A 61,294-nucleotide genomic window follows, 5' to 3' on the forward strand; every position below is an offset into this window, starting at 1 on the left:
AGAGTAAATAGTAAGTAAAGCTTACTTCAAATCGCTTGCTTCAAATTTCCAATCTTCTAACTTTTTTACAGTTCTTTGTCCAACTTGTAAAGTGTCATCAAGGAGTTCATAGTGCAGTATAATACAGGCTGGATAAAGAATAAGTCTCATCCTTATTGCTTCAATTCCCATATCTGCCATCTCTATAGCTTCTGCAAAGTAGTTTTCTTGTTGCATCTGATCTTTTTCAACTTGCAAGAACAAGGTTAAAGTAGAGAATAGAACAATATAGATCTAAACACTGTATTTAGTTAAGAGATACAATTCGACTAGTCCCTAGGATTAGGAAATTCAAAGGCGCATCATAAAGGCTAGTACAGCATATACCGTAAATCACAGCATATTACTGAACCTGGTGCATAAGTCAACCCCATTTTTCCAGCCCCCAAAATCATGTTTTTGCATATACTTAAGTGTATAAGTCAGCTCCCTCGCCCCACTTTACAGCCACAACATGCTATACTCTCATTAGTAGTCAGGCTCAATCTTTCATCCCACAAATGCATGTTTTACTTAACGGTACCTTATAACTGGGCACAAGGGATCAAGTAGATGATATGAGCACTGCTGCAAAGATGTGTGGAAATTTAAGACACACCCACTCTTTGCATCAGAAGCTGATGACATTACATAGTGGTCAACCACCCACACTAACAGTTCACCTTTATATTCAGCATATAAGTCGACCTCCTTTTTAGGAGAGATTTTTCAAGGCTTCAAAGGTCAAATTATATGCCGACATCTATGGTATGTACCACCATGCCCAAAACTTCTAAACTCGAGGGAATACAAAATAAATTTATGCAAAGTGACCTCAATTTAACCCTTCCAGCTATGGTATAATTCCAGTGAATCTGCACTGTATTCTCCAAATATATCCTCTCAGGTGAGACTCAGAACTAAACAGTGCTCCAAGTGGGGTTTAATCAAAACTCTTCAAAAATGAAGCATAATTTCCTCCCCTTCATATTCCAACCTTCTTGAGATAAAGTTTAAATCTATTGTCATACTAGATTACTTTTTGTACCTGTGCAATAGATTTTAATGATATACCTGGACACCAGAATTTCTTTGCTTCTCCACAGCATCTAGCCTTTTTCCATCAAAAAATAAAAGGATAGCAAAAGAGTAGTTATGAGTTGGGAGTAGTGACGGTGGTGGGGGGAGGGGGGGTGGCGTCTAAACTACTAGGTATGGAGAAAGGTTGCATAACCTGCTGACAGGAAAGAGGAGACAGAAGGGAGGTCCTGGAGGGGTCAAGAAGGAAAAAGTAATAGAATTAATGACTAGATGGTAGCACAGAACTTGAATGTTGCTAAAAAGAGATGTGTTGCTAAAGCTCTTCATCTTGCACTCATCAGGACTAACACAAGAATGCCAAATTCCAAATGATCACAACTTATACTTTCAGAGAAAAGCTCGCTGATTAGTTGGCAAGTTGACTCTGATTGGCTGAGGTGTTGCCATGGAGAAGGCAATGGGGAACTATAGGCTCCCCAAGCAATTCAAAAAATGCACAAGGCTTGCACATTTTCCTTTTGTTTGCAGAGAACAGGTCCCTGCATATGAATGTTTGTCATTTCTACCAAGTGCAAATGAGCTATGTTACAAGCTCAATTGATTTATCAGATCTAATAACGGATGTTTTGTTTTGGATTTTGTAAGCGCGGACTGGTTCAGTATGGTCTGTGCTGTCTATTATGAACAAACGAACCATACAAAGTCCACTGTTGGCTGTCATTTTGCGACTGGGCAGCACTTGCAGAACAATCCTGAGTATGCTAATAGCTACGCTAACAACCAATTTAAGGTAATCAGTCAAGCTTGTAATGTTATTTACACTTCTAGAAGTGACATAATTCATATGCAGGGACCTATTCTATGCAAACAAATACAATATGTCAAGCGTTGCACTCTTTTTGAGTTACCTGGGAGCTCAGGGAGCCATGGCAATGACTCGGCCAGAGTCAGCTTGCCAACCAATCAGCAGCGTTTTCCCTTGTTGTATAAATTGTTGTGATCATTTAAAATTTTGCATTCTTGCCTAGGCCCTGCTGAGTGCAAGGCAAAAAGCTTGGGCAACATGTCTCTCTTTTCAGCAATATAGAATTAATGGGCTTGAGTTAGGGGCAACAGCCAAAATACATACAAGTATAGACACAGAAGGAGTTCAGATTACAAAGGTATTGCAAAAATTAGGAGACATATACTGGTTAAGAACACAGAAAACACAATAGGGAAGAGACTAAAGTCTAATGTGCTGTGGTGAGATGAAATTGACTTGTAGCTGGGTGGAGTCAGCTTGGCGTATTGACGAACAAACATCTAAGAGCAGAGGCAGTTATGGAAGGCGGGCGAGTCCAGGATCTGTTTGTGTTTTTATGCACTGCCAGAGGTTGTCCAATTGAAATGAAAGCATGGGGAGCCAACCACGAGCTAGGAATTAATTCCCCAGCAGAGGTGAGGTGATGAGTAGTAGCACTGATATTTTGATATTACTAATACAGAGCAGCTGATCCATTACACCAGCAAAGGAGTGGGGAACAGTATAGCTCTGTCTTATTACGTCAAGTTGTCAAATTTTTTTCCAAACAATCTGAATGTACAAATCATCATGTATTTAAAATATCCCAAAGCTAATGTTTTGGAGGATCCTCAGATACGACTGGTTGTTAGCCAGTGTCAGTGAGGGCTATAGAAAAGCAGATATTCTTCATATTCATCAAGGCCTTTTTTCTCCGACTCTAGGACAGAACCATAGTTAACCCTATATCCCATGTAAATTTTTCATTTCTCCGCTGATTGGGGAGATGTAGAATATAGAACTGGAATGTAGCTAGCACTTTCGTACATCTTCCAGCATGCAATTACAGAGCATGAGAGTATAATAATTTTCGTAATATATTTTCTGGACACCAGAATTTCTATGCTCCTCCACAGCATCTAGCCTTTTTCCATCAAAAAATAAAAGGATAGCAAAAGAGTAGTTATGAGTTGGGAGTAGTGATGGTGGGGGGCGGGCGGGGGGGGGGGGGCGTTAAGGAATGGAGAAAGGTTGCTTAACCTGCTGACAGGAAAGAGGAGACAGAAGGAAGGTAGGTTTATGGCGGTAAGTATAATTAGATCTGTCCGTGTAATTTAGTTACATTTGGAGTCAAATAGACTGCAGGCTTTGACTCAGCAAAATATGCTAGGGGCTTGATATTCTAATGAGTAAACATGTATGTTGGCTTAGCATGTAAGGTGTGAAGGGAATTTGCATTTTTAGCGAGATGAAGGGAGATTTGGATTTCAGAAGGATCTTAGTCTGTTCACAAATAGCCAGATAAGCAAGTCTAAGGAATGTATTCATTTTCCTAAGGGTTACTGACAATATATAGTGACATGAAATGTTTTATATTGTGAGGAAGATACAGTTTCAAAGACATATGAAACAATAGAACTTATATTAAAAAGAGAATCATATATAAAGGAGAATAAGGCTATATGACAAAAAGGCTTTGTGAGATCTAACTGAAGTATGTGAAGTAGCTTTAATGATGCCTCCATAACTCCGCTGTCTACCAAAACTGAAGCTGGAGAAAGGTCATTTGGAACTCCACTGCCCAGGGTATTGTGTTAATTTGTTGGATCAGTTTAAGTTCTAAAATCTATTTTTGGACCATTGCCTTAAAGGGGGTATAATTGGGTGTCAGGTTAATTAGAAATTTTAAGAGTTATTATAGTAGTAATTTGTAGTCCTATGTATGTGCTTGAAATCTTTTCTTTTGTCAATAAATATTTAAATTTAGTTTTTAAAAAAGCTCTAAAGTCTTGGTGGACTTATTACTTCTGAACGCAGTGCATGCATCTCAATAAATACAAATTGCAAAACCATTGTGACAGCACAATCAAGTTTCCCTCATGGATTTGGTCCTCCTGGCACACACCATCTGCCCCGTCATAAAAGCAACATCGGCAGGGAGTTTTCATCTGCTCACTGATGCCCAGTTTGGGTTCCGCAGGGCCACTCAGCTCCTGACCTCATTATAGCCTTGGTTCAAACATGGACAAAAGAGCTGAACTTCCGAGGTGAAGTGAGAGTAGCTGCCCTTATCATCAGGACAGCATTTGACCGAGTGTGGCCTCCCTCAGTTAAGGAATGGCACATAAGTCAATTTGAAACAATTTAATTTATCTGGCAATTAAAAAACACATCTGTTGCCATGCTAATTAGTGAACCCATTTTACTTTCATTTCAATGACTGAGGTTTTGATGTCTGCATATAAGCACCATAGCTTCAGACTGTAAACCATCTTCTCAATTCTAATTTGCACTTATCCTCTGGCATTAAAATTACTTTGGAAAAAAAAATCCTACATCTTTCAGAATTCAAATTAGAAATAAAGGAACAGAGGTTGCAGATAAGAGGATGCCACAGATAAGAGGGCCATATCTGTGATCAAATTCGCTGCAGAAATAATGATGGCACAAATAAGGTAAACAAATATGAGTTATACAACATTGCCATTTATTTTTTCAAGTGTTTTAGAAAAAAACATGAATCAAAATTATTTAAGAATAAGTGTGATTCATAACCATGCCTGGTGGTCCCTCATACTGTCACAAGTTTACTTATTTAAGGTTATACTCATAGTCTGAATATTTCTTGATGCTTTTTGGATACGTGCTCTGGGTTTATTCACTCGGATTCTGGATAACAATTAGAAGATATTCTTTATCTGTAAAGAAAACAAAAAGTAGAAGATTATAGAAAGGCTTTTGCCAGCTGTACAAATCCACAACCACAATATTTTACACATTTTAAATGCTCAACAGTTCATACTTAAAAGTTAAAACAGATTAAACTGCAACATCTCAGATTACTTGTCACTGCAAATTAGATTTTGCTTCCAGTTTGAAAAACGTGTTTGAGGACCGTTCTATTTGCAGATGCAAAGCTATGGAGATCTTCACGGAACTCATTATATGATATCAGACATTCACTGTTCATCTGAACCATAGATTTTTGCCTTAACCAACTGGAGGTTATTTTGCGTCACAATTATTAACCGTCCTGTATGAATGTCATTGTGCATTAAGGACACCAGGTGCAGATACGGCTAGTCTCCATTTATGACAATTGCTGTTAGAACAAAAGCAGACCAAGAGCACAGCAATTCCACATGTTAAATTGAAACACTGTCAATCTGGACAGGTACCAGGAAGAAAGATTTCAAGCTGCAAACTGGAGTACCAGCTGCCTGTTTAAAAACTGCCTTTGCAGTTTATGATTCTGCCCAAACCCTGTTGATTTTTGCTGCCAATCTCAGGTATCCATGTTTTATTTTAAAATGTAAAAACTCATTTTAGTATGAGGGGAAGAGTGAAACCTTGCAGGATGTGGGGAAAACGGAATCTTTCATGGAAATTATGAGATGAATTACTTTCAGAGCCCTATTTATAAAGTGATTCAATGTCTGACCATTGCAGAGCAACTTCACAGGAGATTCACTGGTGATAACAAAAATGAAATCACGTACACAGTTGTTCAAATGAATTGTAAATACAGATGCAACCACTACCATCATGTTGAATCTTGTGCAATTGTCAATGTTTTAATAAAGAGATGAATTCATGCTGGGTTATGTTAAGAGCTTTCCCATATATAAGAAATCAAGTAGCTTTTTGTCATTAAAATTATTGGCCCAGGTTTTTACTGTCAATGGCAGACTCACCTCTCACCTCAAAGAAAATTCTTGCCCTCTTGGCAAAAACTTGGTGCCGGGTTGGTGGGGGGGGGGGGGGGGTGCTTTGCATCCCCTCCCAAGGAGCTGAAATGCTCCTTAAAGAGCTGGTAAGTGTGAGATCACATGGGGTGGTCAACACAAGACATGGCCACAAAATCTCAGACAGGAGGATAAGACATGCCCTCAAATTGAAGACATGTCCACAGATTCAGGACTATCAAGAGGCCTGAATTGTTTACATAGCCTTTTAAACATATTTTAATTGAAGAAAATTTTAAAAACTTATTAAAATGGGAGAATGAAATGTTCAGTTTGCAAAAAGGTGAGCATAGTAAAATTAATAATTTTTCAAAAAAGTGTGCAAATAGTTAACTTTAAAAAAGTCAATTACTCACTTAAGGAAAGAAAAGAGGTAATGCAAAAGATAGATGAGAAGAGGAGGTATTACAACTTTAGTGAAGTGGAGGCACATTGTAGGAGGCTTCTGGTGAACAAGTAGTGTTGGGCACCATGAAAAGTTAGCATGTCGGCATGGAAGACCATATCACCACCACCTTCCTCAAGGGCGGCTAGGGATGGGCAATAAATGCTGGCTCAGGCAGTAAAGCCCATAACCTGTGAATGAATAAAAAAAAAAGTGGTCCAAGGTCTGAATGCTAAATGCACCTTGCCATGGAACACCAAGCAACGTCAGAAAAAACTGAATGATTTGACGTGATCACCCAGTACTGTTAATTGAAATTTTAAAATTAAGATTTATTAAAATGTTACTGCTGCAATGAATAGTGAACAGCTTGTTTGAGAGTGGGGTGGTCAGAGTTCAATCTAAAGTCAATTGGTTGTAAAATTCAATTGCTTTTAGAGGTGGGCCTCGTCAAGTGCTTGGTAAGATCTTTGATTTGTTTCCACAGATTTGAGGTGTGAAATTGTAAATTATACCCCCTCTCCAAAGCACCCAAGTAGTCTGTGTCTTACTAAAAATTGAGCACAAACTAAATTTATTTTCCATGAATAAAAGCAAAATGCTGCAGACGCTAGAAATCTGAAATAAAAACAAATGCTAGAAAAACTCAGCAGGGCTGACAGCATTTGTGGAGAGAGAAACAGAGCTAGCGTTTTAAGTCCAATATGACTCTTCTTTGGAATCGAAAAAGTCATATTAGATTTAAAACATTAACTCTTTCTCTCTCCACAGATGCTGCCAGACCTGAGTTTTTTCAGCACTTTGTTTTTTATTTATTTTCCATCTCTGCAGAGTAAAACATCTTATAACACCTGTGAGTGGCCCATGTGCAGTACTGGTGTTGTTAACCAGCTTGAAGAAAGGGCCAGACAGCTGGTTGTTACTTAGTGCCCAGCAGACATTGGAGGGAGGTAGATTGGTCAACTGCAAGTTTAAAACATGTTTGTTGGCTGTAAGGTGTGAAAAGGTAAAAATGATGAGTGTGCACAGACAACACATGAGCTCCTGTAACATGCCAGATGAACACTCTCCACTTTTGTAAATCTTAGTTTCTTCCTTTCCACAAGCGAACAGCTATCTTTGGATGTACAGGCTGCAGATGGTGGTGAATCGACAGCTGTCAATGTTGACGTGGGACCTGGAGGTGGTGTTGAGGCAGGGGTTGCAGAGGAGGTTGACATGCTAAGTGAGCCAGGAGAAAAGAGAAAGAGCGCAGATGGCAACCAGAGGAAGAGGACAGGGTGCACCCTAGATGGGAGGGCAGACAAAGTGACATCATCACTCCTCCACCCACATTACACCTTCAGGGTGCTGATATGGGGCTAGGGACGATTGTGGATGATGCTTGGCTGTGATAGACCTCAGCCCACCATATCTCCTCCTCCTGGAACCCCTGGCTCTGTGAGATGCACAAATTAGTGTCCTTTCACCGGCAGCCGATGAGGGGATGCTGCAGAAGGAAATGTGGTGGATGAGCCTGATCTTTCAGGTGTGAAGGAACCTCTAATTGTTATAGATGTGTCTTGATCACCAATAAGACTGGGAAAACATCAATCCCATGTTGGTAGAGAGTTGGAAAAGAAGGACTTAATTATTGGTGGACTGAGATGCATGACATGCAAGACACTCTTGCCTCCAGGCGACAAGACATGATGCACTTTGGGATTAGACTTTATAATTAATTGGCCATAAAGGCCCAGAATATGATGATCAACTGGCCCTAAATAATCTGACCATGTGCACTCTGTTCTCCTTTTCTATAAAGGCCATTAATGATTAGCTGGCCCTTATTGATCAGACCCATCTTAAATCAAATTTGCGCACGTTGGAGAAAAATTAAGTTGCCTTAGCTATGTACTTATACAAGCATTTGAGGAGCATACATCAGGTATAGCTGCATTATCTATGAGGTCCATTATATCCCCCTCCCAACTTGTTGGCCTACAAGCCAGCAGTTGAACTTCTAATGGATGCAATGCCTCACAATGCCGCCCTTGAGCAGAACATCCAACTCAGAGCTTGCCTAATGATGGTCAACAGAAAAGATACAGGGGTTATGCCCTTGCCACAAGAGGGGTCAGGTGAGATGAAAGTGACTGTGTTGCCATCAAGGAAGCATTTGACCGAGTGTGGCATCAAGAAGCTCTAGTGAACCTGGAGTCAATGGGTATCAGGGAGAAAACGCTCCCCTGGTTGGAGCCACATCTAGCACAAAGGAAGATGGTTGTGGTTGTTGGAGGTCAATCATTTCAGTTCAAGGACATCACTGCAGGAGTTGCTCAGGGAAGGGTCAGAGGTCCAGCCATCTTCAGCTGTTTTAATTGCCTCACTTGATTCATAAGGTCAGAAGTGGGGATATTCATTGATGATTTCACAATGTCTAGCACCATTCACGACTCCTCAGATACAGAAGCAGTCCATGTCCAAATGCAGCAGGACTTGGACAATATCCAAGCTTGGGCTGACAAGTGGCAAATAACATTCATGCCACACAAGTGCCAGGCAATGGCCATCTCCAACAAGAGAGAATCTAAACAGTGGCCCTTGACATTCAATGGCACTACCCTCGCTGAATTGCCCCACTATCAACATCCTGGGGATTAACATTGACCAGAAACTGAACTGGACTGACAATATATATACATGGCTACAAGAGCAGGTCAGAGACTAGGAATTCTGCGGTGCGTAACTTCAGTGCAGCTCTAACAATACTCAAGAAGCTTGACACCACTCAGGAGGCAATAGGGTGCCACATCTTGCCGAGTTTCCCATTTTTAGTTAAATTTGTCACAGTGACCTTCAGGCATGGATGCAAGCAAGATTTTTTTGATGTTTATTATTCTTAACTGTTGGCCTGCTATTTGAGATTTATGAGTATAATTTACTGGTTGCTGCTATAATTCACTCTTAATCTGAAGCCATTTTAAAGTTCAAATTTTATCAACTATTTTAAGGTTACAATGGTTTACAAGTATGAAATGCCTAGTTAACTCAATTTGTATTTAAAGTCTTGCACTCAGTACCTCAATGTTTAAGTAAAGATTAGCAAGAACTACTAGCAAGTCTAGCAATGAATATTTGTTACTCAAATACAAGCTCTCTGTTCCACTTTCAATCTTGCCATTTTATTTTTAAACATGCCTTCCTATCACACTCATTGTCCAAATGAGCCAGACTACAAATAGCTACTCTCTGATAATCTCACTCATTGCAGCCTTGCTTCCTTGAGTGGTCCATGAAGCACAGCCCCAGCAACAGTGTCATCCATTTATGATGAAATCCTATCTGCCTGGTTAAGGATCAGTCCTTCCAAAGGGCAAAGACGTGCAGTGCCCCTCTGACCTTTTGGTGACAGAAGCTTGATTTCAGCACCCACATTGTCTACTCCACCTCTTGGCATAGGCACAACTGTATCTTCCCTGTGCTTCACTATTGGTTTTGTGATTAGGGTGTCACCAACCACAGTTGCAGCAGTTAGCTCTTGTTGCCGAAACCCTATTCAGACACTCAACACAATCTGAGGGCATGATTCAAGTCTCAGTGATGGAGGATGAAGACATCTTGAACACTTCCTCAGTGATTTGTACTGACGTTCAGAATACACAGTTGGGCATCACAAAGGATCACATTTAATGAACAAGTTCCATTTCTGTTTGTGTAAGTAACAGGTATATCATTTGGTGCCTTCAATGGGAAATGGGTTCCCAAATGCTTTGGGAAAGTCAGTAATACTATGAAATGCAATAGACCTCATCTTGGCTGTGCTGGGAAGATCTCAAAGTTGAGAAACAGCGTGGCAGATGGAATATAATGTGGGAAAGTGTGAGGTTATGCACTTTGGCAGGAAGAATAGAGGAGCTGAACATTATTTAAATGGAGCAAGACTGAAGAAAGCTGCAGCAGAGAGAGATTTGGGGGTCCTCAGGCATGAATCCCAAAAAGCTAGCATACAAGTTCAGCAGGTAATGTGGAAGGCAAATGTAATGTTGGCCTTTATTTCAAAGGGAATGGAGTATAAAAATATAGAAGTCTTGCTAAAGTTATACAGGGCACTGGTCAGGGCACACCTAGAATACTGTGAACAGTTTTGGTCCCCTTATTTGAGGAAAGATATACTGGCATTAGAGGCAGTCCAGAGAAGGTTCACTAGGTTGATCCCAGGGATGGAGGGATTTTCTTATGAGAAGAGGTTGAGTAGGTTGGGTCTGTACTCATTGGTGTTTAGAAGAATGAGACACAACCTTGTTGAAACACAAGATTCTTAAGGGGCTTGACAGGTTAGACGCTAAGGGATTGCTTCCCCTTGTGGGAGAGTCTAGGACCAAAGGGCATAATCTCAGGGTAAGGAGGCACCTACTTAAACCAGAGATGAGGAAGAATTTCTTCTTTCAAAGGGTAGTCAATCTGTGGAATTCTTTACCACAGAGGGCCGTAGAGGCTGGGTCGTCAAGTATATTCAAGACTGAGATAGACAAATTTTTAATCAGTAAGGGAATCAAGGATTACCGGGAAAAGGCAGGAAAGTGGAGTTGAGGATTATCAGATCAGCCATGATCGCATTGAACGGCGGAGCAGAAACAATGGGCCGAATGGCCCATTTCTGATCCCATGTCTTATGGTCTTAAGTCCTTTGGAACATGGCACCTGTGAATGCAGTCCCGTTAAGGCTTTTGGGTGATGCTACACATGCTGCTGGAGTCTAACTGAAATGACTCATGTGCATAAAATTTGAATACTGTGGCCGCTGACATGGCTTACAACACAGCTGAAGGCCCTCCTTTGACATCATGAGTGGCAGTGACTTCACTCTTTACTGAAACGTAGCCTCCTCAAACACAGTTCTTTTGACAACATCTTAAAGAGCAGCCTCTCCTTATATGCTCTCTGGGATGGATAAAGGTTCCTCTTGACAAGACCTTGGCATGATGCCTGACTCCTCTTTGTTCTCTGCATTGGACTCTTGTTATGTACAAAGTATATATCAGAGCCGCAAGTACAAAAGGCATTTTTCTCCTTCACATCCTCTAAGTAATTCCAGCACGTGAAAAAATTTGAATTGGATGTGAACAAAATACAAAAAATCTCATCCTGTGGTTTTAAGTCTAAAAGGAAAATAATCATGTGAAAAAAAATCTGATACTTGGGTCTTTGTGCACATTTCCTTCTGGTAGGATCCTGGCTTCATTAAAATGTACCTCCTCGGACAAGCTGTAAAACTTTCTGGCAATTTTAATTCATAAGAAGTGGGCAATTAGTCCAAGTTCACATCGCTACATTGATCTATTTATTCCATCTCCTGTGGAGAAGTATAGAATCACTGACAACTTCTAGATTTCCATGTTTAACTTTTCTTTCCATTCTTTGATGGGATGCGGGCATCAATTCATTTCAGGAGGGCAATGTAGACTGATGGCAGACTTACTTCCCTAAAGGGCACTTGTGAACCAGATAGGTTTGTACAACAATCAATGATAGTTTCATGGTCATCATTACTGAGACTAGCTTTATATTCCAGAGTTATTAACTGAATTCAAATTCCACCAGCTGCCATGGTGGGATTTGAACCCATGTCCCCAGAACATTAGCCTGGGTCTCTGGATTACTAGTTCAGCTACATTACCACTACGCCAGATGTCACCACCAGTTTCAGAAAGGAAAGAATGCTAACAGTGTCACCATCCACACTATCTGGGCACAGAGCCAAAGTGACATCAATACAACTCAACACTTCCATTGCACCTCAATATTGGTATCATGATTTACAGAATATATTTAATACCTACTCAAATTAAACTCAAGCTTCTAGCAGATTTCATCATTTCTGTAATATTAATTACAGGGAGATTCACTAACCTGTAAACCTGCGTAAAAGAAGCTGCCCAAAGGACAAGTCCTTTGAAATTATTTTTTGTTCTGCAGAAACTCCTTGGAATATATTGGTGTTGTTTTTACAAAAGCTGGTTATGTTATATTTTCATGAAGAAACATTTTTATCTGCACCCCTCTATCCATTGAGATTTTGATAAAACAGTGACGGCTATGTGAAATTTTCATGCTTAATCTTTACAAAGTAAAAGTTATATACAAAACAATTTGAGCTGCATTACACTAAGGTGTAGCACTGATTACTACAGCTCTGTCAACAATGGTGGGCACAATTTGAAATAATAAATTAAAAGTATGACACACCACTGAATCATGCAGGTATAAACGCAATTTTTCTCAAACCACATTAGCACCAATCTGCTAAGTGCACAGAACAGAAGCATTTGGAGGAGTAGACCATGCAGCTCCGATAATATCATGGCCGAACTGATTGTAGCCCCAACTCCACATTCCTGTCCTGTCCCCATACCCCTCGATTCCGTTGATCAAAAACTTAACTAACTCAGCCTTAAATATATTCAATGACCCAGTCTCCAATGCTTTCTCGGTAAGATAATTCCACAGATTAATGACCCTCTGAGAAGAAAATCTCTCCTCATCCCAGTCTTAAATGGGAGACCTGCACTTTTAAACTGTGTCCTAGTTTCAGACTCCGCCACAAGAGGAAACATCTTCCCAGCATCCACCCTGTCAAGTCCCCTCAGAATCTTATTTGTTTCAGTAAGATCACCTCTCATTCTTCTAATCTCCAATGGGTATAAATCTAGCCGGCAGTAAACACCAACATTCCATTTGCCTTCCTAATCACTTGCTGTACCTGAGCAACCACTTTTTGTGATTCATGTATCAGGACACCCAAATCCCTCTGTCCCATTGAGTTCTGCAGTCTCTCTCCATTCAAATAATATCCTGCTTTTCAATTCTTCCTGCCAAATACTGATTACTGAAAGTGAAAATTGTTAGTTTCTTTGATGGTAGATAGAAAAGTCAATTTTGATAATTGATATGTGGTAGCTTATCTAGAGCATGCTAAATAGAAAACTGTAATGCACTGTTTATTTCATAAGTAATCAAAGGTCCAATAACTCGAGTGTAGTGCTGAAGTAATAATGAGTGAGTCAGATCTTTTCACTTGGCTTAATGAATATTCTAGTGTTACTCACAGCACACATTATAGATACAGAAAAATTGTAATGAATTAGGTATAACGAGGAACATTATAACAGGAACATTACAACAGGCAATCAACTTTAATAGTTCACCCTTGCCTTTTAGCAAGAAAAATCTATTAAGCTCCTCCAACTAATTTCAACCCAAAATATAACACCTTATGGCACAGTGAGAGGCAATACATGTATGGAAATAAGTAAAATATTTTCTGTTTTGGTGAGGATTCTTACATCTCAAAGAAAACTAATTCTGTCTCTTCCTTGCTGTTGATCTCTCAAGAGCATTTCTCATTTGTGCTCAAACTGCTCCCATATCTGTGCCATTACGGCTTATAGTCAACCATCAAGGAATTGCATGCAGAAGCTCTTTTCACTACCTACTCCTGGACATTTCATACTGGTGCTAATTCTACCACCGTCATTTTTTTTTTCAAATTAATATTTGCATGCCGCAATGTAAAGAATCAAGTTACTGATTGCCAAACTGATTTATCGTGTATTGAAAGTACTTTTACATTATCTCCATGATCCAGTAACAATAAAGTTTTATCCTAACTAAACTAACTCACCATCTGTTTTGAATCAAGCTGGGACAATGAATATAGTTCTTTGGCCACCATCTGCAAAATCCCATTAGTAGAAACAAAGACATATGGAGGAGGGAGAATCAATATGGGCTGACAGTACACCCTCACATTCATCATTTTGTGGCCTAGTTATAATTAATAATAATTTATCTAAGCCTGTGGAATTTTATGGTTGGTGTAACAGGACATTCCAAGTGTGGGAGTCTCAGGCAAACACACTGGATGCAAAGTGGTGAGAAATGGTTTTGCAGAGTTAATCACACAGCATATTTGGTGTGCTGAATTCACCAGAGGGAAGCAATAAGTACAGGATTTCTACTTCTCCAAAAAGTGGAAAATTGGAAGACAAGTTATTTCAGGGTTCCCTCATGCACATTCAAGCAGCTGACAAAGGATATTTGGCTGACGCACAAGAGCGCATCACCCACTCTTAACAAGGGAACAGAATTTTTTATTTTTAAAAATTTGTTCTTGGGATTTGGTTGACACTGGCGGACAATATTTATTGCCTATCCTTTATTGATGACAGCATTAAGAGTCAATCATGGAACGCGGAGCAGCAGTCACCTGTAGGCCAGATGAAGAGGAGTTGGTAGGTTCTCTTCCCTGAAGGACATAAGTGAACATTTAGGTTTTCACAACAATTTGTCAGTTTCTGCAATCATTTTTTTTCTGGTTCCAGTCGCACAAATTACCAGATCCACTGAATTCAGTTTCACAACTTCTGTTGAACTGAGTTGCTAGTCCAATAGTATAATCACTAGGCTACCATACCCAAGCATAAAGAGACACAAAATACTTCAAAATAGTTTTAAGAAATGACAGTGGGGCATCTATTACAGCCTATGCATAAGTAGCTTCAAGGATTTTGTGATTTTCACATATGCTTTTGGTTAAAATCAAACCTTCCAACCTCTCTGTCCTGTGAAGCAGCATGCGGCTCAGGAGAAGGCAGCTGCTGCTGGTGTTGCTCCTCATCAGAGGTACAGGTTAGAGCTGCATAGGCAACTCCCATGTCCCACTGAAAGCACGGAAGTACAGATTAAGGGAGTGAAGTCCAAGACTGACTTCCAAGAGGCTGGAAAGCAGAGCACAGTCTTGAGTAGAAGTGCTGTGTGCAACAGCCCCTCACCTATGCTATTCAGTTTCACTGTTTGAAGGCTTCCCAGCCTGTCAGTTTTACTCTGTAGCACTTGCTGCTGTGTTCTCACACTCTCTGATTCTGGCAAGTTCCACACAGCTTGGGAAACTGGATAGCCATGCAAAGGCTATCAAATGTGAAGTTACACCTTGAGTTACTTACTTCCTTGTGCATTTTAATTACTTTCCAGGCTGCTCCATGGGGGTTCCCCCACTGGGCTGCAAACCCACTAGAATAGGGAGGATCATATTGAGTACCTAACCTGACCTCACCTTTCAGGTCTTTAAATATTCCCCCTTCACCGAACCTGCTGATCCTTGGTGGTTCTACCTAGAGACTGTGTTGGAATAATTTGGATTGCCGCCAATCAGGGAAACAATCTATTTCACTCCTACAATCAAACAGCTTTTACCTGGTGCAACCATTATTTCATGTTTTTTTGATCGGACCCGTAGGAAAGTCAAGTCATTCTGTGGATCAATATCTCGGACAGTGCTTCTGGCCTTCATGGCAAGCTGATGGAACAGGCCTGCATACTGCACTGTGGTGGAATTATCCAAGGTTGTCCTTATTGGGATTCCTGCGGATCAAAACATCAAAAGCATTAGATTGCTTTCTAAATGGATTTCATATTTCGCTTGTATCCAAAAAAAGACTGCACAGATTTTTAAAAAATTGTCAAATGTAACATCAGCATTTACAGTGGAGTCAGTGTGGAAACTTGTAGTCAAAAAGGGGCTTGTAATCAGTTAACAATATATCAACCTACATAACCAGCTCCTTATTGAAATTGCCAATTCCACCCTTCTCCATCGTTTACTTCAGCAGCCAAATCCATTCATAGATCACTGTGAATCTCAATCGTTTGCTTATTTGTTATTTGTGCCCAAACTGCTTCCATATCTGTGCCAATACGGCTTATAGTCAACCAAATTTCAATAAATCAGTTATGATGGGAAGCAACATTGATCCTAACCCTCTTCGCTCTGACAAAATGCTGCTGCATCTTCTGCAGTATTTCTCCCCCTCCACATATACATATATGGGGATACAGTAGCATACTGGTTACTCAACTAGTAATCCAAAGGCTTGAGGCACGGGCATAATCTCACAATGGCAACTGTAGAGTTCAACTTCAGTCAATTAGATAAAACTTCAAGCTAAAAAGCGAGCATCAGTAACGGTGACCATGAAACTATCAGATGTGTCACAAAAACCCATCTGGTTCACTGCTATCCTTCATGTAAGGAAATCTAGCCAATATATGGCTCCTGACCCACAGCAATGCAACTGCCATTTGAAATAGCCTAACAAGTCACTCAGTTGTACCAAATTGTATAATAAGCACCACAAGGAGAGCAGTGGCTGAAAGGAGTGGCTCAATGTAACCCTCTTGAGGGTAATAAATGCAGGGCTTGCCAGTGATGCCCACATCCTGTCAGATTGCAAATTCAATAGTTGGACAAAGCACTTTACAATGGAATAAAAGCAAGAGTGCCAGTAAATTAAGGTGCTTTGCTCAAATTACCTTGAGGCTGCTGACAGGATGTGATTATCAAAATAACAGAGTTAAAGAGAATGCAAATACCCATAATAAAATAGAAACAAAGTGTTGGAAATGCATAACAAGTCAATCAACACTTGAAAAGGTGAAAGAAAAACTTCCTTCAACAGCATCTTCCAAACCCACGACCTCTACCACCTAGAAGGACAAGGGCAGCAGGTGCATGGAAACACCACCACCTGAAAGTTCCCCTCCAAGCCCCATACCATCTGATTTGGAACTATATCGCTATTCCTTCAGTCATTGGGTCAAAATGCTGGAACTCCCTCTCCTACTGCACTGTAGGTGTAGGTGCACCAGATGGACTACAGCTGCTTAAAAAAAGTGGTTCATTATGTTCTCAAGGGCAATTAGGGATGGGCAACAAATGCTGGACTTGCCAGTGATACCCACATCCCTAATAAGAATAAAATAAGGCTACCATTTCATGACAATCTTTGCCTGGGCCACACCCAGCTCACTGAATGATTTAATTCATAGGAGTGAAGTGGCCTGCTGCGCAGTTGTAGAGTTTCTGTCTTTATCTCTAACAGCTTTCCTGCTTAGTTCAGTTGGGGAATTTCAGGATGACAAGAGATAATATTGCTACTAGCTGAATCTCAAGGCCATTTACAGGCAATCTGTAAAAATGCCTCAATAAATTCTACAGCTTCAATAAAATGCTGCCTTCATCATTCCATGTGCAATCTCATAGGAAATACTATGTTAATATCATGGACAATTTAAATGGTATAACCATCATCTTAAATTTGATTGCAATAGTTCTCATTTATTCAGCAAATCATAGGGTGCACATGGGATACTAGCTATTAAAGCATCAATTAATGTAGCATGTGATCACAATACATGTTAAGAAATAGGCCATTTAGAATATGGTCCCAAATATTACAGGGCTTAAAACCATCCCAAACTGTAAATTACCATAAAATTTCAGGTTCTAAATTTTAAAATTTGAGCATAAAATTATTCCCTGCAAACTGGACATCTGTTGTGAGAGAATAAAAATGCCACATAACCAGGTATCTGGCAGTACATTTTTATTAAATTTAAAAATTAAAATTAAGAGCTCTCTAAATGCGATGAGATTTTGAAGTTAGAATAATGAAACATTTAAACTGTCCAATGGTTGAACCCTTTCCTCCAAATAAATTCTCACATTCATACCCACATTCAGGGATACAACTCAGCCTCGTCACCTCCACAGTGTCCATGCTGCCAGTCTCAATCTGTCAAGGCCACCTCTGACTACTTCCTTGTGACTCTCACTACTGTCATCCCCTTACCCTCCTGCTTTTTACCACATCCTCTGCCAGAAAACCTCTCTCACCTCTGAGGGGGCGACTATAAATATAGGAAGGGGAGTTTACCCAAAACATCTTCAACTATGTTCTTGCCTTACAGGCCAATACCCACCTCGCTGGCAACTTCTTGTTTGATCAGAGATTTCCTTTTCCACCCCACCCATAGCATCAAAACAACCCTAACCAAAGGTGAGTGCATATGCTGGTTTCATTATACATGTTGATAACTTGCTGCACCACCTCTCCACCATTGCCTCCACGCTGCTAAAATACTTGTCTGACATCAGGAGGTACATAAGAACATCTCTCATTTACTTTCCTCACTGGATAGGGAGAATGCTGCTTTTGTTTTGACACAGCAGTTTGTAAAGACGGAGTTATTTAAAATCCCAGAGGGAAACATTAAACAACCGTCATAAACTATATTTTCAATTGGTATGTTTTGAGCTGCAGCTAAATTCAGGAATAAGACCACCAGTTCTCGAGAGGTTTTCATATCAAACTAAATGAAACATTTATTAAGTTACAACAAATTAAACACATACACAAAGCTCCAAATTACTACTATCATAAGTTTTAACAAATTCCCAAATTAATCTTCACTAAGGCAACAATAACCAACAGACTTAGACACCAGACAGAGCATTTTCACCTTACGAATTCAAAGAGGTTTCTTAGCAGACAGTTATAGGCTTATAGTGTTTGATCTTACATGCCTCTGACCTGCACACAAACTCCCTTCTATTACACCTAGCCTTCCCCTTTGAATGTAAATTTTAATTCTATCATCAGGCCCTTTGAACCCCTTGCATAGTACCAATTTTATTATGTACAATGCTTGTGTCTCCTAGCTAGGTGCAAGATTTTACCCCTAGTCTTTGAATGCTCTATTCAGCAAAATGCAAATGTCCTCTAACTTACTGTTTACATCTCAAAACTACTATACATCAAAGCACCCAGGCTAGCTGGCTTTAATCTAATTAACACACACAGACTAAACCTCTTTTTTTTTTATTTCCAATAACATTATCTACATTAATATTTCTTCCTGACACTTTAGTGTGGGGTCTAAAACTTGAAAGATTGGGAGCAGAAACTTACTATATGGTGAACTAAACAATGCCCATGGACTTGCATTCTATTATCCTGGTATGCAGAAACAATGTTACATACACAGACACCCAATCATTTCTAGTTGCACTAATACAATGGGGCCCTGGGGGTGAACGAGAAATCGTATAAACAAACCAGAGAGCACCTTTCATTGCATAAATATAATTCCGCTTTTAATTTTTACTTGTCTTTTTCTCTTCACCTGTTGTGCTGACCAGAAGGTGCACTGTAATGCTGTTGATAAACTGCAGTTCTGCAGTTCATTTTGAGCTGAGAACAAGAAGTCAGGGATGGTACAAGAGCCAGAAATGTGTGTATGCGCAGGTGCGAGGGTGAGGGCGTGCGCATTGTGGTGTAGATGTGGCACAGAAACGACAGTTAAGCCTGGTACAATATTTTAAATCTTCTGAATGTTGAGACATTATGGAGGCTCCCCTACTCAATAATCTCACTGGCTCTACCTCTTGCACATAGCATAATGTACCTACATGCATCATTATCTGTAAAGGTCAACGGTTTGCTCTTTACCTTTCCCTAACTGGAGTACCAATGATATGCACATATACAATAAGTAAATGTAGTGGTACTTGCTGGTTGGGAAAGAATCCAAAACAACCAATTGTGTGCAATCAGCATAGCTAAGGCAGCATTAATGAGCTTCACTCAAGCACAACTTATTACTGAAATGATAAGGCAGAGAGAAGGGGGAAAGAAAACACTCAACAGTGGCTGATAAAGACTTTCGGCTCCCCCTTATGTGCAAATCGTGGATTTACCAGTCCAATGACGAAAAAAACCTGAGAATTACTGGCTGTCAAACTCCAATGATTTATATTTTAGAGCCTAACCTAGAGAAAATTAATTATGCTCACTACTTAACAATTACTTTATTAATACAAGTTTTCTTTCCCACTTCAATTTAAGAATTATTTTTCCTTTTCATCTTTGCTTTCCTCTGCTTCCCACCCTTCTCCATCAGCCCCATGAAAAAAAATTACCGAGTTGTAGAGATGTACAAACAATCTTGATCTTAATTCCTGCCACAGATACCCTACAAGGAGCGGAAAAGTAGCACCTTATGCGGAGATGCATGGAGTTTGCCAAGCAGTTCAAATATTAGATAGAAAGATTGTTGTGCAGGAAATATCGAGGAAAATGAACAAGTTGCAATCCTTAATGTTGCTGCGATTATCAATTCATTCGACTTCAATATGAAATATCAGTTTATTAGCATATTGCTCCCAAAGTAACTCAACTGGTTAACGATAAGCAATGGGAGATTTTCAATTTAGCCAGAATAATCATGATTACTTTATTCAGCAAGAGTTCTGTTAAGCTTCACCATCAAGGGATATGGAGAGAGCATGGAAACGTGTAGTTGAGATCACCATGATCATGTTGATCGACAGCCCCAGGCTCAAGGGGCTGTAAGGTCTACTTTTGTTCCCGTTCATGTTCTTAACAGTTCAAAAAGATTCAGTATTAATGTTTGATGTCAACAACAATATTACTAATTCTGTAATCAGTGACAGTAGGATAACACAATGCTGCTTCACTGTGGGATTGGATTTGAATCCAGACTGATGTGATGAAAGCCTCTTTTCTTTCCAGAAGTTGTACATGTTTTAAAGGAAATGAAATCAACTTTGAACAAAGCACTGAAAGAGGCCACAAATGCAGCTAGTATACAAAAATTGACATGCTCTTTTGAGGTGTGCATTTAATCCATATTGCACCTGACCCTATCTACTCTCTCTCTCTGCTGGTTGCACTGATCCTACTCAAAATAAATTCCATCAGCAAGTTGACTTTTCACTGTTCCAGGTTGACATTACAGCAGTCAAATGCTTAAAACAATTCATCAACTCACTTACGAATACAGTCTGGTATAGATACCTAAACAGTGTCAGTTGATCTCTGAAACAGCATTTGGTTTGATTTGGAAGACACTGTATTCACAATAAGCAAAACAGAGTATGTTGAAGTTTACTCCTATTCACAAACTGTTACAAAAACAAGAAAAATACTTTGCGTCGGTCTTCACAATGGAAAAGGATGATGCAGGTATAGACATCAGGGTGGAGGGCTGAAATATTAGAGGAAATTAACAGAGAGAGAGAGAGAGAGGAGGTACTTGTGGGTTTAGCAGCCTTAAAAGTGGATAAGTCCGCAGGTCCGGATGAGATGTATCCCAGGCTGTTGAAGGAAGCAAGTGATGAGATATCTGGGGGCCTGGCAGTAATTTTCAAATCCTCTCCAGCCACAGGTGAGGCGCCAGATGACTGCTAAATTGTCCCATCTTTAAAAAAGGGAGGAAGGCATAGACAAGGAAATTCCAGGCCAATCAGTCTAACCTCAGTGGTGGGGAAGTTACTAGAAAGAATTCTGAGGGACAGAATTTATTTGGAAAGACACAGATTAATCAGCGATAGTCAGCATGGATTTGTTAACGGAAGGTCATGTTTGCCAAATTTGATCACATTTTTGAGGTAACCAGGAGTGTTGATGAGGGTAATGCATTTGATGTAGTCTACATGGACTTTAGCAATGCTAAGGATAAAGTCCCTTATGGCAGGCTGATCAAGAAAGGAAGAGCCCATGGGCAAAGTGGCATGCATGTTGGATCCAAAACTGGCTGAGAGGCAGGAAGCAGAGGGTGATGGTAAAGGGATGTTTCTGTGAATGGAAGTCTGTTTCCAGTGGGGTTCCGCAGGGCTCGGTGCTGGGGCCCTTGCTGTTTGTGGTGTACATAAGTGATTTGGACATAAATGTAAGGGGTATGATCAAGAAGTTCATGGATGACAGAAATTTGGTAGAGTGGTGAATAGTGAGGAGGATATGAATAAATTGCAGGATGATCTCACTGCACTGGTCAGGTGGGCAGAGCAGTGGCAAATGGAATTCAACCTGGAAAAATGTGAGGTAATGCATTTGGGGAGAGCTAACAAGTCGAGGGATTACACTAGGAATGTTAAGGCAGAGGTCATGGTACATGTTGGTACCAATGACATAGGTAGAAAGAGGGATGAGGTCTTCCACCAAGAATTCAGGGAATTAGGCAGTAGACCACAAAGCAAGACCTCTCAGGTTGTAATCTCTGGATTACTCCCAGTGCCACGTGCTAGCGAACTCAGAAATAGGAGAATAGCACAGATGAATATGTGGCTTAAGCGTTGGTGCAGGAGGGAGGGTTTTAGATTCCTGGATCACTGGGACCGTTTCTGGGGAAGGTGGGACCTGTACAAGAGGGACAGTCTTCATTTGAACCAGAGCGGGACTAAATTTGATCACATTTTTGAGGTAACCAGGAGTGTTGATGAGGGTAATGCATTTGATGTAGTCTACATGGACTTTAGCAATGCTAAGGATAAAGTCCCTTATGGCAGGCTGATCAAGAAAGGAAGAGCCCATGGGCAAAGTGGCATGCATGTTGGATCCAAAACTGGCTGAGAGGCAGGAAGCAGAGGGTGATGGTAAAGGGATGTTTCTGTGAATGGAAGTCTGTTTCCAGTGGGGTTCCGCAGGGCTCGGTGCTGGGGCCCTTGCTGTTTGTGGTGTACATAAGTGATTTGGACATAAATGTAAGGGGTATGATCAAGAAGTTCATGGATGACAGAAATTTGATAGAGTGGTGAATAGTGAGGAGGATATGAATAAATTGCAGGATGATCTCACTGCACTGGTCAGGTGGGCAGAGCAGTGGCAAATGGAATTCAACCTGGAAAAATGTGAGGTAATGCATTTGGGGAGAGCTAACAAGTCGAGGGATTACACTAGGAATGTTAAGGCAGAGGTCATGGTACATGTTGGTACCAATGACATAGGTAGAAAGAGGGATGAGGTCTTCCATCAAGAATTCAGGGAATTAGGCAGTAGACCACAAAGCAAGACCGGCTTGTTTGCTAGTGCTGTTGGGAGGAGTTTAAACTAATTCGGCAGGCGGAGGGGACACAGAGTGTGAGCAGAATAGGGACACATCATAATACAGTAAAACAATCAAGTCAGAGGGAGTACAGCTGCAATAAGCTTCAAGGGAGTAAGACAAGGCTGGATGGCCTCTACTTTAATGCCAGGCGTATTACAGGTAAAGCAGATGAGTTAAGGGTGAGGACTGACGTGTGGAATTGTGATATAGTAGCCATCACTGAGATGTGGTTGAGGGAAGGGCAGGATTGGCAGCTCAACATTCCGTGATATAGAATCTTCAGGCGAGACAGGGGAAGGGGTTAAACAAGAGGAGGTGTTGCATTATTATTTAAGGAGTCCATTACTATAGTAAGGAGAGATGATATCTTGGAGGGGGCATCGAATGAAGCTTTGTGGGTAGAGCTTAGGAATAAAAAAGGGGCAACCACATTATTAAGTGTTTATTATAGGCCCCCAGGTAGTCAGCAGGAAATTGAGGAGCAAATATGTGCACAATTTGTGGAGGTGTGTAAAAACAATAACATAGGTAATTATATTAGCTGATTTCAACTTTCCCAACATTAATTGGGATAGACATAGTGTTAAGGGCTTAGGTGGAGTGGATTTCTTAAAATGTGGACAGGAGAACATTTTAGGTCAATATGTAGAGGGGCGTTGCATTGCTGGACCTAATTCTGGGGAATGAAGCCGGACAGGTGGCTGAGATGGTGGTGGGCGAGCAATTTAGTGATAGCAACCACAACATGGTACAGTTTAAGTTTGTTATGGACAAAGAAATTGACAAGTTGCAAAAAAATGTTTTGGATTGGGGCAAGAGTGAATTTTAGTAAAATAAGGCAGGATCTGGCCGAGGTAGACTAGGAAGTTACTTGTGGGGAAATTTACAGAGGAACAGTGGGAGGTGTTCAAGAAAGAAATGGGGAGGGTACATGTTCCCTCTAAGGTGATAAGAAGGGGTAACAAGCCCAGAGAACCATGGATGACCAGAGATATTCAGGTTATGATGAGAAGGAAAAGAGAGGTTTTTAGCAGGTAGAAGGGAAGCAAATCAGCAGAGGTGTTAGTGGAGAACAGAAAGTGCAGGATGGAGCTTAAGAAAGCAATTAGGAGAGCAAAGAGGGGAAATGAGAAAGTTCTGGTTGGTAAAAGTAGGGAAAATCCCAAAATATTCTATAAGTATATCAATGGGAAGAGGATAACCAGGGAAAGAGTAGGGCCCATAAGGGACCAAGGGGGCAATCTATGGATGGAGCCAGAGGACATTGCTAGAGTGTTGAATGAATACTTCACGTCCATCTTCACCCAAGGGAATGAGGATGAAGGTATCGACCTCAGGGAGAGAGACTGTGAGGTTCTTAAGTAAATTGATAAAGGGAGTGACAAGGTATTGGAGGTGTTGGCAGGCTTAAGATCTCCAGCATCCGCAGTTTTTTTGTTGTTAAGATCTCCAGGTCTGGATGATTTGTGTACCAGGCTGCTGAGGGAGGCAAGGGAGGAGATCGCAGGGGCTCTGATCTAAATTTTTAATTCCTCTCTGGCCACGGGGGAGATGCCAGATGACTGGAGAACAATTCATGTGGTTCTGCTATTTAAGAAGGGTTGTAGAGATAAGCCAGGGAACTACAGGCCAGTGAGTCTCACGTCAGTGGTAGGGAAACTATTGGAGAAATTTCTGAAGGAGAGTATCTATCTCCACTTGAAGAGGCCAGGTTTGATCAGGGAGTCAGCATGGCTTTGTCAGAGGGAGGTCATGCCTAACAAATTTGACTGAATTTTTTGATGAGGTGACCAGGTGTGTAGATGAAGGTAGTGCAGTTGATGCAGTTTATATGGATTTCAGCAAAGCCTATGACAAGGTCCTACATGGGAGACTTATAAAGAAGGCAAAGGCACATGGGATACATGGTAAAACAAAAACAAAAATACCTTGAAAAACTCAGCAGGTCTGGCAGCATCTGTGGAGAGCAGCACAGTTAACATTTCGAGTCTGCATGACTCTTCAACAGAACTAAGGAAAAATAGAAAAGGGGTGAAATATAAGCTGGTGGGGGGGGGGGGGAGGAGACAAGAAGAGCTGGATAGAGGGCCAGTGATAGGTGGAGATAACTAAAAGATTTCACAGACAAAAGGACAAAGAGGTGTTGAAGGTGGTGATATTATCTAAAGAAATATGCTAATTAGGGTAGAAAGCAGGATGAGCAAGGTACAGATAGCCCTAGTGGGAGTGGGTGGGGTGAAGGAATCGAAAAAGGCTAAGAGATAAAACAATGGATGGAAATACATTTAGAAATAATGGAAATAGGTGTGAAAAGAAAAATCTATATAAATTATTGGAAAAAACAAAAAGGAGGGGGAAAATCGGAAAGGGAGTGGGGATAGAGGAAAGAGTTCATGATCTAAAATTGTTGAACTCAATATTCAATCTGGAAGGCTGTAAAGTGCCTAGTCGGAAGATGAGGTGCGGTTCCTCCAGTTTGCGTTGAGCTTCACTGGAACAATGCAGCAAGCCAAAGACGGACATGTGAGCATGAGAGCAGGGTGGAGTGTTGAAATGGCAAGCGACAGAGGTCTGGGTAATGCTTGCGGACAGACCAAAGGTGTTCTGCAAAGCGGTCACCCAGTCTGCGTTTGGTCTCTCCAATGTAGAGGAAACCACATTGGGAGCAACGAATGCAGTAGACTAAGTTGAGGGAAGTGCAAATGAAATGCTATTTCACTTGAAATGAGTGTTTGGGCCCTTGGACGGTGAGGAGAGGGGAAGTAAAGGGGCAGGGAAGTAAAGGGGCAGATGTTGCATCTTCTGCGGTTGCATGGGAAGGTGCCATGGGAGGGCGTTGAGGTATAGGGGGTGATGGAGGAGTGGACCAGGGTGTCACGGAGGGAACGATCCCTACGGAATGCCACCGGAGGGGGGTGAAGGGACAATGTATTTGGTGGTGGCATCATGCGGAAATGGCGGAGGATGATCCTTTGAATGCGGAGGCTGGTGGGGTGATAAGTGAGGACAAGGGGGACCATGTTTCTGGGAGAGAGAAGACGGCGTGAGGGTGAATGCGCGGGAGATGGGCTGGACACGGTTGAGGGCGCTGTCAACCACTGTGGGTGGAAAACCTCGGTTAAGGAAGGAGGAAGACATGTCAGAGGAACTGTTTTTGAAAGTCGCATCATCAGAACAGATGCGACGGTGGCGAAGGAACTGAGAGAATGGGATGGAGTCCTTACAGGAAGCGGGGTGTGAGGAGCAGTAGTCAAGGTAGCAGTGGGAGTCGGTATGCTTGTAATGGATATTGGTGGACAGTCTATCACCAGAAATTGAGACAGAGAGGTCAAGGAAGGGAAGTGTCAGAGATGGACCATGTGAAAATGATGGAGGGGTGGAAATTGGAAGCAGAATTAATAAATTTTTCCAGGTCCAGACGAGAGCATGAAGCAGCACCAAAGTAATCATTGATGTACCGGAGAAAGAGTTGTGGAAGGGGGCCGGAGTAGGACTGGAACAAGGAATGATCCACATACCCCATAAAGAGACAGGCATAACTGGGGCCCATGTCGGTACCCATAGCCACACCTTTTATTTGGAGAAAGTGAGAAGAGTTTAGGGAGAAATTGTTCAGTCTGAGAACAAGTTCAGCCAGATGGAGGAGAGTAGTGGTGGATGGAGATTGTTCGGGCCTCTGTTCGAGGAAGAAGCAGACAGCCATCAGACCATCCCGGTGGGGGATGGAGGTGCAGAGGGATTGGACGTCCATGGTGAAGAGGAGGCAGTTGGGACCAGGGAACTGGAAATTGTTGATATGATGTAGGGTGTCAGAGAAATCATGGATGTAGGCGGGAAGGGACTGGACAAGGGGAGAGAGAATGGAGTCAAGATAGCAAGAAATGAGTTCCGTGGGGCAGGAACAGGCTGACACAATCCGTCTGCTGGGACAGTCCTGTTTGTGGATTTTGGTTAGGAGGTAGATGCGGGCCATCCGAGGTTGGGAGACTATCAGGTTCGAAGCTGTGGAAGGAAGATCTCCAGAAGAGATGAGGTCAGTAACAGTCCTGGAAACAATGGCTTGATGTTCAGTGGTGGGGTCGTTGTCCAAGGAGAGGTAGGAGGAAGTATCTGCGAGTTGATGCTCAGCCTCTGCGAGGTAGAGGTCAGTGAGCCAGACAACAACAGCACCACCTTTGTCAGTGGGTTTGATGACAATGTCAGGGTTGGACCTGAGAGAACGGAGTGCAGAAACATGATAGGGTCCCCCTTGTCCTCACTTATCACCCCACCAGCCTCCGCATTCAAAGGATCATCCTCTGCCATTTCTGCCAACTCCAGCATGATGCCACCACCAAACATATCTTACCTTCACCCCCCCCGGCGGCATTCCGTAGGGATCATTCCCTCCGTGACACCCTGGTCCACTCCTCCATCACTCCCTATACCTCAACCCCCTCCCAAGGCACCTTCCCATGCAACCGCAGAAGATGCAACACCTGCCCCTTTACTTCCCCTCTCCTCACCATCCAAGGGCCCAAACACTCATTTCAAGTGAAGCAGCATTTCATTTGCACTTCCCTCAACTGCGGTTTCCTCTACATTGGAGAAACCAAACGCAGACTGGGTGACCGCTTTGTAGAACACATTCGGTCTGTCCGCAAGCATTACCCAGACCTCCCTGTCGCTTGCCATTTCAACACTCCACCCTGCTCTCATGCCCACATGTCCATCCTTGGCTTGCTGCATTGTTCCAGTGAAGCTCAACGCAAACTGGAGGAACAGCACCTCATCTTCCGACTAGGCACTTTACAGCCTTCCAGATTGAATATTGAGTTCAACAATTTTAGATCATGAACTCTTTCCTCTATCCCCACCCACTTTCCCATTTTCCTCCTCCTTTTTGTTTTTTCCAATAATTTATATAGATTTTTCTTTTCCCACCTATTTCCATTGTTTTTAAATGTATTTCCATCCATTGTTTTATCTCTACCTTTTAGCCTTTCTCAATTCCTTCACCTCACCCACTCCCACTAGGGCTATCTGTACTTTGTTCATTCAGCTTTCTACCTTTAATTAGCACATTCCTTTAGATAATATCACCACTTTCAACAGCTCTTTGTCCTTTTGTCTGTGATATCTTTTAGTTATCTCCACCTATCACTGGCCCTTTATCCAGCTCTTCTTGTCCCACCCCACCCTCTTAAACCAGCTTATATTTCACCCCTTTTCTATTTTTCCTTAGTTTTGCTGAAGAGTCATGTGGACTCGAAACATTAACTGTGCTCCTCTCCACAGATGCTGCCAGACCTGCTGAGTTTTTCCAGGTATTTTTGTTTTTGTTTTGGATTTCCAGCATCCGCAGTTTTTTGCTTTTATCTGGGATACATGGTAACTTGATAAGGTGGATTCAAAATTGGCTTACTTGTAGGAGGCAGAGGGTGATGACAGAAGGATGCTTTAGTGACTGGAAGCCAGTGTCCAGTGTCATACCACAGGGATCTGTGCTCGGTCCCCTATTATTTGTCATTTATATAAACAACATAGATGACTATGCGGGGGGTAGGATTAGTAAGTTTGCGGATGACACAAAGATTGGCCGGGTGGTTAACAGTGAGGTTGAGTGTCTTGGGCTACAGGAAGATATAGACAGGATGGTCAAATGGGCAGATGGAATTTAACGCTGAAAAATGTGAGGTGATACACTTTGGAAGGAGTAATTTGACAAGGAAGTATTCAATGAACGGCTTGGCACTAGGACGTTCTGAGGAACAAGGGGAACTTGGCATGTGTTGTCCATAGATCTGAACACGGAGGGGCATGTTTGTGAGGTGGTGAAAAAGGCATATGGGACTTCATCAATCGAGGAATAGATTACAAAAGTAGGGAGGTCATGTTGGAGTTGTGTAGAACATTGGTAAGGCCACAGCTGGAGTACTGTGTGCAGTTCTGGTCGCCACATTATAGGAAGGATGTGATTGCAGTGGAGGTGGTGCAGAGGAGATTTCACCAGGATGTTGCCTGGGATAAAACATTTAAGTTATGAAGAGAGGGTGGATAGACTTGGGTTGTTTTCTTTGGAGCAGAGAAGACTGAGAGGTGACCTGATCGAGGTGTACAAGATTATGAGGGGTATGGACAGGGTGGATAGGGAGCAGATGTTGCCCTTGGTTGAAGACAAAAATAAAAATACCTGGAAAAACTCAGCAGGTCCGGCAGCATCTGTGGAGAGGAATACAGTTAACGTTTCGAGTCCGTATGACTCTTCAACAGAAGTAAAAATAGAAAAGAGGTGAAATATAAGCTGGTTTAAGGGGGAGGGGTAGAGCTGGATAAAGGGCCAGTGATAGGTGGAGATAGCCAAAAGATGTCATAGACAAAAGGACAAAGAGGTGTTGAAGGTGGTGATATTATCTAAGGAATGTGCTAATTAAGGGTAGAAAGCAGGACAGCAAGGTATAGATAGCCCTCGTGGGGGTGGGGTAGGATGAAGGGAAGGAATCGAAATAGGACAGATACTGCCAGATCTGAGTTTTTCCAGGTATTTTGATTTTTGTTTTGAATTTCCAGCATGTGCAGTTTTTTGCTTTTATCTTCTTTCCCCTTGGTTGAAGAGTCAATCACAAGGAGGCATAAGTTCAAGGTGAGGGACAGGAGGTTTAGGGGGGATGTGAGGAAAAACTTTTTTTACCCAGAAGGTGGTGACGGTCTGGAATGCATTGCCTGGGATGGTGGTGGAGGTGGGGTGCCTCACAACCTTTAAAAAGTATCTGGATAAGCACTTGGCACGTCATAACATTCAAGGCTATGGGCCAAGTGCTGGTAAATGGGATTAGGTAGGTAGGTCAGGTGTTTCTCACGTGTCGGTGCAGACTCGATGGGCCTCTTCTGCACTGTGATTCTGGAGGAACCTGTAAAGTACCGAAGATCAGAGGGTCCTTGGTGTGCATATCCACCAGATCCCTGAAAGTAACAGCGCAGGTAGATAAGGTGGTTAAGAAAGCATATGGGATACTCGCCTTTATTAGCCAAGGCATAGAATACAAGAGCTGGGAGGTTATGCTGGAACTGTATAAAACGCTGGTCAGGCCACAACTGGAGTACTCCATGCTGTTCTGGTCACCACATTATAAGAAGGATGTGATTGCACTGGAGAGGGTGCAGATGAGATTTACCAGGATGCTGCCTGGGCTGGAGGGTCTGAGCTATGAGGAAAGATTGGATAGGCTGGAGTTGTTTTCCTTGGAGCAGCAAAGGTTGAGAGACAACCTGATAGAGGTGTATGAGGGATAAGGTGGACCGAAAAGCACTTTTGCCATTAGTGGAGCGGTCAATAATCAGGGGTCATAGACTTAAGGTAAGAGGTAGAAAGCTAAGAGGGGAGTTGAGGAGAATTTCTTTTCACCTAGAGGGTGGTGGGAATCTGGAACTCTGCCTGAAAGGGTGGTTGAGACAGAAGCTCTCATAACATTTAAGTAGTATTTAGATATTCACTTGTGCTGCATTAGCCTCCAGGGCTATGGGCCAAGCGCTGGAAAATTGGATAGTGTAGTCAGATCTTTGTTGATTGGTTCGGACCTGATGGGCCGAATGGCCTCCTCCTGTGCTGTAAACGTCTGAGACTCAGTCTAAAAATACACATGCTAGTCCACTTTTGCGGATAAGCATAAAAAATGTAAAAACATGAGCACTCCGACCAGCAAAACGTTCTCCCTTTGTAGCCTAGCTCCCTGGTGTCCACACAGGATTTCTTAAAATCACATTCTTCAAAAGACTAGTCATGAGTAAGCGAGTTTGTCAACACCAAGGTATGATATTTCTTTCTGGATGTTCAGACTTTGCTAATGAACTCTCCATAGAGAGCCAAAGACCATCCACAATGACAACTAGAGCCAGAGACAAACTTCGTAATTTCAAAATCCAAAGAACATAAAAGAAGCTTTTACGTGGTAGCATTTTACTTTGAATTCTAGAGACTAATACATAAATCAGATCCCAGTATCTACACCGTCAAATTCATTTCTGGACATTGTGCAATCGGAAGAATGTCAAGGCTTTGGGGAAGGCAGAGAACAGATTTATTACAATGGTACCATGGATAAAAACTCTGGTCAAAGGAGTGTGGAGGAGTTGAACTTGTTTCCTTAGAGCAGAGAAGGTTAGAGGTTCAATAAATGTTCAAATTCATGAGTAACTTTGATACAGTAAATAGTGGCAGGAGGGTCAGTAACTAGAAGGCACAGATATAAGGTGACTTAAAAAAAAAACACCATGTTGTGATCTGGATTACACTTCCTGAAAGGATGTGGAAGCAAATTCAATAGTAAAATTAAAAATGAGAATTGGTTAAATACTTGAAGGAATAAAATATATAGCACTATAGGAAAAGGACAGAGGAGGGGAATTATTTGGATAGCTGTACCAAATAGCCAGCATAGGTGCAATGGGTTGAATAGCATCCTTCTGTGATGCATCATTCTATGATTCAACCAACAACTTTATCACATCGGTAAACTTGATGACCCATGAGAAGTGGATGCACAAATTTGCCACTGTGCCAAAGAAACTGGTTTTTGGCTACTGGTTCCACTTGGATCAAAATTCAAATTGCATGCATAGACGGCAGCGGTTCAAGGTGGCAGCTCACCATCTCCTTCTTACGGGCAAGAAATGCTGGCCTAGCTAGCAATACCCACATCCCATGAACAAATACACAAAATAATATAAAAGCAGCTCTGTATGTCTTGTCTTGTGCATGGATATGAACACTAACTTAAAAAAGCATTAAGACACAAAGAGCAACATACCTTCTGAGTTCACAACAATAGTGCCAATCACACCTTTGTGAGATTGAATCCTCTTCAGAGTTTCCTCTACCTCACTCTGTAAATAAGAGAAAACAGATTAATACAAGACAGCATTTGACAGAATGCAAGTTCTCATATGGCAGTTCTTTGAAAGTGTGTTGACTGGTAGAATAATCATTAAGAACTTGAGAAAATGGGAATCGGCTGGATGGACATCTTCTGGATGGACAAATGTTCTAATTAAGGGCCTGCTCTAGTGAGTTCTGCAACAGTGTATTTAATGGTGAGGTTTTGAAATATTATCGGGTGGAAAAAACTAAAGTTGACCCAGCTTTCTAAAATTAGATGAAAGTGTGAGAAAGGTACATAAAAAGGGACAAAGGAAGGAAGAGAGCAATTTCAGAGCAACACATGGCAAATAAAAAGAGGAATCAAAAAGTAATAGAGACAATATGATAGCAAGACTGAATGGGGGAAGATGTGAGGGGGACACAAAAATGAGAAGGTGAGACACTGCTGAAAACATTGAAGAGAAGAAACAAGTTTCACAAGAGACAAGGGAACATAAGGGAAAGACCTAGATTCAAGCTAACAGCAAGTGAACCACATGGTACCAGAGAAAAAGCATCGAATCCAAAGGTGGTACAAAGTTTATAATTTCACATGAATACAAATATTTCAAACTTTGGTCACCCCTTTGAGAAAAATACTTATCTGAAATAAAGGGAAGGGGAGAAACACAATTGTTCACCCAGTCCATACTGCATTGACATACATCTTGAAGACTGTCTCAAAAGTAGGCGAGACACCAGGAAATAGGCTCCCCCAGCAGTACGAGTGGAAAATAGAAGGGAAATAAACCCACAAGAAATTAAAGAGGAAAATAAGAATCTACCTGAATTCTTTGTCCATTAAGTAAATTAGCGTTACAAATTCAATTCGAGATAGCAGCCAATAACTAACAAAACTACCAAAAGATGGGGAAGATGGTGGCATAGTGGTAATGCCATTGGACTAGTAATTAATAGGCCCAGGCTAAAGTTCTGGGGACATAAGTTCACATCCCTCCATGGCAGCTGGTGGAATTTAAATTAAATTAAATCAATTAATCTGGAATTGAAAGCTAGGCTCAGTGATGATGAGCATGAAACAATGACTGCCACAAAAACCCACCTGGTTCACTAATGTCCTTCAGGGAAGGAAATCTGCCATCCTTTCCTGGTTTGGTCTACATGTAACTCCAGGCTCTCAGCTATGTGGCTGAGTTTTAACTGCCCTCTGAAATGGCCCAGCAAGCCACTCAGTCATAGATGGCTTACCGCCACCTTCTCTAGGGCAATTAGGGAAAGGCAACAAAGGCTGGCTTTGCCAGCGACTCCTTAATCCGACGAAAAAATAAAATGAGAAACAGTTCTACTCATTTCATTTACAATATATGAATTATGTACGGTCTAAAAGCAACTTCTTGTGCCTCAAACAGTGTTTGATAGTTTTTGAATCAAACATTTATTCGAACAATTTTCTTAAATATGATCAAATTAATTTTTCTTGAAACACTGACTCCATTCACCTGCTGGCGATGCTTGGATTGGAAGTGGCAGTAACAAAGCACTTACAGGCCACACTAAGCTGGCAGCATTACAAAGCCTGCTATGCCACACATAGTGACAAAAGTACAGAATGTTACCAAACATTTAAGGAGTTAGCCAACCAACCCTGCTAGAAATATTTCAGTTTAGCACGCAAGTATTCCTTGGATCAGAGTACTCAGGTGCATACAGTGTAGCTTTCAGAAGTGATGCATAGTAATAGCTGTCTATGGAATAAATAGACCATTAGATGCCTTTATAACTTGCTTTACCACAGACAGCGCACGAGCTTCAACTGGTAATTTCCTTGAAGATCACAGCTAAACTGAAAGTAGGAGATAGAGGCATTGAGAGAAAAACAAAAGGTTATAGCTGGGTCAGTGTGTGTCTTAACAATTGAAATAATATAGGAGGGAGCATGAATTTTTTAAAAAAAGGATAGGTTTTATTTAAAAAGAATTAGTTTCCCTTACCTACTGAGGTGTCAGGAAGGAAGGCACTATGTTCTCACAGGACTCTTCACAGTTTAGCCTGAGATCCAAGTTGGTAGTTAACAATAGCTATTCCATTTCACTGTGGAACAGCAAAACACTACATAACTGGCAGGGGAAAAAATTATCCTATGCAATAGTCAGCGGCAAAAATCAAACAAAAAAGGGATAGGTCTCAAAAATCTGTAATATTCCATGTTTCTTATTCATTCATGGATGCAAGTGTGGCTGGCAAGGTCAGCATTTATTTCCTGATCTAATAGCTTTTGAGAAAGTGGCGGTCAACCACTTTCTTAAAAGGCTGCAGTTTGTGTGACGTTAGGTAGGCAGTTCCAGGATATTCTCCCAGTGACCACAGGGAAAGGCAATATATTTCCATATTCCCATTTCTGACCTTATGATGAAGGGAATGTCATTAACAAAGCAACAGAAGATGGTTAGGCCCAGGACACAACTCTGAAAAATTTCTTAGGCTGAGATGATTGGCCTGTAACAGCCACAATCATCTTCCTTGTTTGACTCCAACCCCCACAACGCCACCCACCACAACAAGCCCAATTTCCACTGACTTCAATTTTACTAGGGCTCCTTGAAGGCACACTTAGACAAATGTTACCGTGATATCAAGAGCAGTCACTTTTGCCTCACCTTTGGAATTCAGCTTTTTTGTCCATGCTTGGAACAAGGTTATAATGGTGCCTGGGGATGAGTGGTCCAGGCGGAACCCAAACTACGCATCAGTGAGTAGGTTACTTGTATGCAAGTGGTGCTTGACAGAATTATTGACACCACCTTCAATTGCTTTGCAGATAAGAGTAGACTGATGAGGCGGTAATTAGCCAGATTTGATTTGCTGTTCTATTTGTGGACAGGACATACCTGGGCAATATTCCGCATTGTCAGGCATATGAGTGTTATAGCCGTACTGGAACAGTATGGCTTGTGTTACAATATGGCAGGTGGTATTTCCAAAGGGAAACTTGGCCAGGCTATCACAACAATTTTGCAATTTGTATTTATTACGAGAAGGTATGTACACTGAAGTCAGAAGAGTCCACTACCACCTTTAGAGATTTTAAAGATTAAATTAAAACATTAACAAAAAAGATAAAGTTAAACACATAAGATTTCAGTTAAACTTAGTCTTATAACTGTTCTCAAAAGATTTCTACTTAATTAGACTCCCAACTACACACCCCTTTCAGGCAACAGTCCAAATAGATTCTTAATCCATAAAACATCCAGCAATATTACGACAAGCACCCACTGTTGCTATAAGGGAGGCGTTTCATAGCTTCCCTCTCCCAACAACAATGGAACTCCAAGGCTTTTAACAAAACCTTGCACTGTAGATCAAACCAGCACTTCCCTAGGGTGGATAAAGCCTGCTTTTTCACAGGTCTATTTCACAACAGCCCACCTCCCAAAATCTCACAGGGCCACTCACCATACAGCTTTCCATCTTTCTTTAAATATATTTACTCTCTTTTGATCTTTAAATCGCATTGTTTCCCAAATTACTTTTCCCAGAATATAAAAATCTTTCTTGTTGTCTTTTGTCATGGCACAGCCGATGGCAAATGCTGAGTTGTTCAAATCACAAAGCGAAACTTGAAATAACTGCCACAACTTGTTTTGCAGTTTGTAGGAATTTTGAGATGCATGCCTTGAATTCAGTAATAATAAGATCAAAGTCTTATAGGTTTTTATAAAACTAAATTAAACATTAATAAGAAGTTTTTAAATACATACATAGACCTACAAATTACTATAACCCCTAATCAATCTAATTCCTAGATGCACTTTCGTTAAGGTAACGGTAAAACACAGATTTTAAAAGACCCAGGCAAAGAAACATGATACCCTTGTTATGACCGATGCAGTTGGTAAAGCAGAGTTATTTTAAAAATCCCAAAGGGAAACTTGAAGTTATTGGTTATGACAGTTGTTTAAAATGTTATGTTTGAGATGCAACGCTAAACTCAGGAATCAGACCACTAGTTCTCGATGTGTTACATTAAAACTAAATGAAACATTTTATTAGTTTACACAGGTTAAAATATATGTATACATGCTACAAATTACCATCATTATTTAAATTCCCAAACTAATCTCCATTAAAAGCAACAGCAACCCATAGACTTAACCAAACACCAGGAAAAGCATTTTCACCTTATAAATTCAATATGAGGTTCTTTTCACTGTGGAGCCAGTTGAAGGCTTGCAGCTGCCTTTTGATCTTACATTGCCTCTGCCTGAACAACTGAAAACTATTGAAGTTATACCTACCAGCCCCATTGAATGTTAATTCTCATTGCATCAACAGCCTCTCTGAACTTCACCTTTTAACAATGAATCACCTTTCATAATACCAATTTTATTAGTAATATAAACATATTGCTTGGTAGCTGCTAGAAAGGCGTCAATTTTCACCCCACCTGAATGCTCTATTCAAAAAAATGCAAATGTACGCTATCTCTCTCAAATATCAAAACTAGTACATAAAGCACCTAGCTGGCTTTAATCCAATTAAGACATATCTGCAGACTAAACCTCTATTTTAAAAGAAAAAGATTTTTCAAAATATTATATACATTAATCGCTTCATGGCACCCTGAACAATTTGAATTCAAAGTGAGTTTTCTTAACTTCAGTCCTTTAAAGACAGTAGTTTGAGGCATAGATGCCGAAGGCTTTTTCCACACTTGTAGGATCTTAAAATGCCTTTCCTTACACACAGCCTTCACCCCTTTATACATATTTTCCTCTTTGAATGCAAATACCTATTGTTTCATTGTGTCTTTGGATTTTATCTTCCTGATAATAAAAATCTCTCATAACACTAAGTATTCTTTGGGAAAAATTAACAAACTGTTTCTAAACTTCATCTGGCTGGGTGACACATTTCACCCCCTCCTTTGAAAACAATCTGGTGTGGTTTATTTAAAAATGCAAATGTTCCCTTGACACCTATGTTTCTAAACTTCCCTATGTTTACCTAATTAACATTTCAAACCTAACTTCTCTTCTTACATCAAAGCACTGACTAATTCAATTAAGTCTCACACACACAGACAGACACATTCCACTATTACTCTGTCTTACAATAAATTCCAATATTATGAAAATTATTATACCTTCATGACATTCTTATGGCCAGCACTTTTGGGAAAAATAAACTTAATAACTTTGCCTTATTTATCTTGCCAGTTGTAAAACATCTTACCTTGTCATTTTGAAAATCAGACAACTTATCTACAAATGTAAATTCCATTCCCACTGCATCTGCTGAGACCTCATCTTAGCTTACCCATCTCTCTTTCAAAATGCCTGCTTTTTTTACACACTGAACTCATTTGATGATTCAAACCTTGCAGTCTCTTTTTAGTTTAAATAAATTAGACACACGCACATGCAAACCTGCTTCAGTAATATTAGGACAAAAATGATATTTCCTTTACACCTGGCTATGGATACAGCTAGTTCTGGAGCATATCTCCAATATTGTAATCAATACATTGTCAGGGCTTGCAGCCTTTGCCATATCCAATGTGCTCAGCCATGTCTTGCTATCAAACAGGTGAATTGAATTGACTGAAAACTGACATTTATGATCCTGTGGATCTGAGGTGGTGGTGGTGGAGGATCATCATCCAATGAGCACCTCTGAAGATGTCTTTTTCATTGACGTGCTGGGTTCTGACATCAAAGAGGATCAGGATGGTTGTTTCACTGTCTACACCTTTCACAGCTGGATGTGGCATAACCACAGAGCTTTGATTTGATCCTCTGGTTGTGGGCCACCTATAGTACGCTGTTCCTGCTGTAGTCCTGTGCTGTAGTTTGCATTAGGTTGGTACCTCATTCTAGGTTCGCCTAGTGTTGATTCTTTTACCACCTGCTGTATGCCTACTTTGGCAGGTATATCCTTCAGGACTTGATAAACCTGGTCAGTAGTGGTGCTACCAAGCTACTCTAGATGATGGACATTGAAATACCATCCAAAATGCATTCTGTGCCCTACATGCTCAGTGCTTCTTTGAAGTAGTGTTCAACATGGAGGAACACTGATTCATCAGCAGAGGGAGGGCAGTACGTAGGCAATTGGCAGGAGCCATGAATTAGCATACACTTTACCGTGAAGGTACAATCATTAATAAAGAAACCAAACAGCGTACATGTCAAAAAGAATTAAACACGCTTCTGTGCAGGATGTATTTTTTTGTCATTGAACTAAACTGTGTTTTCAAGGGTTGCATCACTTGCAAACAAAGTCGGTAACAAAAGGAAATTTATAGATATCAGTTGAGTTTTTCAAACAAGCATGATTCTATTTATCATTGCTTTTGTCTTTGACTCCTTTAACAGTGGGGAGGTGGGGAGAGGAGAGAGGCAGTATAGTAATAGTGGTAATATCACTTGACTAGAAATCCAGAGGCCCAGGCTAATGCTCTGGGGGACACATGTTCAAATCCCACCACACCAGCTGATGGAATTTAAATCAATTAATAAATCTGAGAATAGAAAGCTGGTCTTAGTAATGGTAACCGTCAATTGTTGCAAAAACCCATCCGGTGCAATACTGTCCTTTAGGGAAGGAAATCTGCCATCCTTACCTGGTCTGGCCTACAATAATGTCGTTGACTCAACTGCCCTCATTTCAGGCCTCTGAAATGGCCCACTGAGCCAGTCAGTTCAAGGGCAATCAAGAACGGGCAACAAATACTGACCTCAAGACCAATGCCCACACCATATGAAAGTATTAAAAAGAAAGAAGATGCTGGATTGTTTCTTGCCCAATGATAAGAGATTGAGTGTAATGGGTCAATGCTCTCTGGAGCATAGTGAATGCCATGGAAACATAGATTCTGAGGATTTTGAAAAGTAGATGCCACAAGGTTATTTCCCCTGGTTGGAGAGTCTAGAACTAGGGAGCATGGTCTCAGGTTATTTCAGACAGAGATGGGGAGGCAAGATCAGCTGTGAATCTTTGGAAAACTCTATACCAGAGAGCTGGGGATGCCCAGTTGCAGTACATTCAGGGAGATAGAATTTTGAACTTGGGCAAGTGGAGGCTAGGTCAAAGATCAGCCATGATCTTTGGCACAGCAGGCTTGAGGGATCATATGGCCTACTCCTGCTCCTATTTATGTTATGCTATTTTTAATTTTTAGCAGGATTACTTGGCATATTGATACAAGAACACTGCTGGGAAAAACACTTTTGTCAATATACAAATGTTGCTCTTAGATCAGTACCCCAAATTGCTTCAATCAGCAATGACCACCTGTTAACCCTAAAACTACTCGGCTCAACAGCTCCCCAGAAAAAAAAACATTAATTTAGAGGGGCAAAACCTGTAATGAGACTGCGCGAGCTTATTCTACAACCGAAAACAGATACACTGCCACGAACTCACCTACCCACCACAACTGATGGCAACAAAATAATTCGGAAATAATTTACCCCTTTGCTGAGTCTAAGATCCAACTAACCCCAAACTGGAGAAGCCCACAGCTACTAAGGGGTGGAATTGGCAAGGGGTAATTCGGCATCGCGGTTTTAAAATGTTAAAAGCTAAAATCAATACAGCCAACGCCCGAGAGACAGGGAAACCCTTAAAACAAAAAGCCATTTCAAAAAAAACATCCCTACGAGAGCTTGTCATTTAAAACTGCCAAGGACGGTGTATTGTTTTGGCTTTAAGTATATTTAAATGGGTTGAGCAGAACGAGTCCAGTTTACAAGGACACGATATTGAAACAGACACAGCTTTAAACCCAGCCCCAGGCCCAGGCCGTGAGTCAACATCATTCCCCCGGCCCAGTGCTGGACATTCAGAGGCTCGGATGCTGACAGGGCGGGGGTGCATTAGGAAATGACATTGACACACCTTCAATGAATAACCTACTCCACCACCACCCGGCCTCGTTAAATAATAATATACTTTTTTCCTCTTTTTGTTTTACCATCGTCTCGTCCCGAGGTCCCAGTCAGGAACAACACACCAGGCAGGTACAACGAGCGGTTGCTAGGCGGAACCGGAAATGCCTCTTGACCCGGATGCAGTAGCCTGTAGTTAGGCAGGGCGGGGTCAGGGAAGCGATGGGTGATGAGATGGAGCTGCAACTCCAGCTTGGAGTAACCGTTCAGCCCCACCACTCGGATCTTCAGTGCCGCCTTGACAAGGCTTTCAAAACTAATCATAGGGTTATGTCTACAGTACTTGACAAATTCATGTTGAATGTAGAGCAAGGGGACAGGAGCGTGATTTGAATTATATAAAAGCAAAATAACGCGGATGCTGGAGATCTGAAACAAAAACAGAAGTAGCTGGCAAGACTCAGTGGGTCTGACAGCATCTGTGGAGAAGAAGACAAAGAGTTAACGTTCCGAGTCCGCATGACTCTTCATCAGAACTGTACTTGAATTATATACAGAGATAAAAACAAAAAACTGCGGATGCTGGAAATCCAAAACAAAAACAGAATTACCTGGAACAACTCAGCAGGTCTGGCAGCATCGGCGGAGAAGAAAAGAGTTGACGTTTCGAGTCCTCATGAGGACTCGAAACGTCAACTCTTCTTCTCCGCCGATGCTGCCAGACCTGCTGAGTTGTTCCAGGTAATTCTGTTTTTGACTTGAATTACATAGTTTGCTTTGCTCGTGATAGAAGTTAATTGAAAGCCTTAACAAATAATGTTTAAATAATTGGAAATGGAGGTGATTGGGGTACAGTTTGGGCGGGGGTTAAGTGGCAAAACACATTTTCCTGCTTTTGACAGCTTGGGTTTAGGGAGTGACCAACTGTCTGTCTCACTGTTTAAGGGATTGACCCTTATTTTGACTGTTTGTCCTGCATCCCTCAAGGTTGTCCCTTCCTTCTAGCACAGCCTGTGAGTGACTGAGTCTGGGAGCCCCTTTTGATTTTGCCTGTTTTCTTTAGTGAGAACTTTCTCCACCAGCGACCAGGGGGAGTTATGGTCAGAACACCTCCCCCCCCTCCCCGACACTATGGTCACCAGCACGCTGCCCCTATCCCCGTCCCATGGTCAAAGTGTCCCTAATTTTATTTCATAATAGTTGGTCACTGTGGCTAAGGTTTCCAACTCTGATTGGAGGTGTTCTTGAAGATTATTGCATTTACCTTATAAAGTTTAGATCCTTTATAGCTGTCTAGCTTTGCTTGTAGTTTTGCACCAACGGTTGTTGTCCGAGAAGTTCTGAGAACCGGCCACCTGTGGGAAAGGAAATCAAAGGCAATGAAGAGGGGAAACCAAGAGTGAGGAGGGATTTGTAGAGGTGTGAGGAATTTTGATTCCATAAATAAGGAAGGGGACAGTAGAGATTATAGGCAGGTATGCTGATTGGCAACATGTGACAAGTGATGTCACACAAGGATCTATGTTGGTGCCTCAAATATTTATTGAATTTAAGAATGACTTAAATAATAGGATGGAAAGGCACATATGCAAATTTGCCAATGACTCAAATAAAGGTGTTATTTTAAGCAGTGTGAATGGAAGTATAAAGTTGGTTTTCCAGCGCAAAGAGTTGTCCCCGACCGAGTGTTGCAGACTGGCACATTCCAAGGTCCAGGACTACGTGCTGAGGGACACAGTTAAGCTTGGGGCAGCCACCGCAAAGGCGCAATGGGGAAGGGTCGCTGCCTAAGACCTTTCTGCCACAGTGCACTGGGGGGCTGGGAACTGTAAAGAGCCCCTCAGGCTGTACAGATTAAAATGTATGTTTGCCAATGATTGAAATGTTCATTGATTTTTCTGATACACCCTGTGTTTCATGTTGTAAAAGTTGAATCTGTTTGTATTTTTGTAATGATGATTTGAAATGTTTTGAAATGTTTTTGAAGATTTATGAATAAAGTATATTTTTGCAAAAAAAAAAGATAATTAGTCTACTACTTACCTGGCAGGGGAGAGACCTTCATCGCGTTTCTGCCCGGAAAAGAGCAATGGCTATAACCAGTCAAACCCCTTACCATGGGGTACCTAACACCATCCGAGTCATGGTGAAGGGCAGCGAGCAAGGAACAGGAATAGGTAGGACCTTCTTCGCCAAGAGGATCCTATTCAAGCTGTGTGGTTTCAAGGCTGCGGAGATCTACTGCCTACAGGATTTCCCCAGCGCTCCTTTCTTTGATGTGACCTTCAAGCAAGTGGCAGCTTGTGTCAAACTCCTGAAGGTGTTTAAGGAAAAGAAAGACCTGCCAGAAATGAAGATCCTGAAGGCGGAGCCGCTTTTTGCTCTACCGTTGCATCGAGAATGGGTTGTGACGGTGCATCTGTACAACCCCTAAGTCCCTGTCGCTGACGTGCTCACCTTCCTTACCAGGTACTTCGATAAGGTTGGGAGCTGCACTGAAGTTAAAGATAATTTGGGGATTTGGACATGTAAACGCCAGGTTAAGATAACACTCAAGACCGACGGTAAGGGAGCCGTTTTCCACCCCCCTTCCAGATTTGCTATCGGGGGAAGCCGTGGGAACCTTGTCTACGCTGGACAACCCAAACTTTGTCGCTCATGCGGCAAGTCTGGTCATGTGGCGGCCAACTGCAGTGCTGTCCTCTGCAAGAACTGCAAAAAGGAGGGGCACCAGACAAAAGATTGTAAACAGGCTAAGTGCTGCAACCTGTGTGATGAGGCAAGTCACCTCTACAAGACCTGCCCCAAACATTGCCGTACTTATGCACAGGCAGCCAAAGCCAACGAAGGGAAAGCAGAAGAAATGCCTCGTGTCACTCCAACCACCAAGGCCCCCAGGGAGAACAACGGGACAAAGGAGGACACAGAGAAAAGGTGGAGAAAAGATTGGGGCAACAGACAGCCAATCAACAGCAATGCCCCCTGAACCTCCCACTCCTCAGGAGAGCGAATCAACGGAGGAGGAGGAGGCAGCAGTGGGAAAGCAGCAGGGGGAGTGGCAGTTGGTGAAGAGAGCCAAAAGGAAGAAGGGGCTAAAAATAAACCAAGACAAGAGTCAAGAAGCGTCTCCTATCCGACACGGATAACAAGAGCAGCAGCTCTTCGCACGAAGAAGTGCCAGGGCGGTGCCAACAGAAGAAGCGGCAAAACGCTAGGGAGTTGGAGGATGAGACACCCAAGCTCCAGAACATTGGAGACAATGAGGAGACCAGCGCACCCCAACTTGGCCCACAACCCAAAGAGGCCAGTGCACCACAACCCCAGGAATCTGGGAACAGTGAGGCGCTCAGCGCACCCCAGCTCCGGGAAGCCGGGAGCAGCAACGACCCAGAGGGGGAGAGGATTGGAGAAGCTTCTCCAACAGAGGACATTTCAAACCCCGCTCTCTGCACGGACCCCCAGATGCCACCCAAGCAGAACATCTCCAATATTCATTGTTTGTTCTGATACACTTGTGATTCATGTTGTAAAAGTTGAACCTGTTTGTATTTTTGTAATGGTGATTTGAAATGGTTCGAAATGTTTTTGAAGATTTATGAATAAAGTATATTTTTGCAAAAAAAAAATAATAATTAGTCTACTACTTACCTCCTTGTGGATTGTGCCTTTGCAAAGGTCTGGAGACAGATACAGTGGTTTCTGTTAAGGTTCATCCCGAGCAGTTCTGTGACAGGATTCTGCTCTATGGGCTGTTCCCATGGACGCACACCGAGACAAACATCAACTGCAGCTGGAGAATCATCAACTCGGTGAAAGACGCTCTTTGGTCTGCCTGAAGCTTGTTGGTCTTCCAGCGCAAAGAGTTGTCCCTGACTGAGTGTTGCAGACTGGCTGAGGAACGCACTAAAGCTTGGGACAGCTGCCACAAAGGCGCAATGGGGAAAGGTCACTGTCTTAAGACCTTTCTGCCATTGTGCACCGAGGGGCTGTGAACTGTTGAGAGCCCCTCGGGCTGTACAACTCACAATGAATGTATGCATTGGATACTAATTGTATTATAATTGTATTGAAGCACCTTCGAGTGCAACATGGTGTATGTTGATAACTCCAGTACCATTGTCTGATTGTCTGCATTGACCATATTGAAATGATTGTAATATTCATTGATTGTATTGATGCACCTCATGGTCCATGTGTAAAAGTTGAATCTGATTGTACTTTTTGTAATGGCGATTTTGAAATGTTTTGTAATGTTCTTCCAGATATTTTATGAATAAAGTTTATTTTTAAAAAATAAAAAAAATTAATCTACTACTTAGTCTGTTGAGGGGACACTCCTTGGTAATGTGCGGTAATGTTTGCATCTCTCCACAAGTACTGAGGCCCCAGCAGTGAAGGTTGGCTGCACAGGACCCTAACTTGTCCTGATCCTGTTTAGCAAGGACCTCTCCTGCTGTGCTGGATCAAAGTCTGCTATTTGACAGGTGGGGTTTGTCACAAGCAACTTATTTTTCATTCTTTGTTCCAAAGGATGTCTGCTGGTAGACCTTGCTCAGGGACATTACTCCATATGAGGCACTGAGATGGAAGGCAGGCAGTAGGTGAATTTAACATATCATTGTGGAATGGTAAATGAGGTGCATCACGGATGCTTTCAACAAGCTTGAACATGAAGCCAGGGCAGGGGTGTTGAGCGGAAAGTTCCAGTCATGATGTGCATTGTTGCATTCAATTGCGTGTCAGCAAGATATGTGTGTGATGACTTGTGCCAGATAAGTGTACTGTACTCTGCTGTGGAGTATGATAAGGCAATTGCTGAGGTCCGGAGTATCGTGGCATCTGTACCAGATGTAGACCCAGCAAGTTTGGTTAATAAGTTGTTTCTGGTTTTTACCTTTGCTGCTGTTTTCTTCAAGTGTTCCCGAAAGGACAGGGACCAATCTAGAGTGACTCCCAAGTATGTTGGGTTGGGGTCATTCTTTAGTCTCTGGCCATCTGTGTAAACATGTAATTCTTTTTTGGCACTGGCAGTATGGAAGTGGAGTACACTGGATATAGTCTGAGAGGAATTCAGTGTAAATTGCCATGTGCTGCATTAATCTGTCAACTTTGTAACGTCTTTGTTAATCATCTGGGCCAGGGTGCAGAAGGACGGGGCTTGGGTGGCACAACAGATGCCATTAGCATCGATGAACTTGTGGGATATGGTTATTGGCAGGTCATTTTTACATATGTTGAACAGGATTGGGGCTTGCACTGGGCCCTGTAGTAGCCTGTTGGCTTGTCTTCTCCATGCACTTCTCCCTTGTCCAAGGTGGACTCCAAAGCGTCTGTTGCGAAGGAGTGTTTCAACAACTTTCCTGACTTAGGTTGGAAGCAGCATGGACAGCTTTAGGAGCAGACCAGCATGCCATACTGTATTGTAGGCAGCTGTGAGGTCCAGTAGCATCATGCCTGTCTTCAAGTTCATTTGGAAGCCATTTTCGATGTAGGTGGTGAGTGCCAGAACTTGATCACATGTGTTGCGCCCCTTATGGAAACCAGCTTGGTCGACATTAAGGATGGTCTCTACTTCTGGAGATATGCATTGCAGGATAAGACGCACAAAGATCCTAAAACACATTGAAAGTAGTCAAATTGGTCAATAGCTGGTGGATCTTTTCTGGATTTTGGTATGCCACACTTGCGGGAGTGAGTTTAAGCTGGTGATTCTTGTGTAGAACTAAGTCAGCCAGGTATGAGCGCAAGGGTGGAATTGTTTCAGGAATTCTAGTGCAATGCTGTCATATCCTGCTTCTTTGCCACATTTCAGGTCCCTTAATGCTGCCCCCAGTTCTGTGATCTTGAAGGGATTAGGACAGCCATGTTCTGTATATTGCTGGCATTGTTTATTCAGTTCATAACTGAAGGTGCATTTTGTTTTCTTACCCAATGGTGCCCTAGCTACATTGAGCAGATGGTGAGCAAAAAAATATAAAAACAAAAAAACTGCGGATGCTGGAAATCCAAAACAAAAACAAAAACAGAATTACCTGGAAAAACTCAGCAGGTCTGGCAGCATCAGCGGAGAAGAAAAGAGTTGACGTTTCGAGTCCTCATGACCCTTCGACAGAACTTGAGTTCGAGTCCAAGAAAGAGTTGAAATATAAGCTGGTTTAAGGTGTGTGTGTGTGTGGGGGGGGGGGGGGGGGGGGGGGGGGGGTGGCGGAGAGAGACAGAGAGAGAGAAGTGGAATGGGGGTGTGGTTGTAGGGACAAACAAGCAGTGATAGAAGCAGATCATCAAAAGATGTCAACAACAATAGTACAAAAGAACACATAGGTGTTAAAGTTAAAGTTGGTGATATTATCTAAACGAATGTGCTAATTAAGAATGGATGGTAGGGCACTCAAGGTACAGCTCTAGTGGGGGTGGGGAGAGCATAAAAGATTTAAAAAAAATTTTTTTTTAAAAAAAATAATGGAAATAGGTGGGAAAAGGAAAATCTTTATAATTTATTGGAAAAAAAAAGGAAGGGGGAAACAGAAAGGGGGTGGAGATGGGGGAGGGAGCTCACGACCTAAAGTTGTTGAATTCAATATTCAGTTCGGAAGGCTGTAAAGTGCCTAGTCGGAAGATGAGGTGTTGTTCCTCCAGTTTGCATTGGGCTTCACTGGAACAATGCAGCAAGCCAAGGACAGACATGTGGGCAAGAGAGCAGGGTGGAGTGTTAAAATGGCAAGCGACAGGGAGGTTTGGTTCATTCTTGCGGACAGACCGCAGGTGTTCTGCAAAGCGGTCGCCCAATTTACGTTTGGTCTCTCCAATGTAGAGGAGACCACATTGGGAGCAACGAATGCAGTAGACTAAGTTGGGGGAAATGCAAGTGAAATGCTGCTTCACTTGAAAGGATTGTTTGGGTCCTTGGACGGTTAGGAGAGAGGAAGTGAAGGGGCAGGTGTTGCATCTTTTGCGTGGGCATGGGGTGGTGCCATAGGAGGGGGTTGAGGAGTAGGGGGTGATGGAGGAGTGGACCAGGGTGTCCCGGAGGGAGAAATCCCTACGGAATGCCGGTAGGGGGGGTGAAGGGAAGATGTGTTTGGTGATGGCATCATGCTGGAGTTGGCGGAAATGGCGGAGGATGATCCTTTGAATGCGGAGGCTGGTGGCGTGATAAGTGAGGACAAGGGGGACCCTATCATGTTTCTGGGAGGGAAGAGAAGGCGTGAGGGCGGATGCGCGGGAGATGGGCTGGACACGGTTGAGGGCCCTGTCAACGACCGTGGGTGGAAAACCTCGGTTAAGGAAGAAGGAGGACATGTCAGAGGAACTGTTTTTGAAGGTAGCATCATCGGAACAGATGCGACGGAGGCGAAGGAATTGAGAGAATGGGATGGAGTCCTTACAGGAAGCGGGGTGTGAGGAGCTGTAGTCGAGATAGCTGTGGGAGTTGGTGGGTTTCTAATGGATATTGGTGGACAGTCTATCACCAGAGATTGAGACAGAGAGGTCAAGGAAGGGAAGGGAAGTGTCAGAGATGGACCACGTGAAAATGATGGAGGGGTGGAGATTGGAAGCAAAATTAATATATTTTCCAAGTCCCGACGAGAGCGGCACCGAAGTAATCATCGATGTACCGGAGAAAAAGTTGTGGAAGGGGGCCAGAGTAGGACTGGAACAAGGAATGTTCCACATACCCCATAAAGAGACAGGCATAGCTGGGGCCCATGCGGGTACCCATAGCCACACCTTTTATTTGGAGGAAGTGAGAGGAGTTGAAGGAGAAATTGTTCAGCGTGAGAACAAGTTCAGCCAGACAGAGGACAGTAGTGGTGGATGGGGATTGTTCGGGCCTCTGTTCGAGGAAGAAGCTAAGGGCCCTTAGACCATCCTGGTGGGGGATGGAGGTGTAGAGGGATTGGACGTCCATGGTGAAGAGGAAGCGGTTGGGGCCAGGGAACTGGAAATTGTTGATGTGACGTAAGGTGTCAGAGGAATCACGGATGTAGGTTGGAAGGGACTGGACAAGGGGAGAGAGAAGGGAGTCAAGATAATGAGAAATGAGTTCTGTGGGGCAGGAGCAAGCTGAGACGATCGGTCTACCGGGGCAGTTCTGTTTGTGGATTTTGGGTAGGAGATAGAAGCGGGCCGTCCGAGGTTGGGCGACTATCAGGTTGGAAGCTGTGGGAGGGAGATCCCCAGAGGAGATGAGGTCAGTGACAGTCCTGGAAACAATGGCTTGATGTTCAGTGGTGGGGTCATGGTCCAGGGAGAGGTAGGAGGAAGTGTGTGCGAGTTGACGCTCAGCCTCCGCGAGGTAGAGGTCAGTGCGCCAGACAACAACAGCACCACCCTTGTCAGCGGGTTTGATGACAACATCAGGGTTGAACCTGAGAGAATGGAGTGCAGTAAGTTCAGAGAGAGACAGGTTAGAATGGGTGAGAGGAGCAGAGAAATTGAGACGACTAATGTCGCGCCGACAGTTCTCAATGAAAAGATCAAAAGAAGGTAAGAATCCAGAGGGAGGGGTCCAGGTGGAGGGAGAATATTGGAGATGGGTAAAAGGATCTGTTGAACTGGGAGAGGACTCCTGCCCAAAGAAGTGAGCCCGGAGACGAAGACGGCGAGCAACTTGGTTTGGGGTGATTGATGCGTGATTTAATACAGGTGAGTTTTGGGCTGCTCCAAGATGGTGAATCAGGCTACAGCACCTCCAACTGGAATGAGTGAAATTGAGCCCTGCTGTCGTTTCCTCCCATCTGGCATGTGCAGCATTGAGAGACTCGATGAGGTGGTCTGCTATGTCAGGGTCACCAGATGATCCATATTCTTTTAGGAGCGCTGTATTCTCTGTATCAAGGTATGGGACATAGGTGGGTTGGTAGCTGCGAGGGATGGTTTTGCAAGCAGCTTTGTGAATGGCACCGTGAAAGCGCTTATGTATATCTCCCACAGGTATATTGTGGATAGGTTTAGTTACAATGATGTAGTTTAAGGTCTAGCTGCATTTTTGCCAATCAGCCTTACAGAAGTTCCATCGCATCTTCCTTGCACTGTTGATGACTCGAAGGTAAGGGCCAAAATGGATGAGCGATGGCCTGTGTTGACTATATGGGAAATCACCCAGGACTAGGTACTGGGTCAGTCACTGAATGTCCAGGACAAGGCTAGAGGAATGACATTGAGTGACCACTACCTCCTGCTGGCTGACTGTCACTTACAGAAAGACCAGAGGGTTGGCGAGAGGACATGGGAGCTGAACATGAAACTATTGCCCCCAGAAGACCATTGAGGAAATCAGAAGGGATTACCAAGATTGAAGAACAATGAAACCCCTCTTTGAGTCCCTGACACACCGGTGGGAAGCAATCAAGGATAACATCAAGAGGTTTTTCTTCCTCAAAAGTGTTCAGAAGGCTAGAAAGGATCAGAGGGAAATGTCCTGACTCCAGAAAAGCTTGCAGAATCTGCTCCAGCTGCAGTCGATGAGGAGGATCTCCAAGAGATAAAGAGCCAGCAAGCCTCGCTGTTTGCCTCAGAGGTCTCCAAGATCATCTCCTGGTCCAGAGTCCACTCCATGGAGCAGGATGAGATGTGTTCACATTTCTTCTTCCAAAAGGTACAAAGAGAACTGTGATCAGCAGCCTGAAGGAATAAGACGGCTCAGCAGAGTCCGACATTTTGAGAATCAGCAAATCCTTTTATGCCGGATTGCATGACCTGAAGTCCGCAGTCCTTCCTGTCCTCTATCACAGAGGTCTTAGATGACAATACGTGGGAGAGTCCAGACAAACCACTAACTCTGGATGTGCTGATTAAGGCCCTTTGAGAAGAGTAAAACTCCCGAAAGCAATGGCATATTCAGCTCTATGGGACTCCATTGGCCCAGACCCGCTGGAAGTGTATGAGAGTATGCTTCTGGCCAGCAGCATGTCAGAATCCCTGAGGAAAGGCATCATCACCCTCCTCTACAAGCCGAAGGAGGACAGGGCAGAATTTAGAACTTGGCAACCCATTTCACTGTTGAATGTGGACTATAAAATTCTGTCCAAAGTCATCGCCAATCGGGCCAAATCTTTTCTGGAGTTGGTGATCCACCCAGACCAGATCTGCACTGTATTAGGCAAGAAGATCTCAGATAACCTTGTGCTATTCAGGTGTTATGACCACAGCCAATGTTAATTGCTGCGGAAGCCAAATCCCAGAGGCCTTATGGACCATACCCTTTTTTTTGTATTCTGAAAATGAGAAGAAGATGTACCAATATCAGCAGTAAGAGATTCAGTAATGCTTTTGGGATTAAAAAAAGTGTAAAAGTTTTATTAACAAGAATAAAAGAAAACTTAAGCTCACAAGATTACAGTTACACAATTAAGGTTAGTCTTACAAAACATTCCCCCCAAAAAAACTCTCCACTTCGTCAGACCCCCATGTAAACACCTTCCAGGCAACACCCGCTTATAGATGTTTTGTTATAAAATCCAGTAATATTACCTAAGGCATATTGCTGTGGCTTCAATAAAGGCACACCACATGACCTGTAACTCGCTTCCACTCTGCTGTGGAAAACCAAACTTCAGAATAAAACCATTTTTTGTTGCACAAGACTTTTCTGGTTTGACTGGCTGGTTGATTCAAACCACATCTCCCAGCCCAGAGTTAACAGTTCCCAACTCAACAGCCCAAACAGCTCCAGTTGCTATCTCAACGGCTCAAACAGCAGCTCCAGCTATAGCTATCCTAAGCTCTCCGCAGTAATTTTAAAATACCTTTTTACCCCTTTCATCTCAAATTCCATTGTTCTCATACTCTTTGATACCCAAATCCTTCCAAATATAAAATCTTTCATGTCTCTATCTTGTCTTTGCTTTTGAGTCAATAAAATATAATAACCCCCCTTCTATTCACCTATGGAACTCCTGCAAGTTGCAAACATGTTTCTTGATACCTCTGATTCTGTTTTAATATTCAAACAAACTCTCAACTCATTTAAAAATGCAAATTGTAGATCTAACCTATTTACTTAGACCTCAAACAAGCACCTCTATTCTTTTCAGATTTTAAACCCCCCAGACAAACTGTCTCCTATTAATCTCTGTCCAGCTTAATTAAATCACACACACACACACACACACACACACACATACACACACACACACACACACACACACACGCACAAACACAGGCTTTCCACAGAATAACACAATATTTCTCAAAAATATTTTTTAAAAACATCCATTTCTCACACAGCCTATATACAGGATAGGGGTGTGGACACCTGCCTCATTAGCCTGGACCAGGAGAAGGCCTTTGACAGAATATTGCATACCTGTATGATGGATGTGCTCTCCAAATTCGGGTTAAAAGAGGAGACTTGCATGTGGAGGCAGGAGAAGTAGCAGAGATATTAAACAAGTACTTTGCATCTTTCTTTACAAAGGAAGAGGATGCTACCCAGGGCAATGTGAGCGAGGAGATAACTGGTACACTTGAGGAATTTACAACTGAGAAAGGGAAGCTATTTGAAAGGCTATCTTTACTTAAAATTGATAAGGTACCAGAACCGCTTGAGATGCACCTGAGGATACTAAGGGAGGTGACAGTGGACATTTCAGAGGCATTAGTGATAATCTTCCAGTCTTCCTTAGACGTGGGTGGTGCTGGAGGACTGCAGAATTGCAAATGTTACACTTTTGTTCAAAAAGGGGTGCAAGGATAATGCCAGCAACTACAGACCAGTCAAAATGACTTCAGTGGAAGGAAAACTTCTGGAAACTATAGTTTGGGACAAAATCAATATCCACTTAGACAGGTGTGGAATAATTAAAGAAAGCCAGAATGGATTCATTAAAGGAAAATCATGTTCAACTAACTTGCTGGAGTTTTTTGAGGAGGTAACGGAGAAAATTGATAAGGGCAATGTTGTTGATGTGGTGTAAATGGATTTTCAAAAGGCATTTAATACAGTGCCACACAATAGACTTGTGGGTAAAATTCTAGCTCATAGAATTAAAGAGAAAGGAGGCACTTTGATAAGAAATTGGCTGAGTGACAGGAAACAAAGAGTAGTGATAAATAGTTATTTTTCAGATTGGAGGAAGGTCTGTAGTGGAGTTCCCCAAGGGTCAGTGTTGGGACCCTTGCTCTTCCTGATGTAAATTAATGACCTAGACTGTGGTGTGCAGGGCATGATTTCAAAGTTTGTGTGTGATACAAAGATTGAAAGCATTGTCAACTGTGATGAGGAAAGTCTTGAACTTCAAAAGGACATAGAATTATTGGTGGATTGGGCAGACATGAGGCAGATGAAGTTCAATGCAGGGAAGTGTGAGTTGATTCATTTTGGCAAGAGGGATGTGGAGAGATGTATGAAATAAAGGGAGAAACTCTAAAGGAGGTGCAAGAACAAAAGCACCTCAGTGTATATGTATGTAAATCATTGAAGGTGGCAGGGCACGTTGAGAGAGCAGTTAATAAAGCATATGGTATCCTAGGTTTTATTAATAGGGGCATTGAGTACAAGAGTAAGGAAGTCATGTATAAGACACTAGTTAGGCTTCATCTAGACAACTGCACCTGAAGAAGGATGTGAAGGCATTGGAGAGTGTACAGAGGAGATTCACATGAATGATTCCAGGGATGAACAACTGTAGCTATGAGGATAGATTGGAGATGTTGAGGTTGGAGAAAAGAAGGCTGAGAGGAGACTTGATAAAGCTATTCAAGATCCTTAGGGGTGTGGACAGGGTAAATATTGAGAAACTGTTCCCACTCAAGAGTACTTCAAGAACTTGAGGGCATAGACTCAAAATAACGGGCAAAAGGAGCAGAGGTGATGTGAGGGAATATTTTTCACCCAGAGGGTAGTTGGAATCTGGAACGAACTTCCTGACAGGACGGCGGAGGCAGGTTCGATCGAGGTATTCAAAAGAGAATTGGATTGCTATCTGAAAAGAAATAATGCAAGGTTACGGGAATAAGGTAGGGGAGTGGGATTAGGTGGAATGCGCTTTCAGTGAGCCAGTGCAGACTCGATGGACCGAATGGCCTCCTCCTGCACTGTAAAAATTCTGTGAAATGGGTTTGGGAGGGAATCCGCAATTGGATCCAACTGCTCTACACAAACATCAGTGGCGCAGCTTCAATAAATGGGTGGAAATCAGAAAGCTTTCCAATTAAATTACAATCAGGCAGGGCTGCCCTCTCTCCCTGGTCCTGCTCGTGTGTTGAATAGAACCCTTTGCTGAGTCCATCAGGAAGCATTTAGGCAAAGGAAGAGTGATGATCTCAGGCAGTGGAAGCACTCAGGTCAAAGCCTCCCTGTGCTTGGACAATCATCATCTTCGGCTCGGATCTGCTGTCAGAATGCAGACTGATGAACATCTGCGATCAGCTCGAACTGGCCTCAGGAGCCAAGGTAAAGCGTGGTAAGAGGCTATGTTCTTTGGGAACTGGGCTGACAATCCTTTGTTCCCTTCACCATCAGGTCAGACTGCCTGAAGGTGCCGGTATATGGAAGGATCGGGGCATTCATTAGAAACTGGAAGAAGTGAGTAGCAATGGTCAAACAAAAACTGAGCATGTGGGAGTGATGCCCCCTCTCCTATGTGAGTAAGAACCTGGTCATCAGGTTCGAGGCTCTCTTGGTGTTGCTGTGGGTGGCACAGGTCTGGTCCATTCCTCACTCCTGTGCTGTGGCAAACAACCGAGCCAGCTTCTACTTTATCTGGAGATCAAAAATGAATTGTATTTGCAGGGACACGATGAACAAACCTCTAGAATAAGGGGGATAAAAACGTATCCAACGTCGCCCTCATCCTGATGGCCACCTTTATGTGTAGCTGTATTAAGCTGTGCGTAGACCCTCGGTATGCAAACACCAAGTGTCACTACGTGCTGAGGTTCTACCTGCCCCTGGTGTTGTGAAGGATGGCCACGTTGCCGCGGAATGCTCCAAGTAGTTGAACCGTGCCAGACCACCTGTCTCTCATGGAAAAATTTATACAGAGAAACGCCTTTGACCCCAAGTCCATCAGGCAGTGGTCTGCAAGTAACTTTCTAGAAGCCCTGCGGGAACAGGAGATGGTGGATCCTGTCCAATCGTTCCCTGAACAGACTGTCAAAATCATTTGGCAGAGTGCCTCATTGCCAGAGCTTTCAAACACCAAGATGTAGCTAGGCTGGTGGTGAGAAAAGCATACCCCGTCAGATCCTTCCTACACACCAGGAGTCTCATCCCCTCTGTAAGTTGCCCTCAAGGTGGGGCTGTGGTGGGGAAGATACCTTTGTACACCTTCTTCTGGAGTTTGCCTTTACAAAGAAGATCTGGAGGGAGGTGCAATGGTTTTTGTCAAAGTTTATCCTGAGTAGTTCTAAGATACAGAACCCTGTGCCCTACGGGCTGATCCCATGGATGCACACCGAGACAATTGTGGCTAGAAGACCATAAACTCGGTGGAAGGCATTCTTTTATCTGCCCGAAGCTTGTTGCTCTTCCAGTGCAAACAGTTGTCCTCGACCTGGTGCTGCAGACTAGCATATTCCAAGATCCAGGACTATGCACTGAGGGATGCACTAAAGCTTGGGGTAGTTGCCGCAGAGGCACAATGGGGACCTTTCAACCATAGTGCACTGAGGGGCTAGGAATTGTATAGACCCCCTCAAGTTTTATGACTCACTTTGAATGTACACAGTAAATATTACAAGTATCATATGTATCATGTAACATGTAGTGAAGCACCTCCGAGTGCAACATGATCTATGTAGAAAAGTTGAATATCATTGTACTTTCTATAATGACCATTTTGAAATGTTTTGTAATGTTCTTTTAGAATAAAGTATATTTTTGCAAAAAAAGACATTTAGTGATGGCCTTAGGTTTGACTTAAAAGTGTGTTTTTATATTATGTTCATACAAACCCAACCTGTTCTGGCCACTCCATTTACTTATACTTAGAGCAAAACCACAAAGTTCTAGTCAATTTGAATAACAAGTTTTCATTGTGATGCTATTTTAGAAAATGCCTTTTGTAAGGGTTTTTCTTTCTTGGGCATGCTGAATAGATTGATTACTAAATGTTGTAAAGCTAGAAACAGCAGTGGTCCAAAGCAATGAAAACAAAACATTGTGGGTGCTGTAAATCTGAAATAAAAACAAAAAATGCTGGAAAAACTCAGCAGGTCTGGCAGTATCTGTGGAGAGGGAAACAGAGTTAATGTTTCAAGTCCCTATGAGTCCAGCAATGCTGCCAGACCTGCTGAGTTTTTCCAGCATTTTTGTTTTTATTGTGATCCAAAGCAGCTTGGGAGGGAGGCTAAAGGTGCATAGATCATTAAAATGTCATGAACAGATACAGAAAATAATTAAAAAGATTATTGGAATTTTGATCTTTATATCTAAAGGAATAGAATACAAGGGGGTAGATGTCAAGCTTCAGCTATAGAAAGCCCTGGTTAGATCACACGTGGAGTATTATGAGCTGATCTGTTCACCATACTTTAAGAAGGATATATTGGCCTTATTAAAGAGTGCACCCTGGATTTACTAGAATGATACCTGGACTCCCAAGAGTTAAGCAATAAGCATGGATTATGCAAGTTAGGGTTGTATTTGGGTTGTAACCCTTGAATTTAGAAAGTTAGGAAATTTGATTGAACTTTTCAAGATGTTAAGGGGAACAGAAAGGTTAGTTTGAGAGAAACTATTTCTACTAATTAGGGAGTCTAGGAATAGGGTTTATAATCAAAAAATTAGAGCTGGAATCCTCAGGAGTGAAATTAGGAAATGCTTCTTCAAGCAATGGGTGTTAAAGTTTGGAACTCTCTTCTGCAAACAGCAATTGATGCTGGAACAATTGTTACTTTTGAAACTGAGATCAATAGATTTTTGATAGCCAAAGATATTAAGAGGTATGGAGTTAGGTTGCAGATCGACCATGATTTCATTGAATGGTGGACCAGGCTCAAGGGCTAAATGGCTTACTCCTGTTCCTATGTTCCTTTCAGACACTAAATTCCCCAGATTTCACTCACCTGTTTACTGGCTGCTACTCCCTTAGTGCTCTTGCCACTCCCCGTGATGCTGCTGCTGCTCCTCACTTTGCAGAAAATCTTACATAAATTTCTATTTTTCTAAAATTCAGCTGCCTCTACCACATCCCACCCCACACCAAGTCACGCTTGACCACCGCAACCATTCTCACTGATTTATTATCTTAAAAAAATGCTCATTCTTCCGCTTAAACCCCATCAGGACCTTACTATCTCGCCGACTTTCTACAAGCCCCTTCTGTACTCTCTATACCTCTGATTGGTCTCGTTTGTATATCCCTCTGACCCTTTGCCCCATTAATGGTGGTTGTGCCTTCAGCTACTTGATCCCGCTCTACAGAATTCCCATACTGAATCCAGGCTCTGTTGAAAGAGAGAGGGAATATATGTAGCGCACTGAAACCTTGTACCCCTTGTCCCATAGATTAGAAACAGCGCAGCTTGTTGCTTTTCTTTCTTTCTCTCCTCTGTCATCCTGGAACATTTGTGTTCTTTCAGATGAATTGTTGCTGCCTATAGTTTAGATATTGTTCTCCAGGGGCTTGTTAAGCCATATTTTTGACTTTGGTTAAAGTGAAGGCTGCTGTTGTTTACATTGTCTTCTTGTGTCCTGAGGGCAATGTATGTTATATATGTATGCAATACAAAAGAAAATTTATAAACATTTAATTTTAATATGTTATTTAAAAGACAGAATAGACTGACTTAGAAATTAATAATATTAGGAAAACAACAATCAAAGCAGATAATCAGTTTGTAGAATCAATCATTGGGGTCAGTGCCAGCATTTTTGTTAGTGCTATATAACATCTTGGTTGTGCGTTGAAGCACTTGCTGCCTTTTTTATTGCTTCTATTTCTCATCTATATGTTGCTCCTTGGTGACATCATCTCATCACAGCATTAATTCCACTTGTACTCTGATGACACCCAGCTTTATTTCACCACCACCTCTCTTGACCTTTCTACTGCCTCAATATTATCAGACTGCTTGTCGGACATCCAGTACTAAATGACCAGAAATTTCTTTCATACTATTGGGTAGACTGAAGTCTTTGGTCTTTGGTTCCCACCACAAACTTTGTTCCCAAGGCACTGACTCCATCCCTCTTCCTAGGAATTGTTTTTAGGCTAAGTCAGATTGTTTGTAACATTGGTGTCCATATTTGACTACAAAATGAGCTTCTGACCACATATCGGCATCATCACTCAAGACTGCCTAATTCCAACACTGAAACGTGCCCAACTCTTGCCCTTGCCTAGCTCTACTGCTGCTGAACCCATCATCTATGCCTTTGTTACCCCTAGCCTTGACTGTTCCAACACACTCCCAGCCAGACTCCCATTCTACCCTCCGTAAATTTGAGGACATCCAAAACCATGCTGCCCATGCCCCAACTCACACCAAGCCCATATCACATATTGCCTTGTGCTCACTGATCTACATCAGCTCCCAATTGAGCAATGCCTCAATTTTTTAAAAAAATCATTTATGAGATGTGGGCTTCACTGGCTAGGCCAGCATTTATTGCCCTTCCCTAATTGCCCTTGAGGTGGTGGTGGTGAGCTGCCTTCTTGAACCACTGCAGTCCATGTGGTGTAGGTACACCCACAGTGCTGTTAGGAAGGGAGATCCAGGATTTTGACCCAGCAACAGTGAAGGAACGGTGATATATTTCCAAGTCAGGATGGTGAATGGCTTGGAGGGGATCTTCCAGGTGGTGGTGTACCCATGTAGCTGCTGCCCTTGTCCTTCTACATGGTGGTGGTTATAGGTTTGGAAGGTGCCGCCTAACGAGCCTCTGCAGTGCATCTTGTAGATAGTGCACACTGCAGTTACTAATTGTCGATTATGGAAGGAGTGAATGTTTGTGAAATGGTGGCCAATCAAGTGGGCTACTTTGCCCTGGATGGTGTCAAGCTTTTTTAGTGTTGTTGGAGCTGCCGTCATTCAGGCAAGCAGAGAGTATTCCTTCACACTCCTGACATGTACCTTGTAGATGGTGGATAGGCTTTGGGAGTCAGGAGGTGAGTTACTCAGTGCAGGATTCCTAGCTTCTGACTTGCTCTTGTAGCCACAGTTTTTATATGGCTAGTAGTTCAATTTCTGGTCAATGGTAACCCCCAGGATGTTGCTAGTGGGGGATTCAGCAATGGTAATGCCATTGAATGTCAGGGGGCAATGGTTAGATTCTCTCTTGTTGGAGATGATCATTGCCTGGCACTTGTTTGGCTCGAATGTTACTTGCCACTTGTCAGTCCAAGCCTGGACATTGTTCAGGTCTTGTTGCATTTTGACATGGACTGCTTCAGTATCTGAAGAGTCATGAATGGTGCTGAACATTGTGCAATCATCAGCGCACATCCCCACTTTTGACCTTATGATGGAAGGAAGGTCATTGATGGAGCAGCTGAAGATGGTTGGTTTTAGGACACTACCCTGAGGAACTCCTGCAGTGATGTTCTGGAACTGATACCTCCAACGATCACAACCATCTTCCTTTGTACTAGGTATGACTCCAACCACTGGAGAGTTTCCCCCTGATTCCCATTGATTCCAGTTTTGCTAGGGCTCCTTAACGCCACACTCATTGAAGTGCTGCCTTGATGTCAAAGACAGTCACTCTCACCTCACCTCAGGAGTTCAGCTCTTTTGTCCATGTTTGAACCAAGGCTGTAATGAGTTCAGAAGCCGAGTGACACTGGCGAACCCAAACTGAGGGTCAGTTAGCAGGTTACTGCTAAGCAAATGCTGCTTGATAGCACTGTTGATAACACCTTCCATCAGCTTCCTGATGATGGAGAGTAGACTGATGTGGCGATAATGGCCTGTTTGGATTTATTCTGCTTTCTGTGTACAGGGCATACCTGGGCAATTTCCACATTGCCGGGTAGGTGTCTGTGTCGTAGCTCTACTGGAACAGCTTTGCTAGGGGCTTGGCAAGTTCTGGAGCACAAGTCTTCAGTACTATTCCCGGAATATTATCAGGACCCATAGCCTTTGCGGTATCCAGTGCCTTCAGCTGTCTCTTGAAATTATGCGGAGTGAAACAAATTGGTTGAAGACTGGCATTTGTGATGCTGGGAACCTCGAGGAGGCCAAGATGGATCATCCACTCGTCACTTCTGGCTGAAGATTGTTGCGAATGCTTCAGTCTTATCTTTGCACTGAACTGATGGGCTGGGCTCCTCCATCATTGAGGATGGGGATATTTGTGGAGCCTTCTTCTCCAGTGAATTGTTTAATTGTCCACAGCATTCACGACTGAATGTGGCAAGACTGCAGAATGTAGATCTGAGCCGTTAGTTGTCTATCACTTGCTGCTTATGCCGTTAGGCATACAAATAGTCCTGTGTTGTAGCTTCACCAGGTTGGTGTTTTTAGGCAGGCCTGGTGCTGCTCTTGGCATGTCCTCCTGCACTCTTCATTGAACTAGGGTTGATCCCCTGGCTTGGTGGTAATGGTAGAGTGGGGGATATGCCGGCTGTAAAGAAAATATAATTTAATTCCAATATTACTGTGGGATACTGTGAAGCAGGCTTGTGGGGGCTGTGTGTATTTTTGTATATGTGTGCGACTGATATATTTAAACTGAAGACAGTTGGACTGCAAGGTTTAAATCATCAAAGGTCTTAAGCGTAAAAGCAGGCATTTTGAAGTGGAGCTGAACAAGATAAAATGGATTACATGTAAATACAACATGAATAGGAATTTGCATTAGGAGATAAATGAGGAGTTGAATTTTTAGCTGTTGAAATTAAAAGGGAAATAAAAGGAAGTTTACAATTGGCAAATATCATAACTGAATAAAACAAAGTTATTAAGTTTACTTTTCCCAAAGGTTGTGGCCATGAAGACAATTTGAAAGATTTTTATATTCTTGGAAGGGTAACTTCCAAAGAAAGTTAAGAACAATGGGCTTAAAGATGAAAGAGGAAAAAAACATATTTAAGGAAAGATTGAAAGCTGTATGAGAGGTGTGGCCATGTGAGGTCATGAAGAGTGTACTGTGCGAAGACAGGCCTGTGAAGGAAGCAGCCTCTAGCCACTACAGAGAAGTGGTTCTTGTTCCAGAAAGCAAGGTTTGGTTATAAGCCTTGGATTTCCATTGTCTAGTGAGAGGGAGAGAGAAGCCCTGTGACATACTATCCCTCTAGCAACAGTGGATGTCTTGTGGTAATATTACTGGACGTTTCATAGATTAAGAATCTATAGAGGCTGTTGCCCGGAAAAGGGTGTTTTATTTGTAAGTCTAGGTAAGTAGAAATCTTCTGGGAAATGTTGTAAGACTAAATTTAACTGTGCAACTGTAATCTTGTGTGTTTAAGTGTTCTCTTCTTTTGTTAATAAATGTTTTAATTTAATATTTAAAATCTTCAAAAGTGGTGGTGGAATCTTTAGTTCTGACTTCAGTACACATACCTCCTTGTAATAAAAATACAAATTGCAAATCATTGTGATAGCTTGACCAAGTTTCTCTTGGGATTTGGACAGCCTGACAATTACCACCTGCTATCTTATAACATGGGCCATGAGGTTACGGATTGAAGTTGAGTACAATTCTGCTGCTGATGGTTCACAGTGCCTCAGTGCCTTAGTCATGAGTTGCCACATCTGTTAGAAATTTATCCCATTTAGCATTGTGGTAGTGCCACGCAACATGATGGAGGGTATCCTCAATGTGAAGGTGGGACATTGTCTCCTCAAGGACTTTGCGGTGGTCACTCCTACCGACAATTTTATGGGCAGATGCATCTGCGGCAAGCAGGTTGGTGAGGAAGAGGTCAAGTATGTTCTTCCCTCTTGTTGATTCCCTCACCACCTGCCACAGACACAGTTTAGCAGCTACGTCCTTTAGGACTCGGCCAGCTCAGCCTGTGGTGGTGCTATTGAGCCACTCTTGGTGATGGACATTGAAGGCTCCCACTCCTGTGCCCTTGTCACCCTCAGTGCTTTTTCCAAGTGGTGTTCAACATGGAGGAATACTGATTCATCAGTTGTGGGGGTCAGTACATGGTAATCAACAGGTTTGCCCTTGTTTGACCTGTTACCATGAGATTTAATGGTGGCTGGAGTAGATGATGAGGGCTCCCAGGGCAATTCTCTCCCAACTGTATACCACTGTGCCGTCACCTCATTCTTCTTTTCAAATCCCACCTTGGCCTCTCCCCTTGCTATATCTGTAATTTCCTCCGGCCTGATGACAGTCCAAAATATCTGTGCTGCCTCCCTCCGTGGGGGCAGGTGATGTGATGAAACCTCCAGGAATACAACTACGGTTGGCAATCCTAATGCAGCATCCCGCTCTGAATTCAGACTTCCAGCAGTATTTTGCCTTCAACCCAAGGATGTCCTATAAAGTACCAAAGAAATATTAACTCTATTTCTCTCTCTACAGATGCTGTCAGGCCTGCTGAGTTTTTCCAGCCCTTTCTATTTTTATTTCAGATCTCTAGCAGCAGTATTTTGCTTTCATATTACCAAAAAGTACTTTAAAGTCAATGAAACACTTGGGCAGCGTAGTGACTGTTGCCATGTCAGTTGAGCATTTCTACCAGTCTCAGTTTTTTATTTCGTATTTCCGGCAGCTGCAGGTTT

The 61,294-nt window shown here is 42.5% G+C and overlaps 1 protein-coding gene across 1 annotated transcript; it reads right to left on the reverse strand.

Moving 5' to 3' along the window:
• Positions 1-4,529: 4,529 nt before the first annotated feature.
• Positions 4,530-43,380, reverse strand: LOC121280079 (dynein light chain roadblock-type 2). Its single transcript, XM_041191706.1, has 6 exons — positions 43,316-43,380; positions 40,932-41,022; positions 39,678-39,749; positions 31,705-31,780; positions 15,428-15,595; positions 4,530-4,761 (listed from the first exon to the last, which is right to left on the reverse strand). Exons 1-6 carry the CDS (start codon positions 43,378-43,380, stop codon positions 4,718-4,720), a joined length of 516 nt encoding a protein of 171 aa, XP_041047640.1. The 3' UTR covers positions 4,530-4,717.
• Between the last annotated feature and the right edge of the window lie 17,914 nt (positions 43,381-61,294).

The sequence above is a fragment of the Carcharodon carcharias genome, chromosome 7 (assembly GCF_017639515.1).
Source record: "Carcharodon carcharias isolate sCarCar2 chromosome 7, sCarCar2.pri, whole genome shotgun sequence".
Lineage (NCBI taxonomy): Eukaryota > Metazoa > Chordata > Chondrichthyes > Lamniformes > Lamnidae > Carcharodon > Carcharodon carcharias.

Excerpts from the sequence above, each read along its gene's own strand:
- LOC121280079 (XM_041191706.1), bottom strand. The coding sequence starts at position 43,380 with ATGAACCTTAACAGAAACCACTGTATCTGTCTCCAGACCTTTGCAAAG. Across the intron at positions 41,023-43,315 it reads AAGGCACAATCCACAAGGAG|GTGGCCGGTTCTCAGAACTT; the intron begins GTAAGTAGTAGA and ends CCTTTCCCACAG. Across the intron at positions 31,781-39,677 it reads GAGTAGGTTATTCATTGAAG|AGTGAGGTAGAGGAAACTCT; the intron begins GTGTGTCAATGT and ends TCTTATTTACAG.